The sequence below is a fragment of the Plectropomus leopardus genome, chromosome 8 (genome assembly GCF_008729295.1).
Source record: "Plectropomus leopardus isolate mb chromosome 8, YSFRI_Pleo_2.0, whole genome shotgun sequence".
Taxonomy (NCBI): Eukaryota; Metazoa; Chordata; class Actinopteri; order Perciformes; family Serranidae; genus Plectropomus; species Plectropomus leopardus.
The window spans coordinates 8,811,221-8,883,309 of record NC_056470.1 but is presented as its reverse complement, the minus strand read 5'-3'; the positions used below and the strand labels follow the sequence as shown (position 1 = coordinate 8,883,309).

At 40.2% G+C, this 72,089-nt stretch overlaps 3 protein-coding genes across 4 annotated transcripts; 2 read left to right on the top strand and 1 right to left on the bottom strand.

Annotated features, from left to right (window-relative positions):
- The first annotated feature begins 6,208 nt into the window (after positions 1 to 6,208).
- Positions 6,209 to 17,014, top strand: mmp23ba (matrix metallopeptidase 23ba). Of its 2 annotated transcripts, none has more exons than XM_042491078.1 (8): positions 6,209 to 6,527; positions 11,655 to 11,787; positions 12,609 to 12,748; positions 13,228 to 13,395; positions 13,534 to 13,698; positions 14,610 to 14,720; positions 15,751 to 15,877; positions 15,956 to 17,014. In XM_042491078.1, the coding sequence occupies exons 1-8, from the start codon at positions 6,434 to 6,436 to the stop codon at positions 16,128 to 16,130; spliced, it is 1,113 nt and encodes a 370-aa protein (XP_042347012.1). In that variant the 5' UTR covers positions 6,209 to 6,433; the 3' UTR covers positions 16,131 to 17,014. The 2 variants fall into 2 exon arrangements, with proteins under 2 accessions (XP_042347012.1, XP_042347011.1); XM_042491077.1 differs by having other exon boundaries at positions 11,651 to 11,787.
- A 360-nt stretch (positions 17,015 to 17,374) lies between these two features.
- On the bottom strand, positions 17,375 to 34,603 carry cdk11b (cyclin-dependent kinase 11B). Its single transcript, XM_042491075.1, is given in 21 exon segments — positions 17,375 to 17,997; positions 18,573 to 18,762; positions 22,675 to 22,823; positions 24,246 to 24,362; positions 24,728 to 24,835; positions 26,112 to 26,233; positions 26,382 to 26,487; positions 26,591 to 26,712; positions 26,802 to 26,892; positions 26,997 to 27,235; positions 28,732 to 28,812; positions 28,915 to 29,031; positions 29,821 to 29,919; positions 30,023 to 30,136; positions 31,508 to 31,636; positions 31,639 to 31,682; positions 32,204 to 32,348; positions 32,460 to 32,587; positions 32,723 to 32,874; positions 33,361 to 33,491; positions 34,560 to 34,603. Coding segments are annotated over 20 exon segments (2,457 nt in total). The 5' UTR covers positions 33,472 to 33,491; positions 34,560 to 34,603; the 3' UTR covers positions 17,375 to 17,904.
- Positions 34,604 to 39,891: 5,288 nt separating this feature from the next.
- On the top strand, positions 39,892 to 49,731 carry LOC121947560. Its single transcript, XM_042492662.1, has 5 exons — positions 39,892 to 39,921; positions 40,009 to 40,227; positions 44,185 to 44,345; positions 44,439 to 44,571; positions 45,802 to 49,731. The coding sequence occupies exons 1-5, from the start codon at positions 39,892 to 39,894 to the stop codon at positions 45,976 to 45,978; spliced, it is 720 nt and encodes a 239-aa protein (XP_042348596.1). The 3' UTR covers positions 45,979 to 49,731.
- Positions 49,732 to 72,089: the final 22,358 nt, after the last annotated feature.

Genomic DNA, 72,089 nt, shown 5'->3' with positions numbered 1-72,089 from the left:
GTGGAGGTAGGTAATGTAGTTGAAGGTGGGCTCATTCTCCTATATTCATCGGACGAGGAGGAGGAGGACGAAGACAACGACAGTGAAGACGACTGGCCTGACATGGAGAGTGAAGATTCTGGGTACGAGTCCATGAGCGGGAATGAAGAGGATGAAGAGGATCTAGACGATGAAGAGGACCGTGTGGACGATGACATCAGACCTCGCTCCCCTCTCGTCCAGCGTTTCCCACCCAGAGGTTTTTGGGACGGATGGCATCCTATTGGCATTCCTCCACCGGAGCCTCCTGCGCCGCAACCGGAACGTCCTGAAGATGGTCTGCCCCCAGTCTCTCCAAGGTCAGAAGAAGATGCTCCATCAACCTCCGGCCTCAGCTCCTCCTCCAAGAGAAGCAGGGAAGACAGCGACACCCCGCAGGTAAGTGTGAAGAGGCAGAGGACTTCTGAGGACAGCGACGAAGAACCAAGACCCTCGACTTCAGGTCTCGCCTCCTCCTCCAAGAGAAGCAGGGAAGACAGCGACACGCTGCAGGTAAGTGTGAAGAGGCAGAGGACTTCTGAGGACAGCGATGAAGAGCCAAGACCCTCGACTTCAGGCCTCAGCTCCTCCACCAACCCGTACCCTCCCTACTGGTACCTAAGGAGGCTTGATGACAGCGACTCCGATGAAGACTGACAACGCTAAATGGAAACCTTTGTGTCTGGCAGGACTGATAAAGCCCCAGGCAGCCTTCGCATCTGGCGAGGCGAACACAGTTTTCGGTTGCGTCTTGCACCAGGGATTATATGGATTTTCCCCTTTTTATGACTTAAAGTTTATTGGATTTCAACATTTTCAACATCACAAAACCACCTAAAAAAACACCAGAACTCATCTCCTCTCCAAAGAGAGGCAGAGAAGAGAGGCAGGTAAGTGTGAAGAGACAGAGGAAGACTTGAGAAGACAGCAATGAAGAGCCAAGACTTTCAACTGTAGGCCTCGGCTGCTTCACAAACATACAGAGTCAGTATGAAGACTGACAGCTCTGGAATGGAAATCTATGTGTCTGGCAGGACTTTTAAAGCCCCAGGAAGCCTTTGCACCTGGCGAGGCGAATGCAGTCTTTGGTAGCGTCTTGCACCAGGGTTGTTAAGTTTTTTTGGATTTCACCATCATAAACAACAAACAAAAACCTGAAAACTTCTGACTTCAGCTCCTTTACAAATATGATGAATTTTATGGATTTTCCTCTTTTTTTTGATAACTTAAAGTTAACCCTTTGAAACTTGAACAAATTGGCTTGATTTCTTTCACAAACATGGACAAATTACCTTAAAATTACGAGAAAAAAAAACCCCAACCTAACCCATTTACTTATCTCTTATACAATATGCAAAACATTTCTTGCCAAGTTGTTTATTTCCTAATTAACCATGTTTTTGAAAGAAATCAACTTAATTTGCTCAGGGTTCAAAGGTTTAAATACTTGCAAAAGGTGTCGGAATGCAACACAAGAAAAGTTATGTCTGTCCAAGATTCAGAAGGTTTAATGGATTTCAGAATTTCCAACATCATACAAATCACCTCATGGAAATACTCAATAACACCAAACAACAGCAAACAGAAGAAAGATAAATAATTATAACATAAAATAGGTATAGCTACTCAGGGCCCTTAAGGGGAGGGGGCCCTCAAAAGCCTAGTGGAAAAATCTGGTTTTGCTTGCATTTTTTTTATTTCTAAGTAATTAGTTCCATGACTAAATTCAAATTATCTGAGCTGCAAAATGGTTTATTCCACCCCTGCACCAGGATTTGTGAGCACCAATCTACACCGTAAAGAACGGGAAATCAGAGTTTCAAAACAGAAAAGAAAGAAAGAAATGGGAAATAACGCAAATGGATTGCAAAAACAAAAACATACATGAGAAAGACAACATATAGGCAAGGGGAGGGAGGGAGGGGACACACAGAAACTGCATGCATATGGTCCAAAGTTTAGTGCTATTCCCCTGCCTGTACAAGAGGTAAGTGTTATTTTTCTTTGTAAGGTATAGCTGGCCGTACCAGACAAAGGTAAGTCAATACTAAATACCAACATTAATACAAGTCATTCATTGATATTTTTGATATCTCGATCTGTTGTACTGGAAACTTCTTTCAGTTACATGAAGGCGGCTTTAACAAACAGAGGGAAAGTTTTATGCTTACTAACGCAAAGAAAAGTCTACAAGTGTCTTTACTTAGGTACTGATAGGTGCAGCAGACCCCCCCACCCAAGAAGGGACAACGTGGAAGAACGAGACTCAGCATCCAGGATTTCTTCGATGACGGAGACGTTCACATCGGACCAGATGAGAAGGACGGATAACCACAGGACCAGATCAAAACTGACGAGCGCGTCTCTTTCAGTGGGCTCAGTAAGTAATCCTCACAAAGACTACAAAAGTACCAGTGGTAACATAAAGTGGAGAGGAGAGAGTTAACTTTACATATGTAAATTATATTTATTGTAGGGACCTTCTTGAATATTATTCCATTGTAAACATTTGTTGGTGTTGTGTAGTTGTATAGTATTCATTACCTGTGTTTGTGTTTCATAGGACACTACTCCACTGAGTTTTTGGCACTCCTCCTGAGGGAGCTGAGAGTGGACGTCAACCATTCCAGAAAGTCCCAGCACCACAGCAGTACACTGAACTGCTCTCAGCATCCAAGTGAGTCCAACACCTCCTCCGTCGCTCCAACCCCGTCCCCCAAACACAGCCCTCTTCTCCCACAAGACGACCAGACGATGAGGATTGCCTCGTCCCGACCAGCTCAGAGGACGCTGTTGTTACAGTCAGCTTCTCCTGTGCTGGGGGGTTCAGGACGCTCCTCACACACTCACACACACACGCATCAGACGCACACAGGAAGCTGTCAGCACCTTTTTTCATCTGCGCTCAGACGTAAAGAAAGAGAGAAACAGTTCAGGCTGAATGAGAAATAATAATTCTGAAAGGTCCAAAGTTTTTAGTTTGATGCATCACACATTATGTTAGTGTTCACTGCAGTTAAAATATGTTTATCTCCTGAATACTTCAATCCAATAAGTGTGAGAAAAACGTTTTAAAGTATTTTTTTTGTATTAGAAACAACATCAGAATATTTAAAATATGGCAATGTATCGCATCTTAAATAAAAAATAAATGTTGTGCAAGTTATGATTTAGTGATTTTCATTGGACTCGAGGGCATAAGTGTAACTTTTGCTATGTAGTTTGTAATAATTTGGTAAATTCACAGTAAGTTTTCATATATATAAAACTCATAATGTTACATGTTGATATAAACATGGTATGGGAAATGCTTTAGATTATCTCCCTGCATGTATAGCGTTATTCTTCCACATTTTAATTCATAATAAAAAATAGAAAATTGTAACTTTTTTTGTACCGACTGTTTACCAACACAGCACATGCTGATGCAGGTTCAAGGGAACAAAAGGTAAGACTCAGGAATAAGAGGGTAACAACTGGAAACTGGTAACCGTGGAAATTTCAAATGAATTAATTCTATAGGTATTTTTTAACTACTGGACACCTTTTTTTACTACTATATTGTTATTACATGGTACATTATGATTATTACTGAGCAACAAACTTCAGGTTTAAAGGACGATGGGGTAATGAGTTCTGCTATTTATGATTCACTTAAAAAATGATCATACTTAACACTGGTGGGTACAGATGATAAAATGAGAATCTGCAAATGAAATAGTTTGTAAATAACTGAGGTACACTGATGCTTTTACTTTTGAACTAAGGGAACACACTGTGGTACTAAACCCTATATGAAATAGTAAAAATAGATTTAAAAAGAGGGATGGATTATTATCATCTAACCTGTTATCATCCCCCCAAAAAAAGTAAAAAATGTCCCGAAAACTATATTTGTAATTTATAATTTATTTATTTCGAATTATAGTCATTTTATAATTAAAAATATGTTACAGAAAAGAAAGAAAAACATTTATATATGAAATAAGTACTCTTTTTTTGGTGTTATTTTCTAATTTATTTGTTTTGTTTTTTTTTATTATTTGCATATTTTCAGCAAATATTCTTGTAACTTGTTTTATAGTGTTTTGTTCATTTTCTGGGCCGTGTTGTGATGAGTTGCTCGTTGCTTTCAGCCATGTATTTGAAATAAATCAAACCAACATGCTCAGGTTTCAAAGGGTTAAACATGATGGATTTTATATCCCGTCACAGCAGGACAATCATTAACAGTAAAGGACACAAATAATAAGGTCACTAAAAAAAAAACATTTTCTTTAAAAATAAATATATAAATAAATCCACAAGCAGCAGGTTGAAGCCCTTTCTCGGCCAAAAGGAGGAAGAAGTCATTCCAGCTGGTTCAGGTGTGTCTAAGAAGGACTGAGACAAACACACACTTGTCCCACCATTAAGATATATGCAGCATCGCAATACCAGAACACTCAAAAAAAGCTTTTTGCCCATATTTTATCAAAATTAGGCAAAACTTGCAGGACCAGATGTGTCCACTTAGTTTAATCAAGATTGCTCAAAGAACACTTGAGTTGTGGCCCATTTTCTGCTAAGCCCCGCCCATGGCGAGGGAGTGTCATCATGGTGGCCATGTTTATTGGACCAATCTAGCTCATTGATAATAGAAAGTTGAATATTCATCCAAAGATGCTGTATATCACCTTTTGTGTTGATCAACTCAAAATTCATTGAGTTCTATTCATTCAAGTATGTTTTAAAACAATTCAAAATGGCAGGAAATCTAACTGGTGGAGCTTCATGGCTCTGGAGATATTTTTGTCAAGCACATTGAGTTGGACTTTTGTGCCAAATTTCAAAATTCTTTTGTTGCTTGTTGCCAAGTTTTCTTTGACTTTTTGTGTTTCTCACTCTTCATGTGGGATTCCAGTCTTGATTCCCATCGTGTCGAGTTTGAAAAACGTTTTGATAAATCACACACAGTCTTTTGTTTGAATTCATGCTACAAATGAAATCTTGGTTAAATAGACAATTTTGGTTTTAATTTGCACTTTCATAGGTCATCCAGGGTACAGTGATAGCTAGCTAGGAGACAGTGGATCCTTAGCTCTGAGCATCCCGACAGGAGACAAGATAGAAGTGTTGGTTTCCTTAGGCTGATCTGCGTCACTCTGCGTTATGAAACTGATATAAAATGCGCAGCACAATCAATCCTGAGAATGAAGACGTTTGGTACCAAAGACACAAGTGGATTTGTAGCACCATCTACTGACAAGTTTACACTAACTTCCAGCCAATTCTTAAATATCTTATTGTCTGCTTTATCTAAGAGGTCAAGGTATCACCTGAGCAGCACTGACATTAATTCTTACTTCTGCTGGAGCACCATAGGCTTGGTGGCCCTCTGTTGAGCTCCAGTTACATATATTTGGGTTTTGGTCCCACAGGTTGAATGCTGAATAATGATAATAATTAAGTACCAATCATATGTGCATTGCATCTGTAATTATGTAAACCAGGGATACTCAGCTTGCTTTGCTTGGGGGCCACTTTTGCAAAATGACTGTTGGTAATGAGCCAGTTGCAGCAGCCCCATAAAGGATTTAATGACATTTGTAGAATTTTAGCATGTTTCTATCAGGACATTTCTGGGATTTTAGGAGTTTAGGGGATTTTTAGGATTTTAGGACGTTTCAAGCATTTTAGGACATTTGGGGCTGGTAATTCTTTGATAAATAACCTCTATTTTGATGCTGTGTAATGCACTTTCTCACCTTATGTACATGCAAAGTACAAAAACAATTCCCAGTGTGCACTTTATTTTTATAGGTGCATTAGAAAATTGGGGGGGAGGGGGGCTACCTGGCATCGGGGACCAGACCACAACCAGATTTGGTCCTAGAGACTCAATGGCTATGGCCTTGCTGTATTATAATGCTAAATATGGTTATGTTTTATGGGTAGACCTATATTTCCAGCTATTTATGTAACTGTAATAACACAGGACTTTAGCCTATTCCACAATGAAAGAAAGAGAAATGCTTCCAGACCAGTCAGCGGTTGCAACAAGTGATTTGATGGACAGAGCGCGTTTGGTTTTCATTAGATCGTCTCGACACTGACCCCCTGCCCCATCTACAGTAATATGAAACCAGTCTTCTGGCAGGCTCACTGTGCGGAAGAGCCGAGCAGAGCTGATGCAGTCTGCACTGCTTCCACTACCCGCTCCGCAGGCTGAGCTGCGCAGCCACACACAGAAGCTCCGCACGTAGTAACAACACACCACCGTAACGTGCAATGGCCAAGAAGCAGTGTTCACGGGCATAGATGGTAAACCTGTGTAGTCTTCGCCGAGGGATTATTAGTTGTTTTTTTGTTCCTGGAGGTGTGATATCGCAACCATGGTGTGCTGTCAGACTCCCAGAAGTTTACGCAGAGGCGAATGGGGCTTCGCTCCTCTGCTGGCTGCCGCGCTGCTCAGTCTTCTGTTCGCAGGGATGCAACAAACCACAGCGTTTCCCTCCTGGAGGTTAGAGGTATGCTGTGACCACTTGATTATGTGTAGGAACTCTGACTACACCTGTGAAGTCCAATATATTATCTAGGGTGTACTCAGCAAGTTATATAATAACTAAGTTGTTTCCTTTAGAACGTCAAAAAACTCAACACCAAACTCCATTGAAAATTCTGTGACTTTATATTTGCCCTACGTGTCCGCGAAGCTGCATATTAGAAATACTATGTTTTGGTTATTTTTTTATAATTAAAAGCCACTTTTCAATTCGGCGTATACAGTACTGTTATTACACGAGGCAGCACTTATTTCAAACAACAACTAACTTCGTAAGTAAATAATTGGAGTCCTATTCACCGTCTTGCACTAATACAGTAATTGCGAGAACAAATTGGGATTTTAACTGAAAAAAAGCGATATTGGTGGATCCTTTGTACGCCGAATTCACCGAAAGCAAATGCAGATTGATCGTGTGCGTTATTATGTGCTGTAAAGCTATGTACGTTTGACCGTCAGCGAAATAAAACTGAATTCTAACATTTTTTAATGAAGTATGGTCTTCAGTAGAAAACGAGATATCAGTTTGAGGATTGTCAGAACTGACAGAATGACTGATTTTTTTTTTTAACAAGCACCATCCACATTATTTTCTTTTATTGTTCATATGCAGAAGTTCTGCATAGGATCTGTCCATGCAATATCATGTCCTCACTTTCTTAAAATATATCATTAGTTGGACATCGTAATATGAAATCACTCAGTTATAATTCACCCATTACAATATGTATCACATTCAATTCATTTTCTGTTAAGGTGGAGAAGTTAGATGAACACCATAATTAGATTAGGCAATGGAATGGATCCCTGTACAGTAATATCTTCAGTGAACTGAATAAATGTGTTCCTCCAGACTGCCACCCACCCACTGTGATACAGAGCCTGAGGGATGGCTTTATGTCATTTCCTTTGCCACACACTCTCATTATGTGTCAATCAAGAAGACTGCTGTTGAGGATTACATAACTGCCTTAGATAAGCTTCTAGTAGGCCACCAGACTGAATTAAAGCATCTGTAAAAGACACAGAGTCCAAAATAATCAGTTATTAAATACAGTTTGGCAAAAAGCGCATTTAAATGTGTTTTCTTGTATGCTTAATGAAAATAATGCACTGTTTGCATGATTCAAAATCCAGAGATGTATTGGAATATGCATAAAAACACAATATTTTTAGATCCACATTGCTTTATTCTGTTGAATTATATGCAGAAAATAGTCTTTGTTGGATGGAAATCATAATATCTGTTTTAACGTTCTGTGGGACTGAGGTCCAGCCACTAGACTCCCCCCAGGATCGTCTGGGATTTGTCTTCAGATGCTTTACCCTCCGACTCAGCGCTCACCACTGGCTTCAAGGTTTAGTCTAGCACGTTTGTTTCGGCCCTCACGCTTTTACAGCTCATCTTTATTTGTGCCAAAGTGTGAAATTAGATTTGCAGTGACTATAACAAGGCATGACAGAATGAACTACACTGGCCTTACTACGTTAAACACCTCATAAATCACAGAACACACAACTCCAGTGTGTTAACTGATGTCAGGAGAGCAACTGTTGGTTAAAGCAATGACCTGAACGTATAATGCAATGCAGAAACAACATATTTAACATCAGAGCGAGAGAGGCCAACAGGTTCAAGAGTAGTGTGGGACAGCCTGCCAGACTGTCTGCCCCTGTTTCACTATTTTGGTAAGGAAATGAAGGAAGTGCTGCATCTATTAGTCTTGACTGGGCGAAGCAGGAACAGGAACCAGAGGATAGGGTGTAGAATACAAAGTGAAAGGAGCGTCTTTGATGTTTGTGTGCTGTCTTCAGGACTTTTCCCTAGCAAGGGAACACGTGCTAGAGCACATGTTGCATATTTGAATAATTTTTCACTTCTGAAGAGGTGAAATTCTCAAATAAAAAAAACAATGAAATAAGAAAAGCCAGCATAATTTGTATTTTGTGCAGCAGAAATAAGTTGTCGTTCTCTCCTCTTCTGTTTTTCATCTTGTTATATCGTGAAGTTTTGGAACCACACTTTAAATACCACTACAATGATTTTTTAACCTAATAGTAGAATATGATTGTATACAACAGTAAGGCCAAGGTATGCTTTAAACAAACTAGTTTTTACCAAGTGTTGTCTCACCATGTTTACAGCTCTGGATGGACACACTTAAAGAGATACTTCACCCTATAAAATGACCATTTGTATATCAGTTACTCACCCCATGTTGCGTTGAATTTGTGGAGAAAAGATGGTTTTATTTGCATGCCTCCAAGGTGAACACAGAATTCTAAAACAGGGAACATTCTTAATGAATTGAAGTAAATGGGGTCCATGTTTAACAACAGAAGACATATATGAAAACATTTGTTTACAAACTCTCACATAACTCGCGCAGTATAATCCAAGTCTCATTTATCGAGTAGTATGGTCAGTACCGCAAAAAGATGCATTTTCCATGGATGTATAAAGAGAGCTGGATACAAAATTTCTTTAAAAGTTACAAAAGTTGAAAGATGCATGAATGCCCCCCAAAAAAGCTCTATTTCCACAGTATGAAATAACCTGGGCTTCTGCAACATGGAGCCCATAGAGCAAGGGTACTAGAGACTTTTGACAGCCAAATGGCTAATTTTCCCCAGCCAAGAGGCCACCTGCTGGTTTAGCCCTCCACTAACTTAATTGTGGGGCTCTTCTAGACTTTTCAATATTGGCTCATCAAATGCATAAAAATCCTGAGTCATTTTCGACTTGGTTGTGATGCTCAAAAAATGTATTCACTGATTTACAGACGTACTTTTCACAATGTAAGACAAGACATGACGGGTGGGATCCGCAAGTTGTAATTACATGTTTTACCACTATGTAAAATTGGCTTCAAAGCCTGGTAGTTTTCCTGAGGGCTTACATTTTTGTTAAAATGTAACACTTCCTCCAAGAAGAAGTGGCTCTGAGCTTGTTGGAGAATGTGCTTATAAATGAGCTCCTCTTGAGCAGAGTCCAGAGGCACAGGTGTTCCCAGGTATGAGACTGTTTATAATGACAAATTAATGACAAATGAAAATGCATGTATTTGGCAACTACTGAGCATACAACTGAGACTTGTGTTATACTGCACAAGCTGTGATAGGGTTTTGTGAGTGGTGGTTTTGATATAGTCCGACTGAATTGATGAAAAATTTTAACGTGTTTTGTATTCTCTGTTTGCTGTGGAGGCATGCAAGAAAAACAAAATTTTCTAAACAAAATTAAGGTAACACATGAGTAATTGATTGACAAATGGTCATTTTGCAGGTGAAGTATTTCCTTAAGGCAGCAAAAGGCCAGCTGTCATGGAGACAAGTGAGATGCGATGAATTGTACAAATGGGGGTAATAGCATGCAAACTTCTGTCAGTTTCGCCTTGAAGGATTTTGGAGTGTTGTGCATTTCTGCTCACTTAAAAAGTGATGGCAGTGGTTGTGTGAAAAAAAAGCTTGAGACAGGCTACTTTCACACCTCTGCACACCTGGCCAAACGCTGTGTAAAGTAGGTGTGTTTGTTGGATTGTCTGCTCTGGAAGGACTTCAGATTCTGAAAGGACATTCCCAACACTGTTAGACAATCCAACTTAGTCTTAAGCGTATCGAGGCCTTTACACTTCTTGCTGCAGCCAGTATGTTGTTGGCAGGCTGTCTTCATCCCCTCACATCTAAAACAGTCTTTCAGTTTTAATGCATGTCTCCTGAAATCCTTCTTGAATTTATCAGTTAGGAAGGGAAGCCTTCCTGTTTTCAAGTACAAAATGGGCTCCTTGTGTCAGAATCACAGCTCGACTTTAAGTGTTGGAAAGTGGATTTATTACTTAAACCCATCTTCATAAAAAGTTATAGATCTTATCATCTGGTGCGATCGCTATTATGGAATATTGCAGCCAAGACAAACTACAACTTTACTTCAGTTACAGAATATTTATGAAAGTGCTAAAAATGCAAAGCACCCATAGACAGCCTTCCAAAGCTATAAAAATTATTGTAGGATCCAGGTTTGATGATTTGGAGTCCATGTTGCCCATTCCCAAAGGGGCATCACATACAACCCATCATACTTTATGTCTGGAAAGCACTTTTACTGCTGACCACTTCCCGTTTCCATGAGATGGAATGCCCTTGCATGAAAATCTAATACATAACATTCAGATGCAAGTCACTGAACTAACAGTAATAGAGAACAGTCGTAACTGTCAAGTCTTCAACTGGAGTTCAGTGTCTGCAGTTTCAGAAGTCAAAGCCTTTCCAAGGCTTGGAATATGTATTGATTTTTAACAAAAAAATATTTATCTCATTGAACTCTCTTCGAAACTTAAAGCCAGGGTAGGTAGTTTCAATTTGGTGTCATTAGACAAAATCCTTTGAGCGTACTGTAATTCAAGTGAACTGAGACAACACAAAACCTCTGCACCACCTCTTGGCTCTGATTTTAGGCTTTCGAAAATCCAGCCTGGGACAGAAGACTGTCACAAGTCATTTCAGAGAAAGGGCATTCCTATTGGCTGCTCTACAAATGTAGATGCACATGCACGTCCCTTCATAAAAAGCCTAATTCAGTGGTGCAGAAACCATGATGAGAAAGTTGCTATTCTAGCATTGATTCTAGCAGATAGCCCAGCTCTGTTGCTGCGTTACGCAGGTTAGACCCAGTGCTGCTAGTGGTCAAACCAGCCTGCTGTGACCACTGAACTTGAGTTGCCGTAGCCGCCAACCAAAGCTCCACCCCCAAAATCAGAGGAGGGTTAACGGGATGTAGTATCTAGCTAATTCTTGTTTCATTTGTGGTCTAATAAAAAAAGAGAGAGTCCTACAATTAAATAAAATTCTATAATTCAGTGCAGGGGAAACACTAGGTTACCGTATGAAGTGCACGCATATGCAGGTGCTCTTCTAGAACTGAGAGGGGGGAGCTGCAGGGGGAAGTGCATTTTCAAATTCTGACGTTTTTTTCTCCCCTTTCCAGAAAACTGCTTTAATCCATGTTGATCCCAATAATGTCTTCAAAGGACCAGTTCCAAACTCCACTTCAGAGTACAGTGAATAATTAAAGGTTTTTCTTTGTCCAAGGAAGAAGCTTACACCACTGTGTTGCTCATCGGGATCCGCAAAGAGGCCCGGTCACAAGTGCTACACCTCTCCAGGAACAAGCGCTACACCCTCACCCCAGAGCAGCTCAAATGGGACAAGTTCAAGCTAACATACAAGTATTCATTTGCAATTCTTGTACTCATTAAGACAGCAGCTAAGCACAGTTGTAGAAAATGGAAAGAAAAAAAAGAAAAAAGAAAAGGGAAGCAGATGAAAAACACCAGAGAGCAATAGGCTAGAGTTGGTTTTGGCAGGAAAACACAAGCACAGATATTTTTCAGTTGAAAAAGGCAAATGAAATCAGATGGTGATTGGTGCAGTTTAGCAGCACCTTAATGGAATAATTTACCCCAAATTAAAGAGCAGGTAAATGTCCTCTCACCCCATGTAAGTCAAGATGCCCATCAAAGGTTGTAGGACCAATAAAAGCCATGTACAGGACTCTCTGCTTGCATTTGTCAGAGGAGAAAATAAAAGACTCTTGCACCCACACTGGAATTTCTTGGGTATACTTTAGGACTAACCCAGTGAGAAGATCCAGAGACACTTTGTTCTCTCTGGAGCTGTAAAAAGATAATCACATAAAGTCCTTTTGGACTGAAAGAGGTGCGATCATTGGGTTTTGGCAAACGAACTTTAGTGGACAGTAGACAAGCCAAATTTCAGTCCTTCCTGAATTAGTAACATGATAGCTTTATCTCTTTCATATTGACAGTGAATGTTACCAGTGGATCGCTATCTGATTCTTATTAAAAGTATCTACATCAGTCTAACCCTTGTCAAGACTTAAGAGAATATCAAGTAATGGAGCTGTACTCGCAGTGCTTGTGGGAATTCTGTCTGAACAGTAGCCATTGTGTTTTGGCAGATTCCTCTGCTGTAGAGGAATGTGTGTAGAGAGCAGTATTAACTACATAATGCTGTTGTGTCTGAGCAGGTTGGTCTCCTTCCCTACAAACTTGATAAATGCCAGCGACACACGGCGAGGCATCGCCAAGGCCTTTGGCATGTGGAGTGATGTCTCGCCGTTCAGCTTCAGAGAGGTGCCAGCTGACCAAGAAGCAGACATGAAGATCGGTGGGTACTCAGCATGTGGCTGCATCAATCCCCAACAGATGTTCCTTGGCTCCAAGCTCCAGACTTCTGCTCTGTCGTTACTGTTTTCCTCTCCGTGCTGTCATCGCAAAAATGTCTTTGCCTCCAAACTTATTAAATCACACCGCCGCGACTATATTACCAAGCTTATATTCAGCATGATTCATAATTCCAAATGAAAAAAATAAATGCTTAACAACTTCCATACATGTTTGCCCATGGCGAAGCAGTCTAAATTATGTTTTATCTGTCCCATTGGGTGCAAACTCCAGAGTCCTGCATAAATTCTCAGTGACAGTGAGAGGAATGGTTGTCATCCTGCGGGGTGAAGGCTGAAGAAAAAGCTCTGTCTTTTGTAATTCATCATTCCCCCGCTGTTGTCTGCACAGAGCACAAATAATGGAGTGAGGGTTTCCCTCCTCGGCTCTGAGGTATGTCTCTCTCTCTCTCTGTCTTGGCAGGCTTCTACCCAGCCAACCACACAGACTGTCTGCAGTCCTACTTGCACCATTGTTTCGATGGCATCACAGGAGAATTGGCTCATGCATTCTTCCCGCCAACTGGCGAGATCCACTTCGACGACCACGAATACTGGATTCTGGGAAACATGCGCTTTAGCTGGAAGAAAGGCATGTGTCTTTATCATGTTTGTTGAAACTGCTAATATTTAACCCATAAAGTGATGGATACAGCAGACACTGAGCTGGACAGCTCGTGGGGTGCACGGCAACTGAAAGAGAAAATAATCAACAGTATCTATGTTGTAGGGGTTTGGCTGACGGATCTTGTCCATGTGGCAACTCATGAAATTGGACACGTCCTGGGACTCATGCACTCCATGGACCCGAAAGCTATAATGCACTTGAATGCAACATTGACAGGGCGTAAGCTAATCACACAGGATGAAGTGTGGGGTTTGCACCGTCTCTATGGTATGTTCACAGTCCTTCTTACTTTTCTCACAGAACACAAATGGGAGCACTCTTCTTTTGGGCTTTGACATCTGTAAATACACCTGAAAACGCTGTGAGTCATCCAGTACACAGGATGTCCAGAAGTAGTAAGTCAAAGGGCAATGGTCTTGAAGACATTATGCAAATCATTCAAGAGGTGAACCATTCAAGCCTGATGCATGATTGGAAAACGTCCTCAAGACCTAAAGAGCAAATCCAGTGTTCGTGCGAGAATCAGACAAAATAATAAGCCTGAAGGCCCAAACCTGACAGACGTATCGGAATGAAGAATTTTGTGTCATAGGGGAAGACAACTGGCGCTGCATCCTAGAAGGCTTGCAGCAATTTAACAACTTCTGCGACGGGTTCCATGACGTTGGTGTTCAATGTTTAACAAGCAGAAGCCAAAGAGAAATGATGATGTTGGTGCTGTCCGGTGGAACAGTAAAGTTGGTTCCTGGCACTACTTTTCCAATCACCTGTACTTGTCATAAAAGTTGGCAAGCTGTGATTGTCTCTATGCCAAGTCAGGGCAAGAATTCAAGAACATGACTGATAGCTTCATCTTACACAGTGACCATCTCCAAAGGCAAAAATGTTGTGCCGTCTGATCCCAGCATTAGAAGCATTACGTCTAGATACATGCATGAGGAGCCAGCTGTACAGAACCTATAATCCATTTTTGGCCGCAATCAACAAGAATGTAGACCACAGTGTTTGTCTTTGAACGTGGCATTAATGAATGCTGTATAAATGACTCATGACTCATCATTAGTGTGTATTACGGTGAGTCATTTTCGTTGGAACAAAAAGTATATTGGAGATCCAAATATTTTTGCTGCTGACTTGTCTGATCCTCCTTCTTACTCCCATCTCCCCCTTTCCTCCAGGATGTTTGGACCGGTTATTCATCTGTCCAGCCTGGGCTCGGAAAGGCTATTGCGACAGCAAGCGTAAGCTGATGCAGAAGCACTGCCCCTCCAGCTGTGATTTCTGTTACGGTAAGACGCAGCAGCAGAAAGCAGCAGCAGTCCAGGGGAAGAAAAAAAAAGGTTTTCTCTCAATTGAGCAGCGTAAGGAGCTGCTGTGAACCGTTTGCCAATGGAGCAACGGGAGCCAACAGGTCCAGCCATGCAGAGCAGCGATGGGAGTTTTCAAGAATCTGATTTGAAGGGAGATTACACTGGCCACTGGAGGAGTTTGTGTTTAGTTCTGGAGAATACCAGCGTCCCCAGGGAGAGAATGTGTGTTTTACCCCAGACCACTAACAGAGCTGAGCAGGTACCTGTTTATAGCTGCATGCATACCAAATACTGATAACACATCAGTAATCTGACAGCCCGAAGCCACTTTAGGTTTATTGTGGGACACACTGGTGCTCAGATCTGCTGTTGCATAACAGGAAATGTCTCTTCTTAACCATCATAGCCCATAGATTGTTGTGGCTCTCAGAGATTTTTTTGTCAGCAACAAGGGACAGTGCGGAGAGAGGCAAGAGGATACGATTCCTGGCTCGCAGTAATCTGTTCCTCATTGTTGATTGGGAGACGTTGTACGGCTGTGGAAAATTCCTGAGTGACTCCAAACCGCTGGAATTTCAGACTGTGGCTTGAGGGTTAGAGACACACAAGGTCAATTTGGATTTTTGCGGCATTAACGAGAGCGACTGTTTTTTAAGCAGACTTTGAGTTGATCACAAGGCGGCCTGTTGTGTTTGTCAGAAACCAGATGGGAGAGATTATATTGATAAGACAGCCGCGGCGCCGGCAGGTCAGGGGTTGTGAAAAGCATATTAAGTGTCTGACGTGATAAGGTTTCTATCAGAAATTTTGACGGTAATCAGAGTTTCAGCGAGGGAAAGTTGTAACATCTCCAGACTGTGAAGTACACTGAGGTGTAGGATGACCGTTTTTGTTCTTCATTGCTTTCAGATGATTGTTGTACGGTCAGGATCGTTTTAAGATCATTAAAGATCATTATGTGTCTTATCTTGGAGCATCATCCTAAGTGTTTTCCTCTAATCCTCTTCAGAATTTCCTTTCCCCACTGTGGCTCCCACCCCGACACCCCCGAGGACCAAACACAAGCTGGTCGTCGAGGGCAAGAAGCTGACGTTTCGTTGCGGGAAGAAAATAGCATCGAAGAAAGGCAAAGTATAGTGAGTACCTCTCTAATCAATCTACCTTACCGCTGTGATGCTAAAGTACAATTTCTGAACGTCCGACTCCTGTTTCAGCTGGTACAAGGACGGGGAGCTGCTGGAGTACTCTCACCCCAACTACATCTCCTTGAAAGACGACCACATCACTATAGTGGCCAATGCCATCAACGAAGGCTTATACACCTGCATCGTGAAGAAAAAAGAAAAAGTTCTCACAAACTACTCATGGAGAGTGCGTGTGCGCTTCTGAAAGCTTCGGCACACTGAACAGGAGACGTTCACTCACATGGTCACAAGGAGACCTCATCACTAGGGCACATATTTCTGTTTTTTTTTTTGTCTTTCCTGTATCTTTCACATACAACTGTCTATTCTTGTCATTGTGTAAATGCGTTTTAATAAATGTTCCGTGACAAGTAGAACTCCAGTGAAAATACCACCTGACTGTGAAAAGAAGTTTATGACAGAGGTTGTGGTTTCCATTTTATTTGGTGATGAAAGATCCTTGCAGCGCTCGTCAGCTGTTCAGGACAATATCGTCTATTCAAGGTTCATCCAGCCTGGATTTCTTCAAGACTCTTGCTGCTAAGGCAGGAATGGTCCAAGGCCATCCAGGGGTTTTTGGGGGTGCTAGTATTAGCTAAATTGGAGAATGTATAGGAGTATCACAGTATAATCCACTACAGGTCCCTGAGAAAATATTGCATCCAAAGAAACATCAATGTCCCTGATGCATTTTTGATTAGGGGGTTGAAAAAGTGACATAAGCTCTTGCTTAGATGCATGCCATTTTAACAATTTACACACTGACCAAACTAAACTACAAAAGCCAGAATAAGCAATGTTGTCTACAGCCTTTGGAACTATTTGGACCTTAAACCACATATGGAACACCTCAGACGTCTAGCTTACTTTACTAGCCTCACATTGAAGCCAGCAGCCTGCCTCCAGAGACAGAGCAGTCAGTTCCACCAGCAGCTCTCCTTCCAAGCTTATTCAACACATCAGGTGTAATAATCTGCAGAGGGGCTCCGGTGGGGGCGGGGGGAGATAGATAAAACTGATTAATGAACATTTCCATTTAGTGCTGGCTCAAGACGTCCCAAGATGAGGGTTTTTTTTCTGTGCCTGTTCCTGTGAAAGCAGTGAGCGGTCTTGCAGGGAATGAAACGTTACTGTACTGTTTATTTTTCTTCGGCTCAAAATCAAAGAATTTATTGGTGTAATTCTGAAGTCGCAGAGCCATTTGAAAACAAAGGCAGAGCAAAGTCTGGGCCCCTTTTCCCCCTGAAAGAACAAAGTACTGAGACAAAGTGTGCAGTGCAAAGAATGACATCACTTTTGGACAGCAACTACCAAGTTGGGTTCAAGGCTGGATTTTTTTTTTTTTTTTTAGGCTCGACTTCCCTTCATTTTTTTCTCCTCTGGCAGCATGCGGTTGTGTTTGCATAGCTTGGACAGAGTTTATAAATATAGGGAAGGCGGCAGACAAAACAAAGTTTCAAACTTTATTTCTAGCAAAAACATTGTCCCCCTGTCATCGAGCGACATTGACAGTCCTAAGCAAATTTCTAACGTAATGCTGCATGGGAACACAGCCAATGCTGCATCATTATACAGTAGCTCAGGCAGCCAGGAAATACCAACCATTTAGAAAATCTGGTCCTCTCTCATGAAGTATAAAAAGGAAAATAAAACAAAACTCAAACATGAGAGCTAAACTTCTAACAGATGTATGGTCGTGCCTCCTCTTTGCTAAAATGGCCATATTAAAAATAGTGAAATGGCTTGAAAATATAGGGAAGAAGCCGAAAAGTTGAGCGGAAACTCTGGAGATTCAACATGTTCGAGCCACCAGTCTTGCTGTGAGACAGTCCTGACTATATGGTTACAGTTGTAATTGATCAGATATTGATCCGGTGTACAGCTGTAAACCAGTGACACTGTCCAAAACAACGACAAGTCCCAGAACTCTTTGCTCCCGCTTTCTCGGTTAGACGGTCAGGCATCCTGCAGTTTTGGGCTCAGAATTTGAGGCTGAATCCTGGACCAACAGCGGATGCTCCCTGGTTGCTGGTTGTCAGGTGGAAGCCTGTGTCTCTAAGGTCATCATCGCCCTGGAGTGATCATACAAACAACATTAAGTTATGGTTAATGACAGCAGTCGGTTTCATCACTCTAGTGAAATCATGCATTTTTTTATATCCTACATATTTATTAGAGAACTCATCACACTACACTGGTTAACTTTGAGAAACCCTGAATGACTCTCATAAGGCATTTTAATTGTATTCCACACAAGTATGCATGAACATGTTTATCCCTATTATTATAGTTTTCCTGGGTTTCAGTGGAGTTTTAATGTTTCACAAGCTTTTCCGCTTTGGTAAGAATAAAACCAACATAAACAACCAACACTTTCGGCATGAAATGGTCTGATTTGTTGTCAAGGGAAGCAAATATCAACACTAACTTTTACTGAGAAACATCAGTATCAGCCGTAAGCTCCTGGGTGGGTAAGACCACTGCTGAAAACATTAGGGACTAAAGGGTGCTCATCATGGAAAACACAAGAAGGAAATACACGGACACAAAGCAGAAGCCTGTAGGTCTGTAATCTATTTAACACAGACAGCGTTCGGAAAGCCTGGTAGCTGTATGTAATGGAGAAAGTGGAGCCTAATGTTCTTACCAGGTGACTATAGCCGAGGCCTCCCTCGGGTGGACGGGGACTGGTGCCTCTCTTCACCCTCTGTTGCTCGCTCTTGGCCGGCCAGGTGGGGAACATGGACGGGTTGATGGGCAACGGCGTCTCGCGGAAGTACTCGTGCTTCAGCCCCTCGTCTGATAAAATGCGCTTACTGGGGCAGTAGGTGAGAAATCTGGAAAACAGCCGATGATGGAGTTCATATGGAGATGTTAATGCGCTTCAGTGACATTTTACTAAAGAAGCATCGGTAACCAGGCAACGATTGATGCGTGGACTTTGATTCTTTAAACACAATCGTCTGAGAGCAGAGTGGTGGTAAAAAAAAAAAATAGAATTTATTTTGATAAAGAGGAAATCTAGCTCCAGACCTCTGAGCGGCTGCTCTGATATGTGACTTTTTTTCCCAGCAATTTAAATAGATCTGCAGTTTTGGACACAAGCAGGAATGACACTGATGAAGCTACACTAACTGTTGTAAATTAGCTTCCACTAGCAGCCAATACCACTGACCGCCTATGTTGACTAAAAGTGACAAGCTGACAAAGACAGATGGTTCTGCACCCTGATGGTCCTGCACCCTGATGGTCCTGTCTGTGTGCAGCTCTTGAGAAAATCTGAAGACTCCAAATGACCCAGCTGAGTTTTAATTGAGCTTTTTAGGATTTAAATATCAGCAGAGGACGTGTAATGTTTGTAGGAATCACCATGTTAAAAATATAGGCCAAGTGTAACCATAAATTAAAAATAGTGTATGTAGCTACCGTGATGTCAGACATTGATTTGTGGACTTCTGTTCAAAAGCCTAAAGTTAGAGGTTTTCTAAATGGGCGAGAGGGTGGCGCAGTGGAGCAGCGAGGGGTTGGTATTATTGAGAAGCTGATGACAGTATCGGCTGTCAGCCTGTCAATCAAAGCAGCATTAGCCTTCATTTGCGTACCTTTAAACAAAAAATAAAAAAAAAAAGGTGTAAATTGGTGAATTATATGACATGAATGTTGAAATTAGCTATAAAGGCCTTAACTGTTTTTTGTGTTGTGCTATAAACATGTTTGTTTCTGCTGTAAAGTGTAAAGTTGGGCATTTTAACATGGGACTCTATAGCGACTACTTTGCTTCTAGACTCAGCCTCAAATGGCCATTCGAAGAGTTGCAGTTTTTCTGCACTTTCATGTTGGCTTCATTTTGAAGCTTCGGAGGTTGCCGCTTGATCTGGACACAAGATACAGGCCTGACGTGAGGGGCCAGCGGGTTTGTGCAGGGAGTCCAAATTGGTTATGACAGGCTCAACAGAGCATAATGGGGAGCTGCTCATTGTGATAATTGGCTTTCTGTGTCTAACTGTGTCTGATTAGACTCTCCCATGTGTGAGCGGGGGCAGTGAACGATTAACACGAGCCAGAAAAGATTTTACTGAACAAATTGCCTTTGTTTTAGTGTGGACGGGAGTTACTGACTGGGGTTACACTGATACCTGCTCTCTGACACATGGGGCCCAATACTGGCATTGAAAGGGGACCCTCATCTACTTGTATCAACATCATTGTTTTTGTTTGGGAATTTCAAGAATGTGCGCTCTTCCTGCACCTGTGAACTTACTCAGCACCCTCAGGACCCAAAAGCCCTGCTGGTTTTTATTCAGACCATAAAGAACTGTTTATACCTGGGATGTGAACCAGAAGTATTCTGCGTCTCGAGGCCTAGGATATTATCTGGCCTGCTTATGTTATGGCACTTCCTGAAGTATGAAGTATCAAATAAAGCAAGAAATCCTTTCTGATGTTGGATACAAACAGTCCAAATCCTCAAACACTTTCCTACACAGATGATGTGATATTCTAACAGCTGTGTGATGTTTACCTGCCAAACTACTAGGGTTGGTACAGCTGGTACCTTAGGAATCAAACCATTACGCAGAATTCGGTGCCAGATTTTGTGTGCAGCAAGTGTGCAGCCGAGAGAAAGGGAGAGTGTGTGTGTCTGACAGTGTGTGACGGTGACAGTGCAGCTGCAGCGATCAGAGCAGAGAGTGTGACGTTAAAAACAACAGCGTAGTGAGTGAACAGTTTGGGCTTTTTGTCAGTGAATTAAAGCTACAACTCCTCTAGACCCAAGCAAAGCTCACGTGTCTTTCTTGCCATCTGCTGATGACACTGAAGGGGGTTAGCCTCGAAGTTAGCGTGCCAAGTTAGCCTCACGTCAGACACTGAGTGACCAGGCTCCCTTAAGGTGGACTGTTAATGTGGAGCTGCTGAGACTCCCCTGAATTAGGGAGACAATAACTGATAACAACTCAAAATGTATGTTGCTGTTTTTGTTACTGTAACTTTTAATTAGTTAATTAGTGTTTTGTGTTAATTCATTGATATTTATATATATATTACACAGCCCACGACTCGCCTGATGGTTCTGCTTGGCCCGGGAAGATACCTCACAGTTTTACTTGTGAAACCAAAATAAATTTTAAAAAAGTGCAATAACCTAAATTGACTTTTATCTTGAAATGCTTGTCTATTGCGAGTTTGCTTCTTCCTGTCACAAGTAGCGTATAAAGTGTTTAATTTTGATTGTGCAACACAGACGTCGGGAGCTTCAATTTGGAGACAACTGCTGGTCCAGATGAGCACTGAAAAGGCGTAAGGTTGATGCCGAATGTAGTTTAACAAGTCATGGACTGCTAAGTATTGATTCACAGAGGTTGGCGGTGAAGCAGTGTGCTGAGTTTGCAGCCAGCACACTGCTCTAGTCTCTACAGTCTATAACTTAAGCCGTCACTTCAAGACAAAACGCAGAAAAATACCGAAATCTGGTGATAACTTAGTGATAAAATTAGAGGTTACCGCATAACAAAATTTCATTGGCCCCAGGCAAAAATCTGGGTTTCTCATGTGACCCCATTGGAAAAATAAGTGCCCACCCCTGATCTAAGTTCAAATTGGCCTTTGAAATTTAAAAAACAAATATACATGTATATAAATTTCGTATCAGATCAGAAAAAAGGATCAGTTAAGGCACTGTTTAGGCACCAGCACTGTTTAAAAGTATCGTTTTGGCACCGGTATCGGAAACAAACTCAAACAATACTCTACCCTACAAACTAAATCTCCAAACGTATCCCAGGATGCTCTGTCTGAAGCCTTTCAAACTGCACTTCTCTATGTGTTGACCTCCTGAGGTCTGAAACAGTCCTTGGATAAACGCCTCGTGAGTCTCCTGACAGCTGGAAGGTTTCAGCTGCGTTGGACGGGCGCCAAACTTCCACTGAACCCTGATCCCTCCACAGCGGACATGCTGTTGCCATCCTCTGCAGCTGCGAGGTAACCGAGCGGTATGGTTTGCATTTACAGGTGTGGGCTGAAGGCTCTGTGGGTGGGTAAAGATCTGAGGGGAGAGCTGAAAAGCTCGTCTCTGCTCTTTGCAGCTGCTAAACAATGCTGATCTTCGGAATGTCCGAGAGAGAATTATGAAGCCATTACTCTCTGTGTGAAAATGATTTTCCGTATTAAACGTGTGTTTTCTAAAACATTTTCCTGTAGTGTGGAGCATCACCATGGTGAGCGTGCGTGTGTGAAACGGAACAAGGGGATGGAACGGGACTGCTGCTAAGGCATGTTGATGAATTACCGCTCCGCTACCGTTGTCATGTTTTAAGTCAGCTTGCCAGAAATGCACTGACTGCATAAAAAGAGCTGGAAAGAGTAACAGACTTTGACAGGGTAGCAATGGGTTCATCCAAGTAAGGCAATTTCCAGTGTAGGAGTCATGCTGATTGTTACTGATTAGTGGTGGATATTTGCCTTTCGCTGATATTAGTCAGTGTTCTATCAATAATGGACGGAAAATAATACAGTGCCTGTGTGGATATATTTTTGACCAACTGGGAAATTTACTGGAACAAACGATGTACTCATCCTGGCTTAACAGCTAGGATGGTTTGTCAAGAACACAGTTATCTGTACGCAGTGCAAACAGCTACAGTCACCTGCACACACAGACTGAAAACAGTTGGAATACCAGACTAGTAAAGACGCAGTGCATGTTCGAGATGTTACGTTGTGTGATTTGTGTGGAGTGAGAAAAATCTTACTTGTTCATGAGGTCAAAGCCTTGATCTGAGAGCAGCGCTCCAAAGCGCTTTCGCAGGTTGTTGTAGGGATACTCTGTGAAAGTCATCTTCTTCACAGCGGGCAGCTCGCTGTAGCCGGGCCAGATCTTCTCGCTGGGTGACCCCAGATCCTACAGACAACACACACAAGTCGGCAGACAGCATATTGTTAGTGCAAGGAGAGGTGGATATTAGATATTCCCACTTTGGCAAAAAGACAACATCAACCTCAGACGTGTGGCACCAAACGAGTCCTAAGTACATTTCAATACTTTGATTCATAACTGGCAAAGACAGTAGGATGACTTCAGTCCACACGGCTGACGTGCTTCATGTAACTAGTGCAGTCTCTGTCTGTCTTTCTTTTGTCAACAACCGTTCATCTGATCGACTTTACACTTAGCAGGCGTATTGCTGAGGAACCAAGGAAGTGCACAGTCTTTGGCAAATGGTAAAAATGGTAAATGGACTTCACTTGTATAGTGCTTTTCTGGCCTTCCAAACACTCAAAGCACATTCACGCGCTGATGGCCGAGGCTACCGTACATGGTGCGGCACGCACTCACACTGCGTTGGTGCAGCATTGGGAGCAATTTGGGGTTCAGTATCTTGCCTAAGAATAATTCAACATGTTGCCTAGAGGAGCCGGGGAAGGAACCGCTGACCTTCTGATTTGAGGACAACCTTTTATACCTTTAAGCCGCCCTTTGGGTCATATTTAGTAGTAGTATTGGACACATCGTGTGATGAATTGAGAGGGGACCCCTATTTTAAAGAATTAGCGATAAAGCTTTCAGAAATTAGCACTTATGTTCACAGAAACAGCCTGATCCCAAAGAGCAAATGATACTTATACTCCCAAGGAAGCACAGCGTCACAAGTAAAGTTGTTTGGGTGAGTGGTTCTCCAGAAAGCTGCAAGCGGCAATACCTCGCTATCGTCCTTTTCTGAAAACGGACACAGCCTCATTTTACGACCTACTGATTGCTTTCAGCCACGACGGAGCTGTGTGTTGCTGCTGATGCAAGCACAACTCCCTGCTGTTCAGCTTTACACTAAAAGTTTTCCACTTGTAAACAGGTGGGTTGGTTTACGGTTAATCAGCAGTGCTATTGCTAAAAAAAACAGGTATAATCAAGCAGACATGGTAATATTCTGCAGTACTTAGGCAGTGAATGAGTTTTCAATATTGCACAGAGGTACAGTTCAAACAGTGATCAACCCTGCCAATATGTCATCAAGGTAAACAGCTTTCCCGTGCTCTGCTGTGTGCTGGAAAAACAGTCACACTGTGTCGTTCACGGCATGGCTCGGCTCCACTACCTCCTGTACTATGGAAAAACCCTATATTGTGAACTTCTCAGTTTCATAATAACTTCATCAGCTGGTTTAATGTCTACCAACAGCTCCACCCTGTGGGGCACTACAGAACTCCATGCTGCCTCCTTTGACGGAGGACACACTCAAAAGATTTACAGGCTGTAAACAGAAGAGCTTTACCCTTTTACAGTGAGAGTTTATTGCTTTTTATAAAGGAAAACTGGTGCATTTACCTTAAAAATCTTGTTAATTTGGTCGATTTCAGATTTTCCAGGGAAAAGAGGTTTCTGGGTGAGGAGCTCGCCAAATATGCAGCCCACTGACCACATGTCCACAGCTGTGGAGTACTCCTGCGGAGAGAAGAGCAAACACAGTGGCAGTCCGCAGAAACACAATGTAGACAGTCTGCTGGCAAGCTTCTCCGTTTGTCTGTCTCATGTGCGAAAGTGGATGTGCTCAGACGGTCTGCTGGACCACTGACATCTGGCTGTGTAAATCATATACCGTAAAACTCAAATAGTGTTTCAGCGGTATTTGGTATCCTATAAACTATTCCTCTCCTGGAAATATATCTTCGGTTAAACCAAATCAATCAATATGATGTAACCACGTATCTGAGAAATACATCAGCCTAATATTTGTAGCCTCAGCTACTGCATAGGTATTTCATATGGTTCCTGTGAAGTGTGGAGTTAGTGTGAAGTTGAATTCTCACCTTTGCTCCGAGCAGCAGCTCTGGGGATCGGTACCACAGGGTCACCACCACAGGGGTGTAGGGCTTCAGGGGGGAACCGTACTCTCGGGCCAAACCAAAGTCGCCAATCTACAGTAAAGGACAGGTGGCTCACATTAACATCACGAAAATTCATTCAGGGTTAAAGAACAACACCTCAACATTTACAGGATTCTTCCAAATGTTTATTTTATGATTCTCTGACGTCTCCTAGGAGATGAAAAGACCATATACTCTGTGCGGCATGGTACAGCATCGTCATATTGGATTTGAAAAATTACAAGTACAGTGTGATTCATATTTTCTATTGTCAGCCTGCATAAAATTCACACCGACTGTCTGTGAAAACACGTTTATTTACACATGGACGCTGTCTGCTGGTCAGTTTTGCCAGAAATTCACGCTCTGATTGACTTTTAGTAATCATGTGTTGTCTCTGGAGCTGTAATGTATTGCTTTTAGCTGGGGAGAAAGTGTTACTTCATCAAACCATGGATCACAGGAACTGCTTTTAGTATAGAAGTTTCTATACTCTACCAAATTATGAATGGGTTTTTAAAAAGATATAATAAATTTAAGGGTTAGGGTTTTTTTTCTTCTTCAACACATTTTTTGTGGTAATATTTCACAAGTCGTAATAATAATTAAAACTGTTAATAAAAAACAATCTACAGGCTGCACTCAAACTCAGACCAAACCTCAATCGAACTGTAACAGTAGGCTGTACTGATCAAATATAAAACAAGATTCTGTTACTGCGTTGTCTCTTTTTCTGGCTTAAAATATTTTCATAAACATATTTTAGTGCACTGTTTAGGTGTAATAGTGAACGTTTGTAAACAGGAAGTGGGTGCTGTATCTCTTCCTGCGCAGTGAAAAGAAAAGCTGAAAAGAAGGAGATCCAGCAGTAAAACTAAACAGCGCTGATCAAATATGAACAAAGGTTCGGTTACTGCGATGCATATTTCTCGCCTCAAATGTTTTCAGAAACATGCTTTAGCTTACTGTTGAACTGCACGAGAAATCATTTGCTACCAGCCGGGTGCCACTATGTCAAACGGATGAGTTTACATTACGTCACCTGCCTGCGGGAGCGTTTATTTGCCTGTTACAGTGCAGTTCAGCCTGGCAGTTGCAGGTTTTCTACCTAATAAATGCAATTGCCACAACCGCTTTTTCTGTTTTTTCTGGTCATGTAGCACCAGTTTCAAAAGTATTTGCGTCTTTCTACTGCACAGGCAGCTCATGAAAAAAAAGAAGCATATTTCCTACACTGAAATACAGAGCAGTTGTTGCCAAGATAACACCAAACTAGCTAACCCCCCTCAGTTCACGGGGCCTAAATGAGAACCACAGTCCTACATACCTTGAGAATTCCCTTGTGACTCAGCAGCAGATTGGACGTCTTCAGATCACGATGGAGGATCCAGTTATCGTGGAGATGTTGCACGCCTCGCAGCAGCTGAATCATCAGAGTCTTTACTTCACCTGAAATAGAAACTTCATGCTTCAATAGAGCTGTTGTGAGGCAGATGATTTAATGCTAATCCATAAACAAGGAAAAAAATAAAGACAGAGCACCATTTTTTTAAAATCACATTCAACTTTTTACAGATGCAGTAATGTCTCAGTTTACCTGGCAGGAAGGGCTGCTTCATGGTTTCCATCAGACTCTTAAGGTCATGTTCTACATAGTTCATCACAATGTAGATCTTATCCATGTTACTTCCAACGACTATTTCCTGACAGGGAGGGAAAAACAAGAAGGAGGTTTAGCTCGGACACTTAAGGACACACATTAGCCAATATAAGTGTTGATTTGAAGTCATTTTCGAGTCCACTCACCCTCACTGTGACAATGTTTGGGTGCTGAGCTTTCAGGATTGTATTGATTTCTCTCAAAGAGGTGATGGGGAACCCCTCCTTCTCCTTCTCCATCTTCAACCTCTTCAAAGCCACAATTTCATCTGCAAACATGAGACCGCATTCAGTGAGACCCCTAAAAACACATCTGAGAACCCCAAAGGCGAACGGACCTATGTGCTTATTTCCGTACCTGTCTTTTTGTCCTTGGCTCTGTACACCACACCGTAGGTTCCCTCCTCTATCCGGTTCAAGCACTGGAACTCTTCAACACTGCGACAACCCTGAAAAACAACACAGTCTAAGCTCAGCATGCTACTTGCTTGCATTAAATGATTACAAAAATAATTTGTGGCTGAGCTGGATTTTGCATTATGTTGGTGCCCACCTGTAAAGCGGGCAGATATTTAGGCAGCTCCTTCTTCAGCTCCACAGGTGAAATCGGGGGGGAGTCTGGGATGTAGTTCTCTTCGGGGGTGGGGGGTCCAGAATGAGCTTGAGATACAGGCGTGGGGTCACCATCTCCTGCATCCTCCTCTTCCTCCTCCTCCTCTTCTTCTTCCTCCTCCTCTTCCTCCTCCATGTCCTCGCTTTCCTCTGAGTCGTGATCGAAACGGGACTCCGGCACTGTGAGGCGAAAGGCTGCAGTCAGTTAAGTGTTGGCACATTTACGTTGCTAGAATTTAGATATGGAGAGGTCAAAATTCCCATGTCAATTTTTGCATGAACTTAAAACAACTTCATCATGTGATCAACACGTGGCTTGCGGCCTTCATCAGAGTCATACTTTGCATTAAGGAGGTGGTCGGTCACTGTTGTGTTTATGATGTCACTTGCTGGATAACATATTTACAGTGTGATTGAATCATATTCAATTTGTGAGTCCTCCAACTGTATGGGAGCGAAATACTTCTCTATAGTCGGGGTATTACATACAGCAGGTGTCAGTCGGCGCGCTCCGAGTTTGGAGAAGAAAGCAGAGCAATCTACTGCTGTAGATGAGTCCAGCAACAAAATGTATTTTAGCCACCTAAAAAAATCTGTATCAGTTCACATATTTTCACCTTTCTGTCAGACAGTCTGTTCTGCTATTGGCTTTAGTTCTCTGTCTATGCTCCAACCAGACTCCATAAACACAAACAATAATTTTGGCTTGCTGATCACAGGAGCTGCTGGTCTACCGCTGCCTTGATCAGCTAGTTTGTGTTATTGTGTTACTTTGGCCACTCCGAACTAAACCTTTTCAACACCAAAGTCACACAATATGACAAAGAAGCAAACTGTTGGAGGCAGCAGTAGACCAGCAGGCCTTGTTTTCAGAGATGCTAAATCACTGTTTTTCTCAATGGAGTCTGGCTTTGAAGAGAGCGACATAACAGCTTAGTTTCCCCATCGGTAATTACTGTCTGCATCAAGGGAAAGCTTTGGAAATATTCTATATATGGTATACATTTAAACTGTTTTAGATTAGATTCTTCTAGGTGGCTGAAAAGGTATTGTTACTAACGCCACAGAAGTACATTGCTTTGCCTCTTCGTCAGACTCCAGCCTGCTTCTCCAACTGACATCTAACTGAATGTAAAACACTGACTATGAATAAGTAACTCATATAAGCCCCATTTCAAAAGAATTATCCCTTTAAGGCTTGTTTCTGTTAAGTGGTTGCCTCGTGTTAGTCCCTGTGTTACTGACATCAGGCTGTAGGTCTGTGTTTTTAACGTTTAGTACATTTTCGTTTGCATTAGGATCACAGATTGTGCCTTTTAAGAATCCTGCAGAGATGAATCCTGGCAAGACATTTTATTGACCTTCAAAAGAAGATTTATAAATAAAACTGCCAAATATTCAGCAGACAGAGCCAAGCTTTTACTGACCCGAATATGATTTATGGACTCTCTCTCCACTGGCCACGCAACTCTCCCATCTAAAATGGTTTGCAGATATAAACTGTTTACCTATTTCCTTTTTTAACCACACAAATAATTACAATTTAGCCAGGCAGCAGAACACTCAAATCATGGGGATGCTTGATCAAATATGCCTTTGGAAAACTTTCCAAGTTCAGTTGCGTGTCAAATTCAAATTGCTAACACAGTCGAATCCCAGCTGACATGTTTACCCACCTGCAGGTATGTGATTGTGATTTCCATTTTCCCTCTCCTCTTCGAAGTCTTCCCCTGACTGCTCGTCCTCACTCACGTCCTCTGAAAGAGAGGATGTTGCTGTGTTAAACATGTGATGTTGCGTAACTGGACCTGACACGGTGACAGAAGTCACAGCGGTGGAGCTGTTTTTGGCACTTTTACCTGCACTATGCTCAGACCTTCCTGAGCCAGAAACGGACTCCTCTTCTTCACCCTCGCTCTGGCTGCTGGACTCCTCTTCTTCATCATCATCCTCTTCCTCAGAGCCTGATCCTGATGCTTGACAAGAAAAGATACAAGAGAAGTTTTTTTTAAAAATAACTGGAAGCAATTCAACTGCAATAATGAATAGCCACACTATCCTGTAGTTGTAGATTCTTGTATGTGTTAGCACCATAGACTCGATTACTCCCTGGTCTCTGTCCGTAGTACAGGTTATAAAGCACGCCCCTCCATGTTAGTGAATGAGACAAAGGCCAAACTAAAAAACTCAAAGAACAAGCCAAATAAATATTTCCCAAAGATAGTTTCTGTCATTTAAGGTAGTTCTCATCACCCTGATGTTTGATCAAGTGATCGTTTTAAAGATCATTTTGGTTTTAATAAGGTATTTAATGCTATAAAATGTGGATTTTTCTGCCATGATTCACAGCTGTGTTGGCCAATCAGTGAGCTCGCGTTCACTGGTGCTGCTCGCGAATGGTCAGACAGGCGTTCTGCCAGACTCTGGCTCCAAATGAAGACACCAGCTCAAGATGACAGTGGCTGTGTCCAGGACATTTTAGCTTCACTTAAGCATGAAGGGGGAAGGGGGGGACAAGTCGTCCATCTTTAAATTCAGTCTGTGTTTAACACCAGTGCATTCCTGCAGTGCTTCTGACTCACTCGTCCCTTCTAATACAGTTCAAAGCTATAATGACTAACCTATTATCAGAAGTGTAAATGACCAAAGACATCAGGCGTCCTGAAAGTGTTTAGATTTACAGTTAAAGGGTAACTGGACAATCCAAGTACTGCGACTTTGTTGTTCATGTCTTTGCTATGAGTCGAGGTTAAATGACCCTTTACCAATGGAAGACTCTCCGGAGCTGGTCTTCCTTTCGCTGTCACTGATGTCCTGGAGGTCGGCGAGCAGATCTTTGCTCTCTGGCTTTTCCTCCTTTGATGCTGCAGACAAAAGCCAGTGTCAGTTATTCTGAAATGTACAACATGAAGATGATCTTGGGCAAAGTGAGTCTGTGAAATTTCATTTATAAATGAATAAACTTACTTCCACTTCTCCGTGGTTCGCTGTGTTCCGATCTGTCCCGGGGAGTGCGGATGGGACTTCGGCTGCGGTGACTTTGTTTTGACTCATCAGGTAGCATTCGATGGTGAGACGGCACTGTGGACAGGAGAAGTCTCTTATTCAAGTTGAAATTACATTTTTTTTTTCATTCTTTGAATAACCCTTTTTGAGTGCAATTTACTTTTTAACTCAAAATGAAACTTCTCGGAGGTGTAGTCGTAAGAAATATAAAGATCTTAAATCGAAGCCCTGAGTGGGTTTGCAGAGCAACTGAAGCACGCCACATTTGACAGACATGGATATAACTTCTCACAGGAGCCGGCCCCTTTTTCACACGCCAATCAAAACAGACTTTGGATTCACTTTTACTGATGATACCTAAAAGCATCAGCTCATGGCACCATGAAAACATGTTTGTTCAAAAAACAGAACGTCACATGTCCTTGTTGCAGGTTGAAGCCAGGGTAACACAACTTGTTACTGTGACCTAAAATGTGTCATTAACTTAGCTGAGTCACACACAAGTTAAGACAAGAAATAAAATATAGAGTAGTGTGTGGTGCATGTGAAAATATGCAATTAACAATGAAATAATGATAAATTTCCCCTACACACCACATCAACGAGCCATACTGTGCACCCATTTAACCATACATTTAATTTTATTTGTTTTGTTTTATGCAGGAAAGGAGTTAAAAGTAATATTAGGTTTGTCACAGTTAAAACTGGCCTGACTCAGTTTAAAAAGTGGTTTTCAGCAGGTTCCTGTTCAGAGGCCAAAAATCTTATTACAATATCAAATATAGAATCAATCAACAGACACAACAACAAAGCATAAACATCTACAAAGACATTAATGAGTAGAGGACTATGTGGAGTGTGCGAGATGGTATATGAAATTTAAATCAGAGGTTGCATGTATGTTCTTCCATTAAATAGTGTTTATATGTATGCTTGCAATGTGTAATAGAGGTTATTGTTCTAATGTAATATAGGGCTGAAAAATGTCCAAAAAAAAAATCAGTCTCTCAGCATTCCTAAATCACTTTGCGTATTCTTCTTGTAAAAGAAAGTATGTCGTGTGCAGATTGATAGAACAATTATCCACCCTTTGACAAACTGCTGCTGAGGAAAAACAGAACTCATGGAGAGGTCTGTCTGCGCTGTGATCACAGACCCGCAAAAACCTCCGAATGTATAAAGGCCACACAGAATGATATAACGGCACAGATACACACACACATTTAAAAGACAAAAAGTTTGCTGCCCCACCTCTCCTCTTGATCTTACACCATCAGGCCCTCACACTTCTGACAAAGTCTTAAATGCCTCCTAACATTATATACCACCTGCCTGCCCTCAGGCTGGATTCCCTTAAAATGCTGTTTCGTCTGAACTTGAATCAACAGCCTGGCCCTATCCAGGATCAAAAATTGCCCACCAGGGTGATCGTGTTCATTCACTGACCTTCCCGCCGACTATCTCGCTCTTTGCGTCGCTCCTCGGCCCTCCTCTCACGATCCTTCAGCTCCCTTTGCTCTTTTTGCTGTTCGCGCAGCTTGCGCTCCCGTTCACGCTGGCGCTCCTGCTGTTCCAGCGGTCCCTGTGGTCCAAAAAAAACCCAGGAGAGTCCAATCGGGGTCTGTCCAGACAACCAAAAGTCCAATCTTGTCAATGTTTGTTTATTTTTTAGTTTAAGTTGTTAAAGCTTGTTCTACTCAAACATTCAATTATTTTATGGCTGCAGCATTGCCCTGTTACCCTCACAGCTGTATTCAACAAGAAATATATTACAATAACAAAACTGACATGGATGGTTTGTTGCGTTTCCACTTGACTATATATATATTTCAAAAATGATTGTTTTTTCGAAAATTTTAATTCTTTTTACAGTGAATTTTCATCCAGAGTACAGTAGCTATAAATTTGAGAGAAGAATAAAAGAAATTTAGATCAATTTCATGTTGCTTAAAAGCTTCATCATCCTGGCAAACTGAATGCTTACTCCAAATAAACAAATAAAATGAATAAATAAATAAAATAAAAGAAAAAAACTTGCTGGCATACACTAATCAAATGGAAAATCAAAACAATCAACACATTAGTGCCGTAAATGATCAAAAATAATCAAATATGGGGTGCCTTTCCAGGGTCTATGCTCACCTCTCTCTGCGGGAATGAGCTCTGGCCTGTTCCCTGCGTTTTTGCCTCTCCCAGTCTCGCCGTGCTTTGTCTTCCTCCCACTGACGCTTCCTGCGATCGCTCTCTCGTTCTTTTTCTTTGTCTTTGGGTCGTACATGTTTCCCTGCTGTAAGAGTAAAAGGCCATGAGTGAAAGAAGATCTTGAAGAATTGTTCCAAACATGTTGTATTTAGCTGAAAATCACGTTGTAAGCGGTAACTAAGCTGCACTCCCGCACCTCCTTCAGCAGAGTGGCTGCGATGACGTCTTTTGTCTTTTCTCTTCTCTTCCTTTCTATGGTGAGACTTGTCTTTTCTTGCGATTTGCTGTGGAGGCTTGATTGCTAATGATTCATCTTCCTCACCCCTGTAGAAATAAAAAGAAAACGCTGTGACAGTTCATAGAGCCAGCGACATGTCATTTTCAACCATAACATTTTAAATTGAATTATTCCATGCATACTACTTCCAAAGTGAAAATACACTCATGTTTGTCTCTTACAGTGGCAAGTACCTGTCCTCTGTTGAGTCCTCCCGTGTGTACGGGAAATTACGAATTGTTATTTCCATCCTTTGATCCCGTAGTTCTCCTTCCTCCGGAGTATCTCGTTTGGCTTCCCGATCATCCGACTGTGGAACAAGGCCCTGTGTGAACTGTGCAAGACAAGAGGAAGCAGAATATTTTGTTAAAATCATAGAGACATCATTAAAATACTGTCAGATATGGAATAAGACACGCAATTCAATGTTCTCAATAAATGAATAAATACAGAAATTATTTTTATTTTCTCATCAGAACTGTCTCTTAGTGTGTGTCTTAAGCTTCTGAAACAACATTTAAGAAATAGGTCATTAAACTGTTATATAAAAGCAAAAAATAATAATGAAAACAATAAACACAACAAGAATAGTTATGGATATTACAATTATAATGTTACTGTGAATAAATCTATGTGTTTTCAAACATAAATTTATCACACAATTTGCCTTTTCTTATCATTTATTCTTTTAGTTTCCATGAGTTTCTATAGAAATCTTCTAAAACAACAAAACTAAAACAGCAAGTGTTTCTGGCAAATTATTTTTTTTAAAAACTATGTTAACGTATGTGAGTGTTACATTAGCTTTGAGATACTTTACATTTTTCTGGCGCTTGAGATCTGTTCTCTCTTCTAATTCTCTTCGGCGTTTCTTTTCCTGCAGGATTTCGTCAAGTGTTTTTACTTTCCAGGTCTCCTTTTCGTCCCCCATCAGCGTCCACTCTCCACCGCCTGTTCCACATCACACACACACAAACATAAACACACAAGTGTGCATAACATTGCATTTCAACTTAGAATTCATTTAATCTGATTCCTGCAGAGTTTGACATTTACACTTAAAACAGATCAACTGAAGAGCCTGCCACTTGCAGGTCATCGTTTTTCAAAATGTATCTCTCTAGTTTTCCTCTATGTACATTGTTTATGCAAGTAGTTAAAATGTGACCACTGGTGAAAAACATTGTTAGTCTTCAGTTTGTCCAACTGTTAAAATACGCTTATGTTCTTCGAGGTTGAGGATCTGGCAGAATTGCCATTCGAAATATGTGATTTTGAGGCCTTATTGTGAATCAGCAGTTATTTCATAAGAGTGACATAAAAATAAATTCTTTAAGTAAATATTAATATTCACTCCAGCAGGCTGCAATGATTTTTTGGGAGAAAAAAAAGTCAGGTTTATAAACTGTTTATTATGAACTGATTACAGGCCCGCTATTCCCAGTATTGTAACACTACAACGCATCGCAATTTCCAACACTTTTATTGCACAAGTAGTCATATTTACGCTAAATACAACCCAAACAATACCTCGTCAATGGACCTAAGGCGACTTTTTTTGTTATGTTTGGCATTTGACATCCCATTATCGATAACGTGCATCACAACGATAACGTAACGTTGTGCACGTTAGCAGTTAGCTAACGTTAAAAGGCCAGTAGACGTTAGTAGTGTCTGAGTAAGCCGGTGGTTGACCTGTAAAGTACGTTATAATTGTACGTCAGGGAAAAATGCACAATTACTGTTGAGCTTATTACTTCAAACGTTAAAGCCGCTGTGTGTTTTCAGTCCAGCGGTGGGTGCTATCACATTAGCCAGCTAACGTTAGCTAAAACTAGCATGGTCGACCGTTGCTAAACATCTTCTAGAGCTAAATACTTGGTTTTAAAGGGAATAGTAAGTACAGCTAGTAGTGCTATCAACTGAAGGGCATATGGCTATGTCCGGAGCTTTGCTTAAAAGCCTAGGTACAAAAAAGGATTAAAAAAACCAGCGAGCAGGTGAAATGGCTAAACAAACCTGAGGTATGCGCAGCGGTATTATGGCACACCGGAAGTGTTAACGCAGCCAGTAACGTCCGCAACTAAAATTTCCGATGTGAAACAATAACTTCCTCCTTTAATATAATATAATATAATATAATATAATAAACCTTGACAAAATAAGTGATTTATGATGGGATAGCACCACTATGTGGCTATTTAAAAAAAAAAAAATAGAGCTGTAAAATTTATCAAATTTAATAGTTTTAGTTCCAAGTTACTTTGCAGATTTGGTCCAGGGAGCTTTATGACCTTTCAACCTAGGGTCCAACTCAAAACACTTGAGTGGCTATATGAAATAATGCGATATTATCTGAGTGGGTGTTTGAAATCCCACTATACTACTTTAACTCCTGACCACGCATTGGATGGGTGAGGCATGGAATATTGAATTTGCTCTTCCTTACAAGTACATGTGCTGTCCAAAAAAAATCTGAGTTGCTTTTTAAAATTATACACAGATGCTATCCAGTATATTCTGTTACTTATAGATACATTCCTGATAAGAAGGACGAATGCACCTTCAGTGACAATATGGAAGAAACACTGAAACAGTCCCCCCGTGTGTACATGTGACTATGTTCTGGACTGTTTTTCAGTTGTATCTCAAAGAAATTTTGGCAAGAGCATATATATCATATATAACATATATATCAAAATGTCTTCATGAATGGTTGAAATACATGGTTAATTATTCTAGTTAAATGTTAAATTCATAATCTTTTTGAGAGAGAAATTGCCATCATACACATTTATTAGATAAACCCCTGTGTATGTTCATACTTGTGTTAATTTTTTTCCCCCCATGATTCTTATTTGTAAAATTTTGTTTTGTCCACTGAATATAAGTTTTTCAAAACTGTTCATAAAAACTTAAAAATAAGAAAACAAAAACTCCTACTTTCACGCTTTCTCTAATTGTTTACAACACCGGAGGATGGCGCTCTTTCCTCTGTCCAGTAGTGTACAACTATAAATCTGCAGGAGAAGAAGACGCTTGCTTGAGAAGGAGGAAGTGCCCGGTGTCGTGCCAAAAAGTGTTCGTCTGCCAGAAACTGATTGCAGCCCGCGGGAGCGCGCACAGCCTGTTAAAGCTGTATCTCTCCCAGTATTCAGATCTTCAGCTGCTCTCACATGGATCACTTTTTGGAAAGTTGAACATTGAATTTTATTTGTTGCATTGGTCTTTTAAAGGTATTTACACAGGTAAAAAAGGACTGGCTGGGTGGGCTATAATCTGACAAATCTGTCAAATCAGTCAAATATATTCAGTGTGAATTAAATGTAGTCATTTTGAGGCAGAAACAACCTTTCAGTAGCAAGATAGCAGCTGCAATCACTTTTTGGCAAGTTGAAAATTGCATTTTACTTGTTGCATTGGTCTTTTAAAGGTATTTATACAGGTAAAAAAGGGACTGGGTGACCTATAATCTGTCAAATATAATCACTATGAATGAAATCAAGTCATTTTGAGGCAGAAACAACCTTTCAGTGGCAAGATAGGAGCTGCAATCACTTTTTGGCAGATTTGATCTGTTGTATTGGCTCTTCAAAGGTATTTCGACAGGTAAAAGGAGGTAAAAAGGACTGGAGTGGTTATGATACAGGCATACAGCAGGTTATATAGGCCTAATACAGGCTCACAAAGAAAATAGCAGATAATACCTTTATTTTTATTTGTCATCCGTGAAGTATGATATACTACTAACAAGATTTTATATATATTAAACACATACAAACAACGGAAACAATATAATCGCGTAAATGTCATGACCGATAACTAGAAACCGTAAACATGTGAAAATTGGGTTTCGAGAAACATTATAGTTTCACAAAGACATACCAATGCGCTTGCCACGGACATAAAGCTGTGCGTATTTACATGCTAGGACTGTCTGATCCACGTTACAGCCAGCTGAGGACGTAAATACTGTGAGAGATACAGCTTTAACAGGCTGTGCGCGCTCCCGCGGACGGCAACCAGTTTCTGGCAGAGGAACACTTTTTGGCACGACACCTCTAAATATCAATGAGTCAGACAGCTGAGCCGGTTGGGTCGCAAGTTTGAGTTGAAATATTCTCAAACTAATAACCATCGTCCGTGTCAAACTCATGGCGGAGCTCGGCGGAAACAGCAGCCGTGAAGCTGAAGAACATGACGGGTCAAACAGCAGACATGTCCCCGAGCCTGTGTGTGGGACAGGTGACCCCGCGGTGACAGTCCCTCGGGGGCTGTGGACCTCAAACCACGACCAGAGGAAAAAGTTAGTCCTGCATGTCGACCTCAACAACACCATACTGGTGTCGGACACCGTGATGGCTCTGGGGACAGAGGCTGCTCTGGAGTATTTCCTCTCCACTGTCACCTGGGGAAAGATGAGCAAAGGTAAACTGGAAACTGGATTGACGATACAAGGATGCGAGGAATTTCTGTTTGCTCGGTCAGCGAAGTTATTGTTCCCGTGCTGAAGAATTCACGCGCCGAATTCCATTTAAAAATGTAGAAAATTAAAGTCCTGGTTTACTGTTTCTGAACATACGGTTAAGGAACAACAGGCTGTCAACCAACCAAAAAAAGTATCTGAAATTGTTGAAATTGAAATGCGTTAGTGGAGTCACATATATGCCGAATGACAGGTCAACACAAACATGATTGTCATCAGGTTTAAAGGCTTGTTTAATCATGTGCTCGTCATGCTAATGTGGACGTAAACATTGAATCTACGGTTTTTTAACAGAGGTTTGGCAGAATATGATCTAGCTATTCATTGGAGTTGATATTGGAGCTTATTATATTTTTTTTTTTCTTCCAACATCCCTTTGTATTTAGTTCCAGTGTAACTGAGGTGATAATACTTCCTTAAAGTTGTCCAGAAAATGGCCTGTGTACTGCTGCCTAAAAGTTATGAGACAATGGAGAAATTGAACCATGAATGTTATGGTGTTTCAATGGAGAATCATGCCTTTGTTTTAGTTTTTTTCATGAGGGAGAGTTTTTACGCAAATTTACATTGATAATTATAATAATAATAATAATAATAATTAATGATGATAATAATAATAAAGCAATGTCAAACCATAATGCCAATCTAAGGTTAGACAAAAATTAAGGGGGAATTAAACAAAAGACCTCAAAAGACCCATACCAATAAAAGTAAATACAATAAATATAATAAAAACAGTAAACACAGAGTATTATTATTATTATCATTAATAATAATAATAATAATAATGTTAAGCAGGATCAAGACTAATAGAAATATTTTTTAATTGATGAAAAGATATATTCAAATACAAAATAAAATGTTTCAAGTTCACTCATAGGAATAAAACATTTGCTTAAACAGAAGTAAGCCTTCTGTTTTCATTCCTTCAAGGCTCATTCTGACTGACAAAAATAATAATTCTGTAATACCATTATACCTTGAAACTGCAACATTTTTTGAGACAGTTATTGTACCATAAAATATCATATGTTGCAACACCACTACCTATGGATGTCCTGCAATTGTATTGTTTAGCAAGATATATTCAATTCCAGCGAGAGCTTCAGAACACCCTTGAGTGCCAGGTCTTGCCAAGATGCTGTATTACCGTCCTCCCCTCGTGATGTTGATGTTTTTCTGGTTACTTTTGTAATTATTCACAAAAACCTCATTTTCGTCACCTCTGTGCAGGAAAGTGGGAATGGCTGAGTGACTCTGCCTCTCTGCTCCCGCCGTGCGCTGATGCTGTTACTTACCACTCTCACTTTGGACGAACACCAGGTTTCACGTCAGCTGCTGGGCGACGTTTTCCGCGGGATCCTGGATGAGCATCTGGATCTGCTCCGCTGGCCCGAGGGCACCAAGGCAAGCATTAAGGGATAGGGAGGTCAGGTGTAAAGTGTGTGTGAACACAAAAATGTTAAGTTCTGCACATGTGGATCATCTACTCACTGATCGCTATTACTTTTTAGAATCTGATTTTTTACGGCCTCAAGGAGGAGACCTTAATTACATGCTAAAAAAACAATGCAGTATTAGTGACAAAACAAAGGCATCTGGCGAAATAAAGTGCAATATAAATTACTTAAATTGATGTACATCAGTTCTTTAACCCTTTGAAACCTGGGCAAATTGGCTTGATTTCTTAAAAAAAAAAAAAAAACACGAGAAGAAGGCAATGAGCAATTTAAGGACATATAACCCAGAAATTAGCAAGACATTTGTTGAAAAAAAAAAGAAAATGAGAAAAAAATCAAACAAACAACACACAAAAAAACCCAAACAAACAGGAAGTAAAACAAAATGTTTGTATACCTTGTGATTATTTCTGATTCCAGATGATTTCTTCCAAACTTATGGACCGTTGTGTTGCTCACCCTGAATTTACAAGTAGTCTGTCTGTAATTTTCCCAATTTAAACTCCTATATGAATTCTATGTAAAGACATACTGTACTGTATAAACGGATCTCCCATCCTCAATTCAGCGTCTAGTTTCACTGAGCTGGTCGATTTTTTTCCTTTGAGACAAGTTAAACCAGTCATATGGAATCTGCTTTAAGTGCACAATTTATGGCGGTGACGAAAACACACCTGTGGCATACACGTTCAGCAGATCGCTGTATATTACATAGCTGAGTTTAGTTTCTTTGTTGTCTAATAGCCTTCCTCAGAAGACCTGCGTTGCACAGTTGAAATCTTAAATCACATTCATAATTTCACTTCTACTCTTGGAGCTTTATGTGGAGCTTTTAGACACAAAAAGGAATTTTTCTGTCATGCAGGATTCCCATGGCCATAGAAAACCTGGAAAAGACATGGAATTAGTAAAAATGAAAGTTTTGGATAAGTCATGGAATTTCTGTGTGTGTCATGTAGAAGATGAAGTAATATCCCGTGGATCAACGTAATGTATCATAAGGGAAAATTTCTTTTCTTTAAAGATTTTTTTTTTTTGGGGGGGGGGGGGGGGGCTTGCCTTTATTTGATAGGACAGATATAGCAAGGACACAGAATTTGTACATGGGGTGCTCGCTGTACCAGTTGAGCTACTGGACACCCCAATTTTGTTGTCTGTAGGACCCTGTCAATGTAACGGTGCTCTAGTATACATTGATGTGACTTTTTTTTCTCTTCATGTTCTGTTTCTCTCTATGCACGCCAGCTGGCTGGACTTATGTTCGAATACAGTTTGTATTGCACATATACATGGATGTAAATGGAACATTCTGCAGCTTTTTACAGGTTTTTTGGACGTATTCAGTCATGCTGATCAGATCCCAGGGGGTGAGGTTGTGCTTGTCAATCTGTCTTTAGCTGGCAAAATGGCTCTGTCTATAGATGGTGAAGTTGCTGTTGGGGAAAAAAAAAGATTTGCTGACTTTTTCTTGCAACCTATATAGCATGACTGACTGACTGCTCCCTGACTGTGTCCCCTGCAGGGAGACAGAGAGCTGTCTGTAAAAGGAGAGCGTGGACAGCTGTACCACTGGATCCTCCCCTCCTTCTTCCAGCTGCTCAAAGACCTGGCGCAGGAAGGATGGGAGTTTGCCGTCATTTTCCGATCGTTTGGAACTGATCTACCTCGTGTGCTGAGTGCTGTGTCCAGAGCACTGAATGAAGGCGCTCATCCTCTGTTCCCCGATCTGCCTGATCTCAAGGTGAAGTACAATCACACTAACTTATTATCAAGCCACGAGCTACAGTGAGACGCTCAGTGGTGAATATTGTGTGTTATTAAAGGTTAAAGGGTCTTTTCACCCAAATTACAACAACATTTTTTAGCCTAGCTGATAGTTTAGTTTGAATTCACTGTGGTAAAGTAATGTCTGGTTATCACACACACACACTGTCTGGCCATGCTTTACAGCAACAATTCCCAACACAGACAGTCAAATTTAAAAAGTCTTAAAATGTCTTAATTCAACTGTATAAATACACAACCTTAAAAAGTCATTACATACTCCTAAATTTGAATTTGTGAGGTCTTAAATTGCACAAACATCTAATTTCATTTATCCATCTCTTCATTTCTTTTTATTAAACCAAGTTAACCTGTGCCTCTTGTCAACCTCTCTCATGTTGAAACTCATGTTTGTGATGTTACAAAACTTTAGATAACACTGGACCTACTCCTGTCTTTTGACTTTTACCTGTTAGCAAAATGTAGATTACCCAAACACTCTCTAGTAACCATAAAACCTACCTCTGCATGGAACCACATACTACATATACCCCTTAACTTTCCAGTAATGCTTGATTGGGACAAACATTTGTCCAAAAATCAGTCTTAAATTTGGTTAAAAATGATCTTGAACGGGTCTTAAAAAGCCTTAAATTCAAGTGCCTTACACCTGTAGACACCAGGGAAAATGTTCTATAATCAAGAGACCTGGTTTGAAATTCATCAGGTATACTAAATAAGGGGCGTGTAGTTTTGGGGGGGAGTTAACAAATAATTTTAGAGAAGTAAGTTGTTTAGTAGGACCTTCGAAATCAGTAATTTACTCCAGGCAATGTTCACTGTTGCAGAAATGTTTTGTCAACTAGATTGAAAATACATTTTTAATCTATATTCTGATGCCTGCCATTTTAATGTCAGTCAGCTCGCAGACAAATGGAAACATCACGTTTACACCGGAGATGATAGTTTGCTGCTTGGACACAAGCTAGAACACAGTTTGCGCCCCTGATCATCTAAAACTCTCTAGACAGTTGATTAAATGGAATTTATACAAATAAAGGCGATTTCATTTGATGCCAGGTACAGTTTACTTAACAAAAGTTTTCTTTGTCAGCGTCTTCAATGTTTTTCAGGCCAGGACCTCTTAGCTGAAAAAGATATGGAGCAGGGACCCCCTACTACAGATATTGCATAAAACTGAATTGCATTTGAGATAATTCTCTTAATATTTTTGGGTCTTCTCAAGTTTGTGCTCGGCTGTAGCTGCTAAGTATTCCAGGACAGAGTTTCTTGCTGGAAAAACAACACAATCCAGTGCAGCTCTTAAGTAATGTTCATACACTTGTATTAATAACACAGCCTATTGGCCAGTATGTTGGTGGTATTGGTGTTCTAGTTCATCTTGCTGTGTGGGATAAGTGCTACACAGGGATATATTGTTAGGTGGGTAACTTCATGACTTCATGTTAATGTGTATTTCCGACATATTTTAGTGTTTTGAAAATAAAAAAATAAATAAAACTTGAATAATCAAACTGTAATTTGGCGCCCCTACCCCCCAGTAACTCGATAGTGGTTCCAGAGTGCCCATGCGTGTGATTGTTAACAGTTTGCCTGTATTTCTTTGATTAAAACCAGCAGGGATAGACGCCCTGCCTCTAATAAAACACCATTTACCAAGGCCAAGTAGAGGATAAAATTTTAAAACTGAGCCTGACATCCATACGAAACAGCAGAACTGCAGGCAGCATTAAACACTTTCCTTTTCACACTCAACGGGGCCTCGTAATTGGTAGTTTAAAAGAGCGCTAGTCTCTTTTAAATGTTCGTTTTACTCAGTGTGTAGTGGTAATTAGGTCAAAACACTTCACCAGAAAAGAACATCACACCGGGATAAGCATAACTATTTCAAGGGTAAATGTGTGTATGTGTGTGTGTTGATGTTCCTTAGAGGTTTGTGTCTGTGAAGTTGTTTTCATGAGGAGCATGACCTTTGCCCTTTCACATGAATCCTCCCTCGTACACACTTTCTCGCACAGGGTTTGAACTTTGCTTGTTAGCTTTCTGGAGTGGAACACATTGATTTTTTTTTTTTTCGATGAGAGTGGGATGGACAGATGATGGGAGGGTGGAGGAGATGTCAGAAAGTGAACCTGTCAGGAACAGTGAGCTGTTTGAAGACAAGCACAGTGGAAATCTCAGTCAAACAGTCTCCTGTCACATGCTATTCACATATCGCTTTAGACAGACAGAGCAGGGGGGAAATCAATCACGAGACACGATGGGATTGTTCAGATTCTGAATTTCAGCAGCTTGTTTTCCTGCTTCAGTGAGTCATTGAAGGCAGCAGCCTTCTTATAACTCTTGTCGAGTCTTGGAGATGGGTGCAGTAGGAAAACATGCCTAATTAAAGCAGTACACTAAAATTGATTTTTGTTTTTCTTTTTTAACAATTAAGCGAAGATATCACTAACTTAATGCTAATGTCCTAATATCTGCTGGGATTAGTGTCTGTGTGCTACAGCTGCTTCCCATTAAAAGCACTTCAGCGCCACACCACTTAAAAAACACTTCACTAAATTTAGCATTTTTACATTTTTATGCAAATGTACAGTGGTTTCAGCTTTCTTACCTACATGACAGCACAATGAAATCATATCACAATAAAACAGAGAACATTTAATTCCAGTGTGTGTGTGTGTGTGTGTGTGTGTGACTAAACAGACTCGGTGTGAGTAAGAGGACTCCTAAAATTAGCCTCTTGTCATATTTTTTTTTCACCTGCAAAATTCAGTAAAGACAAAAACATGGCAGTAAGCCAAACATAATGTTACTCGAAAAAAGGTGATGTTGTTTAAATCTAGCAGCTAAACGGCTGGCCTTCTGTTTTTTTTAGAAACACAGTATAAAGAATGGATCTCTGTATCATTTGTCCATTTAACATAACGTTGATGTTATAGGTGAGTTTTTACCAGCTGGGTGACTGGGTTTGGAAGGTACTGTGCATACCACTAGATAATGAGACTTGGATTATACTGCGTGAGTTGTGTGAGTTAGTAAATGGATGTTTTGATATAGTGTTACTGTTATTAAATGAGGCCTCCTTTTACCTCAGTTCATCGAGAATTGTATCAGTTTTTGGATTTTTTTGTTCATTGTGGAGGCATTGGAGAAACAAAGATTTCTTCACAAATTCAGAAGCATCCACACAATTCATTAAAAGGCTAAAGAAAGGTGGAGTTATTTTTATGTAGCTGGCTGTGGCTTTTTTCTATGTCTGAGAAAGTTTAATGCTGATATCACAATTAATTTAGGTCAAGTCTGCCAGAGGCCATGTTTAATAACAAAACAATTTCACAGAAGTTTGCTTTGGTTTTATGCTTACCACAGAGTTCAGAGCAGTCCGCCCTCTTTGTTTCTCTGTCTGACTCCGACTCTTCTTGTTTCTCTCGGCTCAGTTAAATGTGAATATGACTCCTGGCAAGATCCGCTGCAGCAAGAGGGGAATCGTGCTGGGCCGGGCTGAATATGTGTGTGTATGTATGTGTGTGTATGTGTGTGTGTGTGTGTATATAAAACGATAGAACTGCATGCCGTAAGGCTCTACCATAACACAATCCAGAATAATTTATCACTTTCATGCATGTTTGACAGTTTATGATCGTCTCATCTGGAAGCATCCACACAATTCATTAAAAGGCTAAAGAAAGGTGGAGTTATTTTTATGTAGCTGGCTGTGGCTTTTTTCTATGTCTGAGAAAGTTTAATGCTGATATCACAATTAATTTAGGTCAAGTCTGCCAGAGGCCATGTTTAATAACAAAACAATTTCACAGAAGTTTGCTTTGGTTTTATGCTTACCACAGAGTTCAGAGCAGTCCGCCCTCTTTGTTTCTCTGTCTGACTCCGACTCTTCTTGTTTCTCTCCCCTCAGTTAAATGTGAATATGACTCCCGGCAAGATCCGCTGCAGCAAGAGGGGAATCGTCCTGAGCCGAGCTGAGGACCGCATGTCGACTCGAGAAGGAGAGCGAGGCCTCTACGAGTACTTCAACTCAGTCCAGGGCCTGGTGGGCTTTCAGGACCACTTTGACTGGTATGCATGGCACTCATCAAGCAACCGTAAAAGTGGGTTTTGTCTCCTCATTTATCCTTTTACGAAACCTTTTGGTGCCTGTTTCTTGTTCAGGTGGGCCAGTAACACTTTCTCTATCCGTGGGGGGAAGCCTCTATGGGTCGACCCCTTTGACCCACACGTTCAGCACATCTTCATAGACGACAACATAAGACAGGACGACGAGCATACCATAGTTCATCCCAAGGTACTGTCACTTCTTTTACACCAGGACATCAACATGAATACATCAACCATACGGAGTTTAACCACATTCACAGGTTTTTAGCGTGACTTGAATGAAACAAAAAATATGTATTCTTGAATTTTTCTAATTTCATTTTACTACTGAAAAATAAGCAGCAAGCTAGCAGATCTAGATAGTATCCAGATTGATTTTTAGAAAGTCTGGACAGCGGAAAAAAAAACCCCACACAAAATGCTATTTTTCAGACCACATTTTGAGGGCGATTTAAAATGTGATTCAAATCAGATTTCTACACGTGTTTTATTCTGGTTTCTCTGGCAGCTCATATCGGATTTCCAAAATGCCTTATGCGTCACACACAACGCAACACAATGACGATGTCAAATCCAGAGTGACAAAGTGCTGAGCAGAATCCATGCTGTTAGTAGCATAGCACTACGGAGGACATCAGTCCATGGACAGACACCGAGGGAGGAGTTCTGCACTGAGAATTGACTGCGTGATTGTTTGGAGGGGGAAATGATGGACCTTAGTTTCTCATGTTTCTGCACTGGAAAGCCATGTCACCAGTGAAATTACATAGTTACTGATGCCAACAACATGAAAAAAGTCTGCACACTGTAGATCCTTTATGTTCAATTTATTGACACATCCACTTGGAGGTTCTGGGTTTTGGATGTGTGCAACTACTGTTCTTCTCAAATAGTTTTTGCTGCCTACATCGTTAGCACAACAACCCATGCAGATAGATTAGTGACAGGGAAGTTCTGATCAAGCCCCTGATCCGAGTCGTTTGATACTGAATATCTGCTGATACTGAGTATATCACACTCAATAGTAATTTTTCCACAGAAGACATGTTGATGTATAAAAGTAAGAAAAGCACAGGTGTTACTAATAACAATAACAACAGCTCTTGTCTACCTAAGTGTCCCATAAAGTCATGACAGTGTGACAAGGAGCTAGTTTGCATAATACCATAAGAATTACACTTACACTTTGCCACAAATTTTTCGGCATCCATAAAGGAACCCCTGTGTCAGTTAGCTGTTTATGCTTTAGTCTGTGAAGATAATGTATTATGGCTTTGACAGATGTGTTGGTGAGATTGTAGCTGGTTTAGAACTCCAGAAATTGACTTTTCGCCCTTTTTCCTCTGATTTCTCCTTGTGTGTGTGTGTGTGTGTGTGTGTGTGTTTTTATGTTTATATGTGCTTGTGTGTTTCTCAGGTCTTCTTGGACCCAGGTGGCAATGAGACTCGTACAGCCTGCACCTCCGAGCTCTATGACATCACACTGGTCCAGACCAACCTCCTCCAGGCTATTTCTCAGCCAAACTACTTCACCCAGCGTGTCCACATCTGCTTGGAAAACTATGAGAGGAATCTCCAGCAGGGGGCAGGCTAAAACACAGTTCAGCTGACTCTGTGTTTGTGATGGCCTCCAGTTCAGGGTCCCATTACCTGAACACTACAATCTCAGCATGGACAGAGGAATGCAGGCACAGCTGTAGACTGTAGGTAGGGCTATGAAACACAAAAGCTGATTACTTATTGAAGGACCGGAGTTCATTAAACCATAAATGGAAGATGTTTACACAGGAAAGAGGGTTACAGGAATAAATATGCAGATAAGGGGGGATCACACATATTATCTAAAGATGGCAGCTAGATAAGTAGGATTTTAATTAATCTCAAAGTGTTCAAGTATCCTGCACACTTTATCTACTCCAGGAGAGCAGCAAAAAGGATGTCAGCTTATATAAAGGGAACTTGACAAATAGATTGTACTGTCTGCTGTCCCAAGGTGAACCGCCGCAAAAAAAGACTTTCCGACTTGATTAAGCACTGAAGTGGCCAATCCAGACTCTTTGATTGCATCAAAGGCTCTGTGACTAATCACACCACGGGATAATTGGCCTTACTCTCTGAAATTCGTGTCAGACAGCATAATTGGGGTCAGATATGGTGAGGAACCCTTCGAGTGTTGCGTTATTTGTCTAGTGAGTAGAATCCGCAGGGGTTTCGCTTCAGCTCTTCACTTGTCAACCTCAGGGTGTGACACTTTCATGTAGCTTCTACTTTAGACTGTTTAACTCTGTTGTGGGCCACTGACTGCATTGTTTACATCCACTCAGAACTGAAAGGAAATACTTGAATATGTCCAGATGAATAAAACAAATTAGATTGCTGAGTATGACCGGGGTAAAACCTCAAAGGAAACTATAAACACATTATGAGGGCATTGTATCAGAGAATGACTTCAAATACTATGTAATTTGACTATTGCTGTTAAGAATCACAAAAAAGGTTAGATCAATAACTACACATATAATTTCCTGATATGATCAGATAAGAGTGATCTATATCAATGGCACATTTGTAAGAGCAGTATCAACAAGTCCTCCAGCCCATATGACTACATAAACTATATGTTCCTACCCATTTACACGACTCACAGGAACGTTTCCTAAATTAGCGTCCCTACTGGTGAGCGACAGAATAGCTCGCATGTTACCATTAAAAACTGCAGGTATAAACACGTGGTTAACGTTGTTGAACGGTTGCAGTTGCACCAGAGCTACATGTTTAGGTTTAGGCAACAAACTCCCTGGTTAGGTTTATTAAATAGATCATGGCCTGGCTTAAAAAAAGTATGTTTGTTACTAACATACATATAATGTTGTTAAAATAATCCAACGTTGACGTTTGGTTTAACAAGGGACACAAACACAGGTCTTATAGGTGAAAGTCCTGTGTTGTTTGACACATTCACTTCCCCTTACGCCAACCCTAAGTGGACTTTATCACTCACAACGTCACCTGATTTCTTCCTTTTATCCCGTTATAGTTATTAAAGCGTCAAAAGGTTGCTGCCTAACAATAAATGTAAATATGGGTCATAATTGCTGCTTGTACGCACAACATATGTAGTTGTATTTTGGGAGAGGACTGTCTCAGCAGTTTATATAGTATACAAAGAGTATAAAGTAATATTTGCAACATATCATTAAGTTGAACATGGGTTTGGGATGCGTTTTTATTATTTGAAAGCACTCGTGTGACATATTGAATAAGTTAAATTTGTGTGGAAGCGATGATATTTCTTGCCTTTAGGGGTTTTAGGGTTTATTTATTGTTGAACTTTTAGGATTTTTTTTAATTTCTATACTTTCCTCAGGTCAAAATTTCCAGAGACAGCTGAATTCAAACCGTATCAGTGATCTTAAGAAACATACTCACATGCAGGCTTATAAGAAAAGTGAAGTAATAATACTAGTGAAGTATTTTTTAAAGGTGTATATATATGCATAGCTTTACTCAAAGGAACAATTCACCCCAAAATCAAAAGTCCATATTTTTCCCCTAACTTGAAATGCTTTTTATCAACCTAGATTAAAAATGTAGAAATGACACAGATGGATAATCTTGAGTAACTGCGTTATGATTCCTGGAAAAAGACATTGTATTTATTTTTATTTGTTTGTATTTATTGCACTTCGAGCACAACAAGCCATCTAGTTCCATTATATTAGAGAGAAGGAGGGCATGTCTATGGCTGATGTCGCCAACACTCAGCAGCTCACACCAAAAATAATCTACATTGATAAATAGCACTACAGCTAAGAGGGAAATTATTTATCTCTGGTTTAGGGTTGAACTGTGCCTTTGAAAAGAAGAACAGCCAAGTGAATACAGTGAAAAGGAAAATTCAAAGACATGGCTGGGATGGACAGCTTTGTTGTTGGTGATAACATTTCAGTATTTGATTACTGCTTTGGCTTATTTTCAGTGTGCAAAACACAAAATGCTAGACTCACAAAATGAAAAAAAAAGGTTATACATCAAACAGAAGGTTTATCAGATCATAGCGACATTGTGTTTGTTAATCTCTGAATAATCATTGTTGCACTTTGAAATTTATAATGATGATATAATGCTGTCAAACATTATAATTCTCATCAAAACAATCTACAGTGGTCGTTTCCTCTTGGTTATACAAATAGCAATTAGAAGAAAAAGTACAATTTATGAAGAAGTTAGTGTTTGAGATGATCAAGAGCAAACTGTCGCTTATTATTGAAGACTACAAACCGTGGATATTTCAATTACTTGTATTGGTTTGATTGGCAAAAATAGAGTAAGCTACAGTAATGCTGTATTTCTGAAAAACAATGTAGCAAACCCATGCTACATTGACACAGCATTTGATGGTAAAGAAAAAAAAAAGTGAGTTTTGTGCACTGAAATTATTCCTAAGCACTTTTAAAATACTTAAATGCCGAGCATTAAGCTCTTAGCCACATCACATAGTTATCGTAAGTTCTGATGCTGCCATGCATTTGAAACCACATCTCATCAATAACTTGAAAAATGTAATTTATTTATTCTTCTGATGGTAAATATTTCCATTCGGTGTTAAATAAACCGGTATGTGTTTTGTTAAACTGTTTGGTGTTTCTGCATAACAACAACTTCCCGCCAGCACACAACATGGGATGATTGTTAGCGTATTAGAGATACAGTAGGAGAAGTTAGATTGATTTAGCGTCCTCTGCTCTGACACCATGAAATATGTCAGAATACGGTCAATATGGGAAAACTGTGAAGGAGCCAACACGTGGCTGTAATACCGATTTTCAGACACGGCTCATGTATAAATCATCGATAGGTCATTGATCAATAGGTGTGTTTGTGTGACCTGGTCAGGTCCACTGGAGATTAATTAAGAATGTACAAAGGATGGTCAGTACATGAATCTGTATGCTTTGGTGTGTTGACAACAACATAAAAATGCTTCTTCTCCAGCCACTTTCACACAAACACGTTCATCAGCACCCCTGCAGCTACCTGGAATTACTTCAAGGGGAAATAATGAATGAAAGCAGAGGACTAAACGAAAAGAGAAATACTTAGAATACTTCCTCTCTCTGTAGTTTGGCATTGGATTAAAAATGCAAAACCTGGCTTGACAGAAGTGCTTAAAATGAGGTTTTAACGGGTGATTGTACTCTCCTGAAGCATTTGTTTAATTGACTGCTTCATTATGGCAGAGGTCAGACACATTAATGTCTGTCTCGGGCTAATTGTGATTGACGATGGTGGCGCTGCTGGCAATCGACTGAACCCTTGATGATTTACTTAAAAAGCAGACGGTACAACGGTGACTAGAATGGGAACTAGAGGACAGAATAGCTGTTTGTGCAATGGTTCTATCAAATGTGTTTTCTTCTCTGCTCTTGTTAAAGGGTAGCTAGTATTATTAAGTCTGAACCATATTTTACCATGTTTTTGTGATTAATTGTGAGGTCCACTGTGATGAGAAATCGCTGCAGCCAGCAGCTGGGAAACAGGCTACAATGTAACCACTTGGGGCATTTGACACCCTCAATGAACATCCTCTAAAAGGGCGTATTTCTTAAAGAGTAAGATCCTTTATGTTTGACCAGAAACAGCTCAAAATTTGCCACCGGACTCCATTTAAATAAACAATAATTCTAACCTTGCAAAATACACTTAATTCAAAGTCCACAGATTCAAATAAAACTCACAGAGCAGGCTTGGTTCACCTTTCCACTGTTTCAACAATCATCAACTCTGGTTTGGTTGAAATAAACCCTCAATTCACTCAGTTAGAAATACGCTGGCTCTACTAGCAATATGAAACTTAGTGTTAACCCACCACTGTGTTTTACTGTATAATATCTGCTACATTTGGTGTTTTGGGTAATGCTTCAACTATCATTAATTTTATGTTCTTGTCAGAAATAAGAAAAGCAAATTGGCATTTTTAAAATTTTTTTTTTTATTTTCTTGTTACACGTAGCCTACTTGACACCCAAAGGAACATACGAACATTAAATTATAGAAGTATTTTTTTTTTAATTAGATGAAAAGTAGCCTTTTATATGTAGGTTTTGCTCTATTTCCTTTGTCTCAGAGTAAGATTTTGGAAATTCAATCCTGCTTAATTTTGAATTTAATGTTGATCTAATATTAACTACACAAGCAAATGATGCATAAATCCCCATTTGAATGTAATGTATTATGTGTAGTAAGATACAGAAAAGCCTATGTATCATTTTCATAAGAATACCTGGCCCTTCCACACTGTACAAAATGTTAAATGATGAGTTTTTATTTTTCTCTCTTTCTTTCTGTTAGTCACATGACAGGCTAGCGTATAGCTGGGAGACAGTTAGCTCCATACCAAGTTAAAAGAAGAAGAAATGAAGGTAAAGTTTTGTTGAATCAAGAATGTATTTATTGGCTGTTATTTCTTAACATCTCATATTTCCTTGTAGATTGCAAAATATTAGGAAAATGACATTTTAAATTGTGTATACTTACCGCTAACAAAGTTTTTTGTGATTAGCCTATTATCTTCAATAGCTCAGTGTCAAAGCTTTGATTTCTCCCATTTTTTGATAGGTTGAAAGGCTGATTCAAAGAAATATTTAATAGTTTTAGTCAAGTCGAAATAGTTGAATGCAGTTGAGACTGCAATGAACTGAATGTCCAAAAGGCGTCTGTGACTATCTACTGTATGTAATTAGGTACCGTTGCAATATTCAGGAACTTTTTCATTGTAGAAATGTCAAACCACTGCCAATATAGAGAGTGGCAGCCACTTATCATTTCACATCACTGAGTTTGTAAAATAGATACGTTAAAAGATGTAGCAAATCAATTTCAACAATGCCTAATTTCCCTCATTATGCACATTTAGTACATTGACGTGAAACCAACTCTGTCTTCCACATTCTCTTACAACTTTCCCTGCTGTTAGCTTGTCAAAAAGCTCATACCAAATCTTCTATAGCAAGATATTGACATCAATCCACTTCTTGTGCGTCTTGGACATCCTGACACAACTTTCACAGCCGATATTTTCTGAAAAAAAGAAAAAGAAAAGCCCTGAGCAAATTGCTCAGCATCATGAGTGACCCATTAGCCTATCTAACCACACACAAATAAAGTTTTTTTTAATGACATTTTGTTATCTTTCACAATTATAATATGATTTTGTATTATACCTAAGTCTTAACTTTAAAAGACATGCACAACTATACCAACTAAAAAACAAGCAAACAACAGCAAAAAAGACAACCAAACACAAATTATGTAAAACAAAATAACATAAATTAATTAATTAATTAATTAATTTCATGTGCACAACATTTCAAGTTTTCGATGTCACTAGCTTGCCTCCATGTGACACTGGAAATTGGAAATGATCTACATTGAGCTTTATAAAATAAATAACATAGCTTATTACCCAACCATAGTTTTTTTATTATATAGATTTCTGTTTTCCCTTTATTTTTTAAGGGTTAAAAATCTGTATGTAACTGTTCAGTGTTAGAGCTATAATAATAATAATAATAATAATTATATATATATGTATATATATATATATATATATATATATATCACACACACATATATATATATATATATGTGTGTGTGTGTGTGTGTGTGTGTGTGTGTGTGTGTGTGTGTCCTACCTCTGTAAAACAAAACATAAACAGTGTTGAAAACTAGAAAACCTGCCATAATGATGCGTTTTGGCTTTAGCAGCCAACCAAACTGACTGTGTTGCATGTGTTTTGTTTGTGGCTATTAGTGTGGATCCCTGTTGGTTCCCTCAAACCACATGAGGGCAGCAGAGCAGCTTTCGGAGCCCCCTCACCTTTGGAGGCAACATCCTTCCACTCAGGTGAGTCTGGAGTTACCTGATGCAGGCGCTGCGCGGTGCAAAGCCTGCAACCTGCGGCTTTAAAACGCAAAAGGCGCTCTCGGGAAGAGTATTCACATGTTAGGAATTAAAATGTGTGATGAGTCGGGTGTTGTCACTTTGGGGCGGTGTAGGGACAGCTGGCACAGTGAGTGTTTCGGGATTGCATAAATGCGCACTGGTGAGTGAGGGGAGGAGACGAGAGGAGAGGGACGGAAAGAGGAGGTAGGAGGGGGGAGAGATGTTGAGTCAGTGGAAGGAGGACGATGGTAGCTGTTGGTTTCGCTGGATTCTGTCACTGAACAGGAGCACGACGGGAGCGAGCTTTCCCGCTGCTGTCCTCTGCTGCTAACCTGCCGTGTCCAAACGTTTACGCGGAGCTGCTCCGGCGAGCTCCGACGCACGCTGACTGCGCCTGCCGTCCACCCCACTGAACAGAAAGGTAAGAACTGCTGCCTGTTACCAAACTTTCCACCTCTCTGCGCTTTAATGCATACTGCCAAATGACGCACGGGGGCTTCTGCGGACTTTTTGAGGCTGGTTTTCTGCCAGGAAGACTTGTAAGATCGATGCAGTAAGCAGAGTGCTTCACCTCCGCGCACATGTGCTCTGTTGTTTGCCAATATGCTGTCGATGTTGTTGGGCGTTGCAGAGATACAAATGGACATAAAATTATTACAAACAGGTGTGGATACTCATTGTGCCTAAGTTTAATGATGCTGTAGCGAGAAAATGGAAGCGGATCAAGCACAGTGTCGCCATAACCCCAGCAGCGGTTTGTGCTGCAGGACCGTGCATCTCAATCATCAGTTGTTATACAGTCGACATGAGGAGCTTTTATAAGTTTGGATGACAGATGATATTAGCTGCAGGGACTTTACCACCGCGTGGGATTTACTGAAGTGATGCCCCCATGTCGTGTCATATGAGTTGCGTGATATTTGGTGCAGATTCAAGGATTGAGGGAAGAGCTTTCAGGGGCAAATCCATCCAGATGTTTAGTGAGATGCGCCTTTTCTAGACAAGCCGGTGCCATCTGCTGCCCAACATCTGGTTGCAGCTGTAGGCAGATTTATTCTTTTCTCAGAGCAACTCTCTGCTCTCTTTTTTAGTCTTCAGGTGGACAGAGTATGCCCTTCTGGGAATGATGGGATTGCTGCTCTTGTCCTCTCCTCCCTCCATCCTCACTTTCTTGCAAGAGCAGCATTCTACAGTTTAACCCTTTTGAAGTGTGGCCTGATTTCTTTTCAAAAAACGAAAGATGAAATGACCCAAAAACCATTAGTAAAAATGAATGAATAAATGAATAACGTGGAAATTCCCTGAAAAAGATGCTTAAAAACTGCAATAATATTGTAACCTATTGTAAAACATAATGTTAATTGAATTTGAATTGAATTGAATTTCATATATGATTCTTCCCTAGCGTTTTTCTTCTTTCCCGAGCTTTTTAAAAATTATATACTGAAACTACTAATTTTTAAGCACCTTAAAGCATTGGGTCCAGATTTTGTCTGTAGTCAAAGTCCACGCATAAAACAAATGACCACATATTCACTTTTATTTCACAAAGTGAAGGTTAATTTTTTTTAAATTGAGAAAATAAACAGCACTTAAATCAAAAAAGTGAATATTTTTGCTTAAAGATCAGTGACATAAAAAACAGCGCAGAGGCACAGCATATTAAGAGGTCAAATAATACCAAGAACATGGCAATAAAATAGTTGCTGAACAGCAGGAAACAACACTTGAAAATAAAAGTCCTGTGTAAAGTGTGTTTTTTTTTTTTTTTTACAAACTTTACCTGTTTAGTAGTCAGTTGTGGTCCATTCACAATGGACCTGTAACCCAATTTTGGACAGCTACCCAGCGCTTTGGAAACACTGCCTCGAAGCACCCCCACTTATAGCTGCTGTCAGGTCTGCTGAAGAGCTGGTTAGTTCATGTAACACATCCCAACCTGCTCCGGCCATCACCCCTCCCTCCCCTCTCTCTGTGTCGATGCTACTTTTCCCATCCGATCTGCAATGATTGCTCCTAACTTGGTGCGAGTTAATTTGCATAATGAGGATTACAGATGACATGCAGCGTCTGGGCCTGTCTTGCTGGATCCAGCAGAGAAGCATAGTGCCGTGGCAGCTCTCATTGTGCCAGCAAAATGCCACCCTCAATCAGGACTCACCAGGACGGCTTGCTCTGACACACCAGGGTCTGCCACTTTGCCATCATCAGTGCAGAATCAGTGAAGGACAATGAGAAATGGACTGTCTGAGGATAAAATTATCCATGTATGAAATTAGCTATTGATGTTGTAGTTGGCACAATGGCTTGTTAGATATCGATAAATTAAAATGCATGACGTTTTTTTTCCCCCTCCCCAAACGGTATAAGCATTGCAAATTGATTTTCTTTATTCATTCAGTCACTGTTTTAATTTGCATCAGTTCTGTCTGCAGGAGGAAATACATTTATTCTTGTTAGCGTTTGTTGATCTTTCTTTTGCTGCATTAACAATTGAACTGCCCACTTTACATTAAAATTTATTCGAAAGTTCAAACCACGGGTCAGAGCCCACTAGAGGACACACGGTCCTGAAGCTAGTCGGGTCTCCACATGACAAAAGCAGAAATGTATTTTTGATGAGACTGTTTCCCAGGGCAAACGACTGCATTTCATTCTGCCCGTTTTGCCTGTTTTCTTGGCTGCTTATTTAATTTTCCTCGCATTTCTCTCTTATATCATCGTGTTCGGCTCATTTCATGCTGATGTAGTGACAGCAGGGTGGTTGTTATCCTTAAATGACTGTTGTTTGTTGCTTGTGATGTCTGTGATTGAGGAATTGAAGCTTGTCCCCCTGTTGAACTCACTGTAATTTGTGCTGGATAAGAGCATCACCCCGAGAACAGCTGATGGTAACTTAGTGCCTCATTTGTCAACCATGCGTATGCACAGTTTTGTGGCTAAACCATGCGCGCACTCATTTTTACACACAGCCTGATTTAACTTTTTCTTCATATGCTTTAAAATGTGTGAACATTCAGAACCATTCCTGACCAAAGTGCCAACAAACCTTTAGGGCCAAACATTTATAATTGAGGGTAAACGCAGATGGTTTACACTGGAGTTGGTTGAAAGCACAGTGCGTCCCATACAGATGCTAAAGGCTGCATTGCGTGTCCTCATATGACACAGAAAGCCACTGCTAATTGTGTTTTTTCTACATTTGTTGTCTTCAACAGGCAGAAACCTGGAGGAGATTGAATTCTTGGCTGTGTGTGTGTGTGTGTTTGTTTGCGTGAGTGTGTCTGGGTGTATCTGTCTATCCACAACCTATCTCATGTATTACTGGAACAGTCAGCCTAATATTTAGTGTGCACATTTCTGATTGTGTTCTTATGGACCTCTCGTGGTGTCTGTTATTCTCAATTGCTGACATGCCCTTTTTAGTGACTGTTTTATGCCATCATTGACTGCTGTCTCCTCTCACTTTTTAACTGGCCGCTAGGGACCACAAGTCATTAACAAAATCACCCAGCAAAAGCTTAGAGCAAAAGTCATTTCCAGAAATCATCGAAAAGCCTTTTCTAGTGTGCTGCAGGCCACATTTTTGCCTTTGTCGTGTTTCAAACATCAACATAAAAGTTTGGTCTCATTTTGAAGCAGAGCATTTGCAGATTAAATCCATACTCAATATGTTTCAGTAAAATCCGCTTAAGTTAAGTTTAAGATGAACTAAAAAATCACCAGTTTTTGTTATATTCACTGCCATCTTGACTGTAATGGAGCCATGAGCACATTTTTTTTTCCTAGGATGGTGAAGGCATGATTTGCCCTCCTCTTCTTCTAATTGGCTAGTACTTGTTGCCTTCGTTGGTTGGGTTGGTTAGGTTTGTTAGGTTTAGGCAAGGTGGGTGAGACCGGTTTAGGGTTACGCTAAGAATGTGAGGGTAAGCCAACCAGAGGCAGAGAAAGTCAGAGTAGGGTGAACCTTCCTAGTGGGGAAAAAACCCACTTGAGAGCCAGGAGGGACAATTCCAGCCAGAACACGGCTGCCGGGTGAAGATCTGCACTCCTCAGTGTGCACTTTTCTAGTTTATTCTTTTTTGCCACTTGTATTAGTGTCAGAAAGTGCCAAATAAAATTTGGTTAAGCTGAATTAAATATATTGTTTTGGTGATTTAGAGATCTCAGCAATGACACATTAATACCGTGACTGCTCAACATTAAACAGTATTTTAGTGGGGTAGCAATAGGCTTAGCAAAGCCACATTTAATGCACATTAGGGAGAAGTTAAACAGTTGTGCACACCGCATTACACTTGGTGTAACCACATTTGTTTGTGATAAGTAAATGAGACTTATGTCCAGAAGTCTGTTGCCCCGGTGAATGCTGGGAAGTGGCTACATCTGCTTTTGGGCTGCTACAGTCTCTAACCTTCTGCCTTTATCGCTCTCGGTTGCAACTTTTGTCCAAATCAACCAACTCTTCGTCAAAGCTGCTTTCAAAGAGATGTTATTGACCATATATGGCCTGTACATGCACACGCAGATGGATGCAGAGAAGGCCAGGTTTATCACTGTTCATTGAATACCAGTTTTTGTATGTACAGTTCCTACGCAAACACTTAGAATTTGCTCTATGTATGCTCTGATGAATGAGGCCCCTGAGCTGTGCGAGACAGAGCTGGTGTATGAGTGTGCAGTACAACATTTCTTTAGATGTGATTAAGGTGGTTTGTGTGGGACAGATATGGCGGCTGCCACACACACACACACACACACACACACACACACACACACACACACACACACACACACACACACACACACACACAGCAGCCAGCGACAGACATTAACCCGGGCGGATGAGTGTGGAACTGAGCCAATATTCCCATCAGAGGATTAAGTGGGATGCTTAAAGTGGACAGTTTGGACATTCAGCCTTCCCAGCACAGGGGACATTTAGGCTTGGATGAGATGTCTGAGGGAGGGAGAGAGAACTGGAGAGAGGAATAAAACTGGCGATGCTCGCAGAGACAAAAAACAATTAAGCAGCTCAAGCAGGCAGAAAATGGAGTTGGTGTTAGAGCAGAAATAGTTTGACATTTTGCAAAATATTTATTTCCTTGGAGGGAGTTCTTCTCTCATGTCTGTACACTAAATATGAAACTATCACTAGTAGTCAGTTTCTAAGTTTCGCATAGAGACAGCAGGCAGGAGAAATGGCTTCAGTGTAAAAAGAAACTATTTGATTTAACTTAAAAAAGTTATTGTGCGGGCTGCCTTAAATTTTAAACTGACTGAAAGACAGGTTGAGTATGACTCTCATGTATGAATGCTGAATATCAACCCTTTGAAACCTGAGCAAATTTACATTATTTCTCTTAAAAACATGGGAAGAAGGTGATGAGAAATATGAGAGGACTTGCCCCAAAATTAGCAAGAAGTTAGTAAAAAGTAGAGTACAAAAAGTCCAGAAAACTATATTTATAACTATATATTGAAAATGATGTTACAGAATTATTATAATTTGTAAGCACTTTTTAAGCAAAGTCTGATCCTTGTTTTTACTTTCCAATTTTTTAAATTTTTTTACAAAGTGCTGATTTTCAAGAGATTTTTTTGCTATTTTTTGGTCATGTCCTAAATTTGTCATTGCGTTCTTCCCAGTTTTTTTTTTTTTTTTTTTTTCAAAGAAATCAAGCCATTCATTAATTCATTTATTTTCATTAAGTCATTAATATTTAGCATTCAGACATGAGAGTCATACCAATCTTCTCATCTAACTCTCGGCAAGAAAGCAAATAACATCCTTTCTCAAAAAGTCAACCTGTTCCTTTAATTGTTATAATTTCAATTTTATTATAGAGCAGAGATGAGAAAAAACAATCAGGGCGGCAGCAGAAAGAGTGATCACCTCATTTCTCTGCCCCCCACTCTTGTGAGGACGCAGACTTAACCCAGCGTGTCAGCCTGTTTTTCCTTGAGGCTGCTGGTCCGCGTGCCAGGAGGTCGCCACCATGTTAATTAAAACAGCTTGATGTATGAGGAGTTCGGATTCTCTTAAGTGCACATGGTAGCTCAGGCTAACAGGTTTGTGTGTTTTATGTGTGTGTCTCTGTGTGACAGCTGCTGCCCTATTGTTTAATTACATTTTATTGTTTACATGAATCCCCTCATTAGGCCCATTGACCTGGTGCGACCGAGGCGGGGGTGGTGTGATCATGATTATAGAGACGGAGGAGGACGTTGGAGTCCTGGGAATCGTGCTGGCATGTACTTGTTTTATGTCCCGTTCATATATTTGGGGACAAAGGCAAATAAAACCAGTGCTGTGCTCCCAGCAGTGAGAGCAGTGGTGTGTTTGGAATAACAAGCATGAGTGCACATGGGCACATTTAGGATCATGACTCTTTCCCAGCTAAATGCAGCAAAATGTATAACTGGGCTTTGCAGCATGGACAAAAAATATGTTAACGTTTATGACAACATGCACTGCGTATAAGGGCATAATTCATGTATTTTTCTATTGAGTGTAATACCTTAGGCAGACTAGCCTGCGAAGAATGTCTTGTTCAGAATTCTTTCTTGAACAGTATTAAACATATTAAACACATTGCGGACAAAACTGGATAAACGTAAACATGAAGTCAAAAGAATTGACATTTTGACATATCACGGTAGAAAAGCACAGGATTGCTCAATAACCTTAATGATGGCTGAATTTTGTTTATCTCAAATGGTTTCAGCCCCCCCTCCCGAATTGTGCACGCTGGCTCACTGTCATGGCATATTGTGATGCTTAAATTAAATGATTAGTAATGTTATTAGTTACATCTGCGCCGTCTCTGCTAAGGCATGTCTAAACGTCTGCTGTGAAAAAAGGTCTGTTGTATTACATCAGGTTCTGCAGTGCTCTGTGCTCCTCTCTCCCATTATCTCTCTCTCTCTCAAACACACACACACACACACACTCAGAGCATGTGGAAGTTGCATGCTGGAGCACTACACCACTTAACATTGCCCTGATATAACATTGTTGGACTCGCAACAGAAAGTTGTTTTTTTAAAAAAAGGGATCACAGTTGATGCAGCAGAGCCCTTTTTATTCTACAAAGTCCATCTTTATTTTAACTTTAAAGATGAAGAGCGGGCTGCAGAGATCCAGAGGTTCTAACTCAACCCAATTACCAGAATAAATGTTGGCATTGTACGTTTCCGCAAACCACAGATGCATTACATTGTGTGTTGTTATGTATCAGATACATTGAAACTTTAGTTAGTGTGTGATTAGGTTCTGGCACAAAAAACACTTATAGGGTTATAGTTAGGGAAAGATCTTGTTTTGGCATGAAATATCGGTTTTTTGGTGGCACTGTCCTCACTGGAAATGCAGCAGTGTCAGGGGTAAAAGAAAAGAGCCTTTTGTGGTGTTTGAGATTGGTCGCTAAAAAAAACCTCTGCAGCAGCTGCTCCTCTCCTCTTTTCTGTCTGAAACACTGTGACTGTAATTTTCAGAAAGGTACAATGCCAACATTCTCTTCTTGCAATGATAATGTCTAGCTCCACACCTTAAGATTTATTCTTTTTTTTCCCTTTTGGTTTTCAGACTCAAATATCCTCAAGTGAATCACTTAAGGACATTTGAAAGGCTTCACACAACTCCATCTGGAGCCACAAAAGGCTTTATACAACTTTTTTCATGTATGCAGTAGGATTCCCTTGCACCTTTAAACAGACTTTGATGTGTGAAATTGATAGTGACACTGAAAAGGTAAAAGTCACACATCTGTAGGAACAGAATTGCAGTTGATCTTGTTCAGCTATAAAAAGAACCAAACAAAACTGATCATTGTCAACCAAAAAAAAAAAAAAAAAGAACCAGCAACATTAAAACCTGGACAACTCTCAGGACGTAGCACCAAAGATGCAGAAGAAAATAATATAAATAATTTAAAAAGTAGGCTAAAATGATTTAAAAGTTAAGTTTTAGCTCCAGGCTGATGATATGTTGTGGAACTTTTTATAACAACAATAGTTTTATTTATTTATAAGAAAATAACTGTTAGGCTGAAATGAGTTACATTATTACAGGTCCATTAGTGCTGGGAGCAATTTAGAGCTAAGGGGGAGGTTTGATTAAATAATTACTGTAATGGCTCAAAGTAAAACTGCAGTACTGAGAGAAACCAGCTCAGTTGAGACATAGCTACTTGATTATTTGCCATGATTGCTTCCACTTTTAGATTTTACCAGTAGCATAGACTCTGACTGGAGGGAAACAAGTGGCTGTGTGATTGCTTTGTGTGACCGCTGCCACATGGAGTAGTGGGTATTATTTCAAGTTTGCCAGAGGCACAGAGGCACATCAGCTCATGGAAACTGATTGCCCTGTTATCGCTTCATGTGATTGCTGCCACCAGAAACATTGGTTCTGAGACTTGCTCATGCTGGGGAGTCCTGTGAAAAGTTGCCACAAAGGCTGAGCCCTTCCATTCAGGAGAAAGCTCAGTTTTATTGTGAAAGGGTGTATACAATAAACTGGCTGCAGTTGGTTATGGTCATCGATCAACTCGTGGAGTCCGCCGATTTATTCGCACTGTAAAATCAGTTAATTTCATTTAAAAAAATCTGGGAAACCGATTGCCTAGAAAAATGAAAGCAAATATTACTATTGATATTAATTTAAATTTGTTTACTTTATAGCTAATTGTTAAGTTTTCTTAAAATTAAACCATTTTACTTAATTTTGTAAAGTTGTTAAAAATTTAAGAAAAGACAAGTTTAATTAAATCAATCTTTGTAGATTTAAGCAACTTTAGTAAAAAAAAGTATACTGTGCTATGTATCTGCAAACTAGTCAATCATATTTGTATTTTATTCAACATGTTGACAAAACCGAACTGGCAGATCCCCGAACTTCATCATTGGCTAAACCCTCTCTATAATCATCAACTTAAGTCAGACTAACTTGGTTTACTGAAGTTGCCAACACTTAGAAAGAACAAAGTAGTTCCACTTGTCATTTTTATGTTGCAACAACTTAAAAAAAATGATAGAAATACAGCTAAATTTATAAAGAAGACATTGTTTAAGATTTATAGATGTATTTACTTTACCTTTTCAAGACAATGGGTGTCCAAGATTTTTTAAAAGTAAGATCCAGTCAGATTTTACAGTGCAGGAAGCCCAAAGGACTTTTCCCTTTTGACCTGCCACATCTGTCCGTAGAGAATATGCTGTCCTTCAGTGTAATGACTGTAATTCAGATGGCATAATTCACTGCAGATTGATTGGTACTGAAGTGTGAAGAGAAAGCCTCTTTGGCGTTCAGCCCCAGAGCTGTTCTATATGCGGCGAGCAAAGCTCTGGTTTCATCCGTTCCGATAACAGTTATGCAGGGTGCGTTTTTTCTTTGCCTTCCTCCACATATCTCTCCTTATTTTGCTCTCTTACTCATTATGTCCCTTTCCTCCTTGACGCTTCATTACTGGCCTCAGTGGTCCTATTCTTTCCCTGTAGTTGGGGCTGATCAGCGGGACCACAGGTACTTTTTAGGTCTGATGTGGAGGGCCAGGAAATAAGGGAGGCAGGGTGAGGGTCATTGTACAGCAGCTGGTGTTAGATGTGTCCTCTGGAGCGTTTAGGCCTTGATTGCATGACTACTTTTATGAATGCATCTGTGCCATATTTGTCATTGTTTGCAATGCTTTGTTGGTCACAGCAGGCATGTGTCTAAAGTAATACATATGTTTTTGCGGTCATGTCTCAGTGTCAATCACACGTGCTATATTGGTGCCTGACAGAAAATATATAATGTATATAATATATTATATGGAAACTTTGGTTCCATTCGCCATTTTGGAAGGGACTCTTCATCCTGCTACTTATGCTCTTCTTATTTTTATCTATCCGTTGGTTATTCCCCACTTTGGAACAGACTGAAATATGTCAACTGCTGGAGAGGTTGAGTTGACATTTTGTGCAGACATTCATGCTCGCCTCAGGATTCAAACTTTTGTATTGACACTGACAGTGATCTACAGTGGCAGTGGCATTCTTTGGTTTGTAACAAAATACCTGCAAGAGTTATGACATAACCATCAGCATCCTATCAACCTCAGCTTAACTTTGTGTTAAATGCTAATTAGCAATTGTTAGCAGGCTAACATGCTGAACTATGGCTCAATGTCCACAAAGTGTTTTTTTCTGAGTGCAATCATGTGTTTTCAGTTGTTTCCAATGAGGAGAGAGTGTATATGTCTTCCTAGAGAAAAAAATGCTGCACCTGATGTTTTTTAAAAAAATTTTTTAGAGCTGTATGTCTGACTTTGACTGACATGTCGGAGGTTTCTGTGGGTTCCTGAACGCAGAGCGGGCTTAACACTTAATGAGGTTTCTTTTTCTCAGGAGCAGTTTATTGAGTTTGAGGGTGATGGAGAATTGATCAGTCAGTCAATTTATGTTCAGATTGATCACAGCAGATTGGTAATGGGTCAGATTAGTGGAGCAGCTGCTGCAGAGGTGAGTGAAAGCAAACTTTTAGCCCCAAGTTGGACTGCATGGTGTAGAGCTTCCACGGGAACACGGCCAGTTTCACCTAAAGTAGTTTGAAAAAACGATGGATGACACTAAAATGAGAGTGCTGCTGTTCTAAGAAATAGAATTTTCTATTTCTATATGAATTAATGATTGATTAAGTTTTACATTTTCGCCTGGTGTTCTGCTGCTCCATCTGTGCCCAGATCTGCTTTGCGCTCTGAGATTGTAGTGCTCTGAATGACTGAATGGTAGCTCACATATATTCCAACAGCGCTCTGAATGAACAGCCTCATCTCCAAAAATTGTGAATCAATATTGCAGGTAATGCAAATGTCATAGTGAGCTGCCACAAATAAATGAATCTGTCAGAAAACTTGATTTTACTGTGTGTTGTGAGCTGTATATGTGTCAGTCAGAAACTATTACAACAAAGACAGAAAAGCCCATTCGTGGGAGATAAAATTTAATTAAATTAATTAAAATAAAAATGCCGGGAGCGCTTTTTTATGAAGAGCTTAGATGAGATGCTCCTCAGCAACCTGCCACCACTTTTAAGCCAAGAAAAACACTAGGAGGACACACATAGATGGCAAGCATGGCAAATGACTGTTCATGAAATATATCAATTGATTGTGAATGTTTTTTTTCTAAAATCTTTGATAAAACCAAAGCTTTGAAACCACTGTGTCAAGGGTGGACTTTCTCAGCAAGGAGTGGACAATTACATGCTTAGAACCAGACAGGAAAGTATTAATTGAAAAGAAAACATGTAATGATGCCTGATCTCTTTTGTTTTGTCAGTAACATGACAAAACTTGTAGTAATAGGTGACTTTAGGGAACTGAGGGCTGATCATTAAATCAATGGTCTGAAATAAATCTGGAATTATAGCTATGAGAGGCAATCAGGTGAGAAAAATACGCATTCCTGGCTTGTTTTACACTAGACTGAAAAGTATTCATTAGACTTCTGAGGGGACATAAGGAGTCATTAAGTTTTTATAATCTTTTTTCCAAATTATTTCTGCCTTCCTGCACTTTCTTTTAATGTCCCTAATGTCATCATTTAGCCAGAGAGAGGGTTTGCATGGTAATGTCCTTGAAAGGTGCCGTTTTATCTAGAACTCTGCTACATATACTATTAATCCTTTGAAACCTCAGCACATTGGCCTGATTTCTTGGGAAGAAGGCAGTGAGCAATGAAAGAAGGAATGAACCCAAATTAGCAAGAAAATAGTATAAAACCACAAGAAAATTAGCCTGAAATTTTGAAAAACACAAACAAACAAACAAAACAATAACAAAATAATAACAACAATAAAATGAAATGAAATAAAAAATAAAATAATATGATATTGATAATAATAAAAAAAATGGAAAATTTGGTTCAATCATTAAAATAATTTTGTCACATAACTATTTTTCACCAGCTTTTAAAAAGCAATTTTCTAAATCTACTCATTGCTTGCAATTTGTGAAACATTTGTTGTGCATTGACTTTTTCCAGTGTTTTTTTGAGAGAAATTTCACAATTTTTTTTTCAAGGCTCAAAGGAATAAATACTTTTGCAAGGTGCCTGAAAGCAGCAAAAGGAGAGTGATTTCAAAGGTTAATACCAGAAAAAAGGCCCTCAACGAATGGTTGAGTGGAATTTTAGGGATTTAAACAAACCTTGTAAAAACCCTTGCAGAACTGAGTTGCTGACGTGGATTTAAGAGGATGTGTGCAAATAGGGGTCGCATGAGAAGGAGGTGAAAGTGAGGCTAGGAAGATTACAACTTATGGTGTATGGAGGAAAGTCCAGTTAATCCAGAGAGCTTGGTGGTACGCCTGATGAAAAGACCAGATCAATAGTGTGGCCCTTGGTATGAGTCGGCTTAATGACAAACTGGAGGAAGTCAAAAGCTCCAATCAAATGAATAAAAAAAAAGGTGAGAGTAGAAAAAGTGTGGCAGCAGATGTGGATATTATAATCATCAAGGATTAAAACGCATCGTAGTCTTGTTAGGATACTCGAATTTCTAACTTCAATACTGTACCTTGAAAAAATATTGATAATAAATACATTTTTCAATATCACAAGAAAAACATTGAGAAACTAGAATTCATTTTTTATTGAAAGGTTTAAACTTGATAACTAACTTTGCTTTTCTTGGTTTTCTGGTGGGAAGGGAACAGCAGGATCCACAATACTGGAACCAGTTTAAAATAACACACTGCAGCAGAATGATGCCGCCATCATTGGTTCTGTGAAAAAATGCAAAGGTGGTGCAAAGAAGGGACTTCATAGTGGCCTATAGCACGTTCTCTGTGTACACAGTGCTTTTGTCTGGCGCCTTGATAAGCTAACCTGGCTGTTGGCTCCAGCTTCATATTTAGCATACAGACATGAGAGTGGTATCCATCATCTCATCCCTCTCATCTTGGCAAAAAAAGCAAGTGTGCGTAGGAGGGCTCGCACTCTCCATACAAAGCATGGAGAGGACACTCTTAAATTAGAGCCTCTGAAAAAGCTCTCTTTCACCAGATGTTAGACAGATCAGGAAGTTTAACAGCAATGCAAGCAAGAGCTCTCTGCAGCTGCTGTCTGTTTTCAGCCAAAGATCATTTGTGAGGGAAGAAGCTCCACTCTGTATCAATGCCGTACCATCATGAGCAGTGCCTGAAATGGTCCAGTACTCACTGGAACCAAGTACAGGCACTTCTGATTTTTGCCCATATGAGTACCATTACCTCTTATTGTGTATCACCAATATGTTGCTGAGCTTGGGTTCGTATGTGGGGAGGATGTTGCTTAGAGTAGGTTGTCCACTTATTAGAAGATTGGCAGTTCAATTCTCGGCTTCTCCAGTCAACGTATCAGAGTATGCTTGGGCAAGATAGTGAATCCCAGATATTGGTGCATGTGAATGTTTAAACTGAGTAGCAGGTGGCACCTTGTGTGTTAGCCTCAGCCACCAGTGTATGAATATGCTTGTGTGAATGTAGTTAAGTGCTTTGAGTGGTCGAAAGATTACAAAGGCACCCCACATGTGCAAGTGCGTTCAGCATTTTACCTTTTATGCACGTACCACTAAACACCTGCGCCTCTGTGTAAACGCACAGGTTCCTTTCCTCAGTGTGCCTGCTGCTCTAACTCTGCTAGCAACTAGCTGCAGTGCAGATGATTCAGAGGCTGCCTTTTCTGGTTGTGGCACTAACAATGAGACTTTCCCATCAGCATTGCATCAGCATAGACTGTGTATGTTGAGTTTAGTATTTCGGTGAGTGGACCTGACTGCTTCTGTTATAAATTTGGGCATTTAACATTGGGGTCTATGGGGATTAACAGTGCATGTCCACTGTATGCATCTACAGGTGACCAGAAATTTATTTATTATTAACTATTGTGTATTTGGAGCAACTGATTCGCTACACAAAGCACACTTGGATACCTGGAATGTGGACCTAGCTGGTGGCGCGGCATGAAGGTGTGACAACTTGAAAAATTAAAGTGGTGCTCACATCTAGACAGACAATCAAGCTGCAGCCACAAGTGCCCGGCGAGGCTGGGCAAGTGTATGCGAAATGGTCACGCTTAGTGGGCATGCCCTGTTACTCTGTTTTGGAGCCATTCAAGTGGTCATTTAATGAACTGTTTTTGGTACTTCTCCATTGGCTTCATTTTTTAGCCTCTGAGGTTGCTACTCGGGTGTCAGCAACACTTTGCACCATTGACAAAGTACACTCGACTGCTGGATGAGAGACTGAGTGGACTATTGTGGACTAGTTAAATCTTTGGGAGTGAACAGTTGGTTTTACTTTAGCATATATGTAATATTTTATTTGTGTACATTGTGATTTGTATTAAAAGCTACTTAAAATGTTTTCATTAACCAAATACACTTGTACTGTAGAAACTTATCACACATGTGGGTCTATGCAATGAAATACATAAAAAAAACAGTTTGAAGTGGGAGATATATTACCATAATATGTGTATAAAATTCTAAAAGATATGCAGTGATCATGTCATGTAGCTGCTGAATCAGGGTGCTGTCACCGATTTGATCTGATTCACTCAGTGAGTGTGTTTTTAGTGGTTTTACAAGTGATGCATTGTCTCTAGTATAATAAACATCTGATACTTACTTCAGGAGTCACATGATTCTTGGTTAACCTTCATTCATATCAGATTAATAATTTAAAGCCTCTAGGAACCCAAATCATCAAAAACTTCATCAATATGTAATTTGTAGGGTCTTTCATTTGTAGTAAAAAAAGCATCAAAAATGATCAGACATTAGCCTCAATCCAAATTTGAAATATTGTCATTTTTTGTTTTTTTCACAGTTTTGCTGAGGCTGGGTTGGTTTGGGCGTTGTTATCCCCGATCCATTTTACGCAATATGGATAAAGCCAATCAAAAATTCAAAGTCAAGTGTCAGTGGATACTTATTAAAATGCCCAATAGAAATCCCTTGAGTACCTTTCAATACGGTGCATTCAGAAACACTCACTCTGAGTACCGGAGCATACTCTGGCACAAGCTGGACCGTTTGTTCAGAGCGCTGTTGGAATGTTTGGTTATCCGGAGCACGGCAGTCTGGGAGTGTCAGGGGAGAAGGAGCAGCAGAGCGCTGAATGGACTGAATGTGTAATGAACTTAACCATTTGTTAATTCATGGAGAAATAGAACACTGTGGCTTCGAACAGCAGCTCTCTCATTTTAGTGTAGAGCGTCAGATTGGATTTACGAACGCACTCAGAGGGCTGGAACAGATAGAGCTGTACCACGCAGACGCTGCTTTGCTCCATGGTTGTCGTGGAGACGATGAGACAGTTGACAAAGGTGGGATCCAAGGAGGTGTCAATCAAACCTTGATCTGCCACGCCCACACAGAAATGCTATGAATGTTATCCTCAAAATGAGCTATTTTGAACTTGGTTTCCTTATAGTTAGGAGCATTTATATTCGCTCCCATGAGACACTCAACTTCGATATATAAAATGTTCATTCTTACTTTTTCAAGCCACATTTTTCAGAGGCTTTTAGCAAATTGACCTAACAGTATGAAAGCAGGACCTTCACTGTATCGATCTGTGTAATTCTTTCTTTATCCTTTGAGCTCTTGTGTGCTTCTTTTCTTTTCTTGCTGGGTGAAATTTATCATAGCTGGGCTCATTGGTTTCTTGCATTCACATTATTGCAATCGTAGATCTATATTTGCATAACAAGCCCACAGGGACGAGTGCACTGCTAACTTCACCACCCCTTTGATTCTGTTTTTCTTCACGTGCCCTTGTTTTCTTTCCCCTTCTCATTCTCCATCTCTGCTGTTATCCTTTTCTCACCTCCAGTTCTTTATTACATTGTGCTTTTTACTGCCACTGCACCCATTAGTCAACATATCTGTGCCAGCCAGATATATATATAATATATATAAAATATATATATATATATATATATATATATATATATATATATACATATATATACATATATAATATATATATATATATATATATATGTATATATATATAAATATATATATTTTCCCATTAGACATTTTTCCCATTTTTCCCACCCATCTTCTGTTTTTTTTTTTTTACTACCCTGTAGCCCACTCATTCCTCTGTTCCTTTTAATCTTAGCATCCACCCTCGCTGGCTTTTTCCCTGTTTATGCTTTCTCTTCCATCATCTACTCTCCCCTCCCTCCCTCTGTTGCTTCTTCTCTTAATTTGGCCTTCCATTCAATCTATTTAAGGAAGAAAGCAGCTTCTGCTGGGAAACTGCTGGGCTGGGTGGGGAGATTACGCTGAATGGCACAGCAAGTCCCCAGATGCCCCGTTGTGGCTCATGCTGCAGAGGAAAAGAGGGGAAAAAAGAGAGCGATGTGCTGTGGCAGATGGATAGATATGGACAGGAGAACAGCAGGAATGGGAGAAAACAACTGGTTAGAGAGAGGGAGAGTGGACAGAGGAGAAGATTTACAATAGAAACAGGGTGCAGAGAAAAGAAGCAGTGCGCTGAGCTCCACCTCTGCTGTGCTCTGTCATGCTGTGAAAGCCTCTTTATGCTTCTGCTCCACCATTAGGGCTACTGCTGGCCAAGAACGATGCACAACCCTCCTGAACAAATACACACTGACAGCACAATACCCTGTCTCTACTCGCCCCAGGGGTCTGCTGATCATATAAAAGTCAGGGGAAGAAGCAAGTGCTGATATTAATGGTGTTTTGTTTTTGATTTAACTTTCATTTCGGCCCCTCGAGGAGTCCGAGAAGCATGGTTTGTTACAGTCTACTTAACAATTGGATCTTTACAGCAGACAATTCACAGACCGAATGACTCAGTTTTGACCCTCTGTACTTGCTGTAGTTGTGCATAAGGCTGGGCAATTTATTGATATATCTATTGTGATATGAAACTATGCATGGTCTTAGATTTTAGACATCATTAAATCTCAACTTTTTGTCTTTAACTGGTTTTGAAGGCTGCATTATAGTTAAGTGATTTAACTTGCCGATCTTACCAAACTTTTGTAGCTGTTTGATTATTTGCCTTTACTCACGTAGACCCCAGACGGAGCGTGTTTTGGCACACCACACAACCTTTTTTTAATGAAGCCTGCCCTTATCAGACAGCACTTTTGGCAGCTTACTGTGTGTCTCTTGCTCTCTCTCTTTTTTTTTAATTTTAAATTTTTGGTAGGCAACCACCATCAATCACCTGTCCTTAGCTTAACTGCTGTTTTTCTGTAGTAAACTCACAATTCTGTTCCTTAAAATCTGCATTAAAAAATGGACAGGCTGAGGGCATTTGGCGGCTGGACAGATTGATGTAGGTACATGAGACCCTGGGAAAGAGGAGAAGTCACGGGAGGAGTCTCTTATTTTAGGATGAGATGGGGACAGTTTGACGATCTGCTGTGATTTGTCAAGCCCAATTACTGATGTCATCGCCACCACAGATGGCACGCCTCTCAATGCATCTGATTGGACAATGGGGGAAAAAAAACACTACAGACATCAGGTGCTCTTTCCGCTCTGAGTTTAAGTTTTTTTTTTTTTTAAACTAGAGCCATTCAGGGTGCTCTTACAAAAACAAGCACAAAGAGCAGAAAAAGCAAAAGGCACCCAGCAACGCAAAGCAGTGAAAAGTTACCTTAACTGTTTTTTGAAATCAATTACAAAAAGCCGGCCTAGGCTGCTTAAACACACTGTCTGATCGGAGTCATTATATTCATATTACTAATGATCTCATTGTGTAAATATTTTGTAATCAATATAGTCAACTATACATTTGTTGTAGCAATATTGATATAGTGGTGTTTGGTCAAAAATATTGTGATATTTCATGATATTGTAATATTTTCCCTTGTGCATACAGTTGTCCTGTGCAGATGCAATAATTATCAACTTATCAGGTGCATTCACTCTCAGTTTTACTGTCGCATAAACTACATTAATAATAATCTATTTATCTTGGCCAATATAATCTTGGTCAACTGTTAGCTTGTTTCACCATGTTCCCAGATTTCAGCAAATTCCTTTGGTTGGGGAGTACGTAGTTACATGCAATGGAAATTACAAAAAAAATGTAATTTTGATCTGTCACAGTGATCTGAGAAATAATATGTGATTATATAGTTACTTATCAAAATGTTGGTGATTACAAAGGGGGTATATTTTCATGTTTTTTTGGTAAAAAACCAAACTTTTATGCATATAACATTCATTCAGTTACTTTGCATTTTTTTGCCATGCAGGAATGCCTTTTTTGGACATATTTCCAAACATTGCAGGTCAGCAAAGCCAATGGGACAAATTTGAGTGCAACAACATAAAGGGTAAACTCACAAGCAGCTGTCTATATGTCTAGACAGGTTCCATTCATTTGACAGTATGCAGGAACACAGCATGTGATTGATATCGTGTGATTGGATTGTGAGCTCTCCCTCTTGCTTGTCAGCACATAGAGTGCTGCCCTTTGTCTTACTCTGCTCTTCACTGGACTGTTGCAGTATGTTCCCCTCTCCGCTTTCTCACAGCAGCAGACTTTATTGTTCTCAGTGTTCATTCCCCATCTGTGCTGTGCCACTGTGGCACATATATGGAGTTCATGTGATGTGCCTGTACGCAGTGTATGGGCATGGGAAATATATGTTTTTGTCTCTTTAAGTACGTACAAACACATAAACATGAGGGAGGTCTTTGGAGCTATATTATAGTATAAAACATTTGTTAATTTATCAAAATGTAAAGACATGTAGGAGATGACATCACTTTTTAGGAAGTCATTAAAGTAGTTACATCACTTAGAACATTTTAACAGGCTAATCAGTAACCTGTACATTTCAGAAGTAACCTTCCCAACACTGCATGTGTTGTCATCATACTCAGTAATGATGGCAGAAACTACAAAAACATCCATGCTCCAATAAAAAAGAAATATGTTTGAAATTTATAGCAAACTTTATGCCTGTAAGGTATGTGAGTGGGGGAGAAATGAGAGACAACAGCCTTAGAGAGGAAAATCTCAATCAGATAGCAGACGGAGGCAATTACTAAATAAATTGGTGTGCTGTGCTGTTTGTGCCAGATGGGTGTGGTTTCCAAACCATTTAAATTCTATACACAAACTCCCGCTTTTCTCTGCATGAATCAACAGCAAGTGTGGCAAAAATAAGGCCATATGTATTAGCAGAGTGATAAACAAAAGAGATAAAATACAGATCTTTCATGCGGGTGGGATTATGCCAGCTCTTTCTCTACTTCTTAGATGTGTGAATGTAAAGTTATTGTTTTGATTTTACATTGAAATCAAAAGACCTTAAAGGTTTTGTATGTCGCATTTAGAACATGGATATAGCAACAATTTGCATATGGCATATCGGTTCGAAATATCGGTTATCTGTCTCATTAACGACCCATAATCCGTATTGGCTCTGAAAAAACAATATTGGTCGACCCCAAGCTCTTACCACTCAAGTGGGATGGTGTCGTTGCCAAAGCATGGCGCCCATCTTCTTGTTTCCCCTCAGGTTTTCACTGATTGGTCAGCACTTTTGGAAGCACTGTTTAATGAGTTAGTACCATTAGCCGCATGCTGATGTTTCAGCCACCTCCATGTTGAAGGTCATGTGAAGACAATCCCGCTCCATGCTCTGAATCATAGATATGCTCTGAATGTCACATCCAGCTCCTTTAATATCTTATATAACTAAGTGTCTCTAACAAGCTGTAGCGAGTCAGA

Coding starts and splice junctions, on each gene's coding strand:
- LOC121947560 (XM_042492662.1), top strand. CDS start 39,892: ATGGCTCTGTCTATAGATGGTGAAGTTGCT. Junction 44,346..44,438: donor TTTCAGGACCACTTTGACTG/GTATGCATGGCA, acceptor TTTCTTGTTCAG/GTGGGCCAGTAACACTTTCT. Junction 44,572..45,801: donor ATACCATAGTTCATCCCAAG/GTACTGTCACTT, acceptor TGTGTTTCTCAG/GTCTTCTTGGACCCAGGTGG.
- mmp23ba (XM_042491077.1), top strand. CDS start 6,393: ATGGTGTGCTGTCAGACTCCCAGAAGTTTACGCAGAGGCGAATGGGGC. Junction 11,788..12,608: donor AAGTTCAAGCTAACATACAA/GTATTCATTTGC, acceptor GTGTCTGAGCAG/GTTGGTCTCCTTCCCTACAA. Junction 13,699..14,609: donor GGGTTTGCACCGTCTCTATG/GTATGTTCACAG, acceptor CCTTTCCTCCAG/GATGTTTGGACCGGTTATTC.